Source organism: Nerophis ophidion, linkage group LG24, assembly GCF_033978795.1.
Source record: "Nerophis ophidion isolate RoL-2023_Sa linkage group LG24, RoL_Noph_v1.0, whole genome shotgun sequence".
In the NCBI taxonomy this organism is placed as follows: Eukaryota; Metazoa; Chordata; class Actinopteri; order Syngnathiformes; family Syngnathidae; genus Nerophis; species Nerophis ophidion.
In genome coordinates, this window is record NC_084634.1 from 40398615 (window position 1) to 40470703 (window position 72089).

Below are 72089 nucleotides of genomic sequence, written 5' to 3' on the forward strand. Positions count from 1 at the left end.
TTCATACACAAATGCAATTGAGGACTCCTGGGTCAGTAAAGTGTGATAAAGAAGAACAAAACACCATCAACCATAGTGGGGTTTAAACAAAGTAACTCTGATTCCAAATCAGCAGTTTTACCCACTGAGCTATCTTTGGTCTTGTGAAGATCTGATTTTTTTCCATACAAAAATGTTATATATGACCCCTGACTCACAAAAGTGTGATAAGGTAGAATCAAGCACTGCCAAACAGAGTATGGTTCAAATGCAGGAACTTTCGTTGTAAGTCAACAGTCTTAACCACTAGGCTATCCTCAGTCTTAGCGACAGTCTGATTTTGTACCATACACGAATGTAATCGAGGACTCCCGGCTCAGTAAAGTATGATGAATTTGAACAAAACACTGTCAACCAGAGCAGAGTTTGAACCCAGTTTCTTTTATCCCAAGTCAACAGTCATAACCACTGAGCTATCCTCCCTCCAGTTTGTGCGGATTTCTTTCCATACACAAATGTAATCGACAACCCCTGAGGTGGAAAAAAATACAACCAGATGGAGTGGGGTTTGAACCCAGTACTTTTAACTCCAAGGTAACAGTCTTAACCACTGGACTATCCTCTGTATGGCAGGGTTTAGATTTATTTCCATACACAAATGTTATCTCTGACCCCTGCTTTACTAAAGTATGATGTGGTTGAAAAAAGTACTGCCAACTGGAGTGTGGCTTGAACCCAGTGCCTTTTGTTCTAATTCTTAACCACTGGGTTATCCTCAGTCTTGGGACACTTTACCCAAAAAAATGTCACCATTTTAAAAGAACAACAAAAAAAATGGCAGTATAGTGATAAAATGTTATATGACAAATGTCACCATTTTGCAAATATAAAAAAAGCTTGTTGTAAAAAATGAATTAGAATTCCACTAGAAAAAGGTCACAATTTCACTAGAGAAACATGGAATTTTGGCAGTTTTATTATAGAAGTCGTCATTTTGCTAAACGAAAGTCAAAATTTTACAAGAAAAACTGAACATTTGTGCAATATTATGATAAAAGTTGGAATTTTAATCAATAACAGTTGCAAGTTTACAAGACAAGAGTCGTAATTTTACTCGACAAAAGTCCAAATTTTATCAAAAATAAAAAAACTTAAACATTTTGGCAATAATTTAATAATAATAATCAGAATTTTACTCTGCAAAATTATGACAAAAGTCATAACTTTACACAAAAATATGTCATGATTTTAAAAGAACAAAAACAATTGGCAATATTGTGATAAAAGTCAGAATTTTATATGACAAATGTCACCATTCTGCATTAGAAAAGTCATCATTTTTTCAGAAAATGTTGCAATATTACAGAGACAGAAAGAATATGAGAAATTGTTCCCAATTTCATTAGAAAAAAGTCAACACATTGTGAGAAAAAGACTGCGTTTTTGTTTGAAATTGGATCAACACTGTGGGCTCCCAATACAGGGGTACTGGGTTTGAGTCCCAATTGGTTTGTTTTTTAACTTAGACTTAACATTTAGTTCCACCTTAATGATAGTTTACTGCGACATATTTCACGATTACATTAGTGAATGAGCCAGACTACACTTAGAACAAGACTGAGGATACTTCAATGGTTAAGACTGCTACATCTTGCTCAGTAAAGTATGATAGAAGTAGACCAAAATACTGTCAAAATATTATCTCATCAAGACCCTGGTTAGCTCAGTGGTTAATTCTGCTGATTCTCATGCAGTACTACTGGTTTCAAATCCATACCTTGGAAGAGTATGTTTTTAGTGTCGGCCTGATCATAGTTCACTGATTACATTTGTATATGAGCGAAAATCGAGCCTTGGAGGTACTCAGGGTAGCTCAATGGTCAACACTGTGGGCTCCCAATGCAGGGCTACTGGGTTTGTATCCCAATTGGTTTGGTATTTAACTTAGGTTCAACATTTTGTTCAACTTCAATCATAGTATACATCCACATATGTCACGATTACATTAGTGAATGAGCCAGACTAGAGCTATAGCATAACTGGGGATAGCTTACTGGTTAAGACTACTGCCTCCCAGTCATTAAAAATGGGTTCAAGTCCATAACTAGCTTTTTGTTTCACCTATCAATGTTTAATGATTGCAATTGTATATGAGCGGAAATATTGACTGGATTGGACCCGGAGTAGTTCTACAAGAATCAGGATGGCTCAATGGTTAAGGAAATCACCTCACATGCTGTCCTACTGGGTTCAAATCCGAAACCAGTAAGATTTTGTTTTTAGTTTCTCCCTGATCCTAGTTGACTGATTACATTTGTGTATGAGCGAAAACCAAATCTTAGCAGATCTCAGGATAGCTCAATGGTTAAGAGTGCTGTCTGTCACACAGTACTACTGGGTACAAATCCACAACTTGAAGGATTTTGTTTTTGATTTCGCCCTGATCATAGTTGACTGATAACATTTGTATATGAGCGAAAACCATATTTCAACGGGACCCAGGATAGCTAAATGGTCAACACTGTGGGCTCCTAATACAGAGGTACTGAGTTCAAATCCCATACAGGGACTCAGTAATTTGGCTGTATGGCGTCAAAACGACATACATTGTGGGGTGTTTCTTCTCCCCCACACAGAGTAATGTTATGTGCTACTTGTTTGACTAACATATAGTTGAACAATTAAATAAAAAATAAAAAAATAAATAGTCAAATAGTCAATGATGACACCTCAGGGGTTACCTGTGTGTGAGTGAGTGAGTGAGTGTGTGTGTGTGTGTGTGTGTGTGTGAGAATGAGTGTGTGCGAGTGAGTTTAATTCCTGAGGTGGGTGGGAATAGGAGTAAAAAGTAAATAATCGAGAGCGTTGACCAATGAGCTCTCCTGGGTACAATTAAAAGAAAATAGGTTAATTGGATAAGAAAAAAAAAAGTTAATTAAATACTTATTTTAACATTACAAGTCACAATATATGTCACCTCAAAGATACCTGCCAATTTTGTAAATTACATGTCAACCAAACCGGGATTCGAACCCAGCACCATTCAATCTAATTCAACAGTCTTAACCACTGGACTATCCTGGGTCTTGTAGAGAGTAGATTTTTTTTCATACACAAATGTAATCGAGGACTCCTGCCTCAGTAAAGTAAGATGAGAGATAACAAAATACCACCAACCAGAGTGGGGTTTGAACCCAGTAACTTTCATTCCGAGTCAACAGTCGTAACCACTGGCCTATCCTGGATCCTGAGAAGAGCAGATTGTAATCCATACACAAATGTAATCGAGGACTCCTGCCTCAGTAAAGTATGATGAGAGAGAACAATATACCATCAACCCAAAGGGGGTTTGAACCCAGTAACTTTCATTCCGAGTTAATAGTCGTAACCGCTGGCCTATCCTGGATCTTGAGAAGGCAAGATTGTAATCCATAAACAAATGTAATCGAGGACTCCTGGCTCAGTTACGTATGATTAGGTGGAACAAAATGCTGTCAACTAGAGTGGGATTCGATCCCAGTATTTCTCATTCCAAGTCAACAGTCTTAACCACTGGACAATCTTGGCACTTGACAGTTAAATTTTTTTTCATACACAAATACAATTGAGGACGCCTGGGTCAGTAAAGTGTGATAAAGAAGAACAGAAGACCATCAACCATAGTGGGGTTTGAACAAAGTACCTCTTATTCCAAATCAGCAGTCTTACCCACTGAGCTATCTTTATTCTTGTGAAGGTCTGATATATTTCCATACAAAAAAATGTTATCTATGACCCCTGACTCACAAAAGTGTGATGAGGTAGAATCAAGCACTGCCAAACAGGAACTTTCGTCATAAGTCAACAGTCTTAACCACTGGGCTATCCTCAGTCTTAGTGACAGTCTGATTTTGTACCATACACGAATGTATTCGAGGACTCCCGGCTCAGTAAAGTATGATGAATTTGAACAAAACACTGTCAACCAGAGCTGAGTTTGAACCCAGTATCTTTTATCCCAAGTCAACAGTCATAACCACTGATTTCTTTCCATACACAAATGTAATCGACGACCCCTGACATGGAAAAAAAAATACAATCAGATGGAGTGGGGCTCGCACCCAGTACCTTTAACTCCAAGGCAACAGTCTTAACCACTGGACTATCCTCTGTCTGGTAAAGTTTGGATTTATTTCCATACACAAATGTTATCTCTGACCCCTGCTTTACTAAAGTATGATGTGGTTGAAAAAAGTACTGCCAACCGGAGTGTGGCTTGAACCCAGTGCCTTTTGTTCTAATTCTTAACCACTGGGTTATCCTCAGTCTTGGGACACTTTACCCAAAAGAATGTCACCATTTTAAAAGAACAACAAAAAAATGGCAGTATAGTGATAAAATGTTATATGACAAATGTCACCATTTTGCAAATATAAAAAAAGCTTGTTGTGAAAAATGAATTAGAATTCCAGTAGAAAAAGGTCACAATTTCACAAGAGAAACATGGAATTTTGGCAGTTTTATTATAGAAGTCGTCATTTTGCTCAACGAAAGTCAAAATTTTACAAGAAAAACTGAACATTTTTGCAAAATTATGATAAAAGTTGGAATTTTAATCAATAACAGTTGCAAGTTTACAAGACAAGAGTCGTAATTTTACTCGACAAAAGTCACATTTTTATCAAAAATAAAAAAACTTAAACATTTTGGCAATAATTTAATAATAATAATACTAATCAGAATTTTACTCAAGAAAATTATGACAAAAGTCGTAACTTTACACAAAAAATGTCATGATTCTAAAAGAACAAAAACAATTGGCAATATTGTGATAAAAGTCAGAATTTTATATGACAAATGTCACCATTCTGCATTAGAAAAGTAATCATTTTTTCAGAAAATGTTGCAATATTACAGAGACAGAAAGAATATGAGAAATTGTTCCCAATTTCATTAGAAAAAAGTCAACACATTGTCAGAAAAAGACTGCGTTTTTGTTTGAAATTGTTTTTTAATCTTCATTATTGACTTCAAGTTATTACAGTATGTCTCTATACACATATTTATTTATTTTAATTCATTTAGGCCAAAGGGGGTGCATTTCAATTTATTACACACACTTGTTATTTCATATGTTGACCAGAGGGGGAGCACTTTTAAGAGCGACACACCGTCAATTTGAAGAATCCCTCCTTTTTGGGACCACCCTCATGTCGATGATGTCACCAGCAGGGTGCAAATGATATCTCTAGTTTTTGTTTTTTGTAACCTGCTTAAGACCGAAGACAAAGGAGTCAGGGACCACAGATGTCACCTGTGTCGCACTTTGTACAACCCAGCTGTACAAGCAACTGTTAATGCACTATAGTCTTATCTAGCATGTCTGATACATGATGTCTGATACATGATGTCTGATACATGATGTCTGATACATGATGTGTGATACATGAGGTCTGATACATGATGCGTGATACATGATGTGTGATACATGATGTGTGATATGTGATGTGTGATACATGATGTGTGATACATGATGTGTGATGTATGATATGTGATACATGATGTGTGATACATGATTTGTGATACATATATATATATATATATATCAAGTTTTTTGTTTCACCTATCATGGTTTAATGATCGCATTTGTATATGAGCAAAAATCATGTCCTGAAGGGACCCAGGGTAGCTCAATGGTCAACACTGTGGCCTCCCAACGCAGGGGTACTGGGTTTGAATCCCAATTGGTTTGATATGTAACTTACATTCAAAATGATGTCCAACCTCTTGCATAGTTTACAACATGTGTCATGATTACATTAGTGAATGAGCCAGACTACAAACACAAAAAGATTGAGGATAGCTTAATGTTTAAGACTGCTTCCTTTCAGTCGGTAAAACTCTTTTCAAATCCATAACTTGGACTAGCTAGTTTTTTGTTTCACCTATCATCGTTAGATGATTGCATTTGTATATTAATAAGAATCCTAACATAACAAAACCCAGGATAGCTCAATGGTTATGAATTCTGCCTGACACTCAGTACTACTAGGTTCAAATCAATGACTTGGAGTATATTTTTTTCTGTTTCAACTCTATCATATTTTAATGATTACATTTGTTTATGAGATAAAATCAAGACCTAATGGCTGTCATAATAGCTCAATTGTTAAGACTGCTCCCTTTCACTCAAATCCATAACTTGGTCTACCTAGTTCTTGTTTCACCTATCATAGTTTGATGATTGCATTTGTATATTATTGAAAATCATTTTTCAATAACAAACAGGATGGCTCAATGGTTAAGACCGCTGCTTCTCACGCAGTACAACTAGGTTCAAATCCTGGTTTTTGAGAGCTCTTGCTTTTTGTTTCTCCTAGATCCATCCATCCATCCATCATCTTCCGCTTATCCGAGGTCGGGTCGCGGGGGCAACAGCCTAAGCAGGGAAACCCAGACTTCCCTCTCCCCAGCCACTTCGTCTAGCTCTTCCCGGGGGATCCCGAGGCGTTCCCAGGCCAGCCGGGAGACATAGTCTTCCCAACGTGTCCTGGGTCTTCCCCGTGGCCTCCTACCGGTTGGACGTGCCCTAAACACCTCCCTAGGGAGGCGTTCGGGTGGCATCCTGACCAGATGCCCGAACCACCTCATCTGGCTCCTCTCGATGTGAAGGAGCAGCGGCTTTACTTTGAGTCCCTCCCGGATGGCAGAGCTTCTCACCCTATCTCTAAGGGAGAGCCCCGCCACACGGCGGAGGAAACTCATTTCGGCCGCTTGTACCCGTGATCTTATCCTTTCGGTCATGACCCAAAGCTCATGACCATAGGTGAGGATGGGAACGTAGATCGACCGGTAAATTGAGAGCTTTGCCTTCCGGCTCAGCTCCTTCTTCACCACAACGGATCGGTACAACGTCTGCATTACTGAAGATCCTAGATCATAGTTTACTGATTATATTTGTACATGAGAAAAATCATGTCTTTAAGGGATCCAGGGTAGCTCAATGGTCAACACTGTGGGCTCCCAATACAGGGGTACTCGGTTTGAATCCCAATTGGTCTGATATGTAACTCAGGTTCAACATTTTTTTCAACCTCAATCATAGTTTACGGCGACATATGTCAAGATTACATTAGTGAATGAGCCAGACTACAGATATAGCAAGACTATAGCTTAATGGTAAAGACTGCTACCTCCCAGTCAGTGAAAGTGGGTTCAAGTCCATAACCAGCTTTTTGTTTCACCTATCAAAGATTAATGATTACAATTGTACATGAGCGAAAATAATTACTCCATTGGACCCGGGTATCTCTACAAGAATCAGAATGGCTCAATGGTTAAGAGTGCTGTCTGTCATACAGTACTACTGGGTTCGAATCTACAACTCGGAAGATTTAGTTTTTAGTTCCGCCCTGATCCTAGTTGACTGATAACATTTGTATATGAACGGAAACCAATCCTTAATAGGACTCAGGATAGCTCAATGGTTGAGGGTGCTGTCTGTCACACAGTACTACTTGGTTCAAATCCACAACTTGAGGGATTTTGTTTTTAATTTCGCCCTGATCATAGTTGACTGATTAAATTTGTATATGAGCGAAAACCACATCTTAGCAGGTCTCAGGATAGCTCAATGGTTAAGAGTGCAGCCTGTCACACACTACTACTGGGTTCAAATCCACAACTTGAGGTATTTAGTTTTTAGTTTCGCCCTGATCATAGTTGACTGATTACATTTGTATATGAGCGAAAACCAAATCTTAATGGGACCAAGGATAGCTCAATGGTCAACACTGTGGGCTCCGGATATAGAGGTACTGAGTTCAAATCCCATACAGGGACTCAGTAATTTGGCTGTATGGCGTCAAAACGACATACATTGTGGGGTGTTTCTTCTCCCCCACACAGAGTAATGTTATGTGCTACTTGTTTGACTAACATATAGTTGAACAATTAAGTCAGCACTAAATAATAAAAAATAAAAAAATAAAATAGTCAATGATGACACCTCAGGGGTTACCTGTGTGTGTGTGTGCGAGTGTGTGTGAGAATAAGTGTGTGCGAGTGAGTGTAATTCCTGAGGTGGGGGGGAATAGGAGTAAAGAGTTAATAATAAAGAGCGTTGACCAATGAGCTTTCCTGGGTACAATTAAAAGAAAATAGGTTAATTGGATAAGAAAAAAAAAGTTAATTAAATAATAACATCACATGAGAGAGGTGACAGTCACAATATATGTCACCTTGAAACCTCCAACCAGTTTTGTAAATTACATGTCAACCCAACCAGGATTCGAACCCAGCACCCCTCAACCTGAGTCAACAGCCTTAACCACTGGACTATTTGGGTCTTGTGGAATTCCGTTTTTTTTTCATACACAAATGTAATCGAGGACTTCTGGCTCAGTAAAGTATCACGAGGTAGAACAAAATACCATCAACCAGAGTGGGTTCGAACCCAGTACCTCTCATTCCAAGTGAGCGGTCTTAACCACTGAGCTATCCTTGGTCTTGTGAAGGATGTTTTTTTCCCATACACAAATGTTATCTACGACCCATGGCTCAGTAAAGTATGATGAGGTTGAACAAAATACAATCAACCAGAGTGGGTTCGAACCCAGTACCTCTCAATCCAAGTCAGCAGTCGTACCCACTGAGCTAACCTTGGTCTTGTGAAAAGAAGTTCTTTTTCCATACACTAATGTTATCTACGACCCCTGGCTCAGTTAAGTATGATGAGGTTGAACAAAATCCAATCAATCACAGTGGGGTTTGAACACAGTACCTCTCATTCCGAGTCAGCAGTCTTAACCACTGAGCTATCCTTGGTCTTGTGAAGAGCAGTTTTTTTTTCCATACATAAATGTTATCTATGACCCCTGGCTCAGTTAAGTATGATAAGGTTGAACAAAATCCCTTCAACCAGAGTGGGGTTTGAAACCAGTACCTCTCATTCCAAGTCACCAGTCTTAACCACTTGGCTGTCCTTGGTCTTGTCAAGATTGTTTTTTTTTTTCATACACAAATGTTATCTATGACCCATGGCTCCGTAAAGTATGATGAGGTTGAACAAAATATCATCGACTAGAGTGAGTTCGAACACAATACCTCTCATTCCAAGTCAGCAGTCTTAACCACTGAGCTATCCTTGGTCTTGTGAAAACCATTTTTTTTTCCATACACAAATGTTATCTACGACCCTTGGCTCACTAAAGTATGATGAGGTTGAACAAAATACTGCAAACTGGAGCGCGGTTCGAAATCAGTAGCATCGGCTCTTATTCAACAGTCTTAACCACTGGGCTATCGTTGGTCTTGTGAAGAGTGGATTTTTTTTTCATACACAAATGTTATCTACGACCCCTGGCTCATTAAATTATGATGAGGTCCAACTAAATGCCTTCAACCAGAGTAGGGTTTAGAACCCAGGACCTTTCATTCCAAGTCAACAGTCTTAACCACTGGGCCATTGATTATGTTCGTTGTAGCTTTAGTTCCATGCACAAATGTAATCTAGACACTTACATCAAATGTCATCTGCATTATAACACCTATAAAAGTCTTTAAATTTTTTGTGGCTCCAGACCGATCACTAAAAGCCACAGGAAGCAAATTGATGATTTAAAAAAAAAAAAAATTTAAACACAAATAAAATACTAGACTTGGTGTCATTTTTCTTTGTTTGTTTTATTGGATAACAACAACACAGCATTGAAATCGGTGAGAGTCAAAAAAACAGAAACACGCATTTCACCGACATTTTTTTACATATTTGATCATACAGGATCAGGTGTACAGTGTTCTTAAATAATGGGGTTTAAAAAAAAAAAGTGTGATTCCCAATACAAACTGTATTTTTGTTATTAAAAACATTTGCATGTAAATAAAATAAGGAATGAGGGGGAAAATGCGGGTTAGTTTGAAACATTAAAGATGCTAAAATGCAAAATGTCAATTATATATATTATTATCTCTTTTATATTGAGCTCATTTTATTTGTTCAATATAGAATAAAAACAGATAAAAAAAACAAACAAGCTAAATCGCGAGTTAACATATTTATACATATATAATAATTAAACTACATCACAAAAAGACACATGGACATTTTTTTTTTGACACACAGGTCTCACAAGTCATTTAAAGTGTGTTAAAAAAATACAACAACTAAGTTGTAGAAACTATTCAGTCGTGTACATGAAGAAGTCCATGTTCTGGAAAGGCAAATAACTTGTCTTTTGCGTGCTTGTTGTGATGCACCACAATAGTTGAGGCGAGGAAAAGAAAGACTGAATCGAGAGGAAACAATTCACCAAAAAGACAAGAGAGAAGGTAGAAGAGGTCAATATCGAGATTGTGCGGCGACGACAAACACATTTGGCACAAATGTGACAAAAAGTCAGGGACTCCACACAGGGCCGCCCCTTCTTATGCAAATGAATTAATTTTTTTCATTCCTAGTCCCTTCCTGCTCTGTTACCGCTAAGAATAGGACGCGAAATGTCCTCGCGTGTTTGCATTGTTCACAGTGACTCGCTGGGCTGGTGTTAGGAACATATGATAAATATTTGAATTACCTTAAAAAACATTTAAAAACCTTTTATTTAAAATTGTTATTTAAATATTTTAAAAATATTTGGAAAAAAAAAAGATATAATTTTTTCCCCCCTCACAAATTTGTTTTAGTACAAAACATCAAATTGTAGTCAAGTTTTGTTAAAAAGGTATAAAAAACATTTTATATTTAAAGAAAAAATAAAAAGTGTGAAAATATTATTTTGCCACCAAACAGACCTCAAATTTAAATTAAAGTGGCCCTAATTTACGCAAGGGCGGCCATGACTAGGGAAGATACACAATATCCGTTGAGTGTTTCCTTGCCCTGATGTGGGATTTGAGCCCAGGATGTGGTTGTGGCTTGTGCAGCCCATTGAGACACTCGTGATTTAGGACTATATTAGTAAACATTGATTGATTGACAACATACTTAGTATTAGACATGAGACATTGGCATTACATTGATACACAGAATTGTTCAGAGATAGAGGGGAGGTGACACAGAGACTTGATCACTTACTAAAGATCTCATACTTGTGTTGTGTGTGCAGATATCTGCTGACAGTGCAGTCCATGTGAATGTAGACACATGTAAATATAGATCCATGTAAATGTAGACACATGTAAATATAGATCCATGTGAAAGTAGACACATGTGAATGTAGATCAATGTGAAACTAGATAAAGCACACTCAGAATCACAGCAAGAGGATATTTTTCCAGAATTAATTACTAAAAAATGTTAAGTTTCCCACTAAAACATATTCAAAACAAACGTTGGCCTTGACAATCATTGTAAGGTACATTTTATGTTGTTTTAAGCATCTGTAAAAAAAAAAAAAAATGTATATATATATATATATATATATACATATATACACATATATATATATATATATATATATATATATATATATATATATATATATATATATATATATATATATATATATAAAGGGAAACCTGTGAAAAAGGTTTGTAGGGATGATATACCTGCTGTGTTTTTTTCCTGACCCAACGTATGTATATATATATACATATACATATATATATATATATATATATATATATATATATATGCGTGTGTGTGTGTGTGTGTATATATATATTTATATCTGTATATACATATATATACCTATATATGTATATACATATGTATGTATGTATGTGTATATATGTATGTATATATATGAATATGTAAATATAAATATATATGGATGTATATATATGTGTGTGTGTGTGTGTGTGTATTTACTGTATCTATACATATATGAATGCGCACATATTTCTATATAAAATGTGTGTATATATGTGTATATGTATACACACATATATACATATATGTATATATGTGTATATATACACACATATAAATATATGTGTGTATATATACATATATGTTTATATATACACATAAATATACACACAAACATATATACACACATATACACATGTATACGTATTTACATATATATATGTGTATATATGTATATGTTTGTGTATATATACACACATACATGTTTATATATATATATACATATATACAAACTTTTATATATGTGCATATGTACACACACACACACATATATATATATATATTCATATATATAAATATTTTAATATGTAAATATGTGTGTATATATGTGTGTTTGTACACACACACACATATATATATATATATTCACATATAAATATTTACATAGAGTTTTGAAATATTTTTAAAAACAAGAAATCTGAACATGAGTTTGAATTGAATTTGCTAAGTGAATATTATTATTATCAAAGTTAATAATCCAGCCTGCATGTAACATTTTGACAAATTCTCACAAATTATTGTACTTCTTAATTATTCCACCCTGGAAAAAAAAAATATTACAGAAGGGAAGGGATTGGTATGGCCACATTCTCGAGAGAAAGGTGCATTTTGGAATGCAGTCTGCTGAAAATGATGGAAAGCGCCACTCTGTGGTCAAACTTGGAATTGCCACAAAATGCATTTTCAGATATTCAACACTCTACTGCCGTCTGTTGGACGAAGTGGATTTTTTTGGACACGTTTCCTGTGTCAGGTAAACCGCGACAAATGGGGCCATACGAATGACATTCCTACTGCATGTGTACCAGTAGTCAGTTATGAGTATAACAGCAAGTATTGTACGGTAGTTGGTAATGCTGACCCATGTGTTTGAGCAGCTGTTGGATTGTAAAAGTAAGTAGAAAATCCTGATCATCTTTTGGGAAGGAGTCCCCGAGGATCATTTGACATGCTCCCCGTCTTTAATGACCAGATCTCTGTTCAAGTAGGTGGCCCAGTAGACCAGGTTGAAGCTCCCAAACAGCACCGGGAACATGATGCGGGAGATTCGGTCGATCTTGCTGACGCTATTGAAGGTTTTCTTGTTGTGCTCGGGTCTCTTCTCCGACGAGGAAGCCTTGTTGGGATCGCCGGCGGCACACTTGGAGATTGTCGGCAGCGTGGAGTCCTTGGTGATGTTGGGGGCATAGTTGGCCACGGCCACGGCGTAGGCGTTGTTCTTCTTCACCACAGAGGATTCTTTTTTCTACGAGGTCAAACAATACTTCCGTAAATATTGGTACCTAGTGTGTGAATGTTGTCTGTCTATCTGTGTTGACCCTGGGATGAGGTGGCGACTTGTCCAGGGTGTATACCGCCCACCGCCCGTGTGCAGCTGGCATAGGCACCAGCACCCCCCGCGAACTCATAAGGGACAAGCGATAGAAAAAGGATGGATGGATGGACTTTGTGGTTGTAATGCATGTCTCTGGAGTAGCAAGCACATCAGACTCCAGAAGCTTCCCAACTGGCCTTCATTAAACTCCATTATCCTCTGATGCCTTCTAAAAAAAGAAGAGTGTGTCAGTCGTACCTTGTCATTGACCACGCTCTTCCCATCCCAGGCCCAGCCCCGCTTGGTGAAGTAGTTGACCGTGGCAAATTCAATGAGGGCCGAGAAGACAAATGCGTAGCACACAGCAATGAACCAGTCCATGGCTGTTGCATAGGCCACCTTGGGCAGGGAGTTGCGGGCACTGATACTAAGAGTTGTCATTGTCAGCACCGTTGTTACGCCTGCAATGAAGAGAGAAACATATATCACTATCAACCATGGCTGTAACTTTGGGCTGAAATGGTTTGGGAGTGTTTGAGTTATTAAGGTTACACCCGATCACTTCTCATACTCACAACATCACAACTCAAGGAAGAAGCAGCTACAATCACAGATAACGGTGTTCACTTTCTATGTTGAATGTACACAACTTGTATGAGCTAAGAATGTCAGACCCCCGGACAAGACAGAATCAGAATCAGAAACACTTTCATAATCCCCGAGGGGAAATTAAGATTTTCAGCGCAATCCCATTCAAGATCGGACAAACATTACAGGGAGACAGAACAGGATTGCTGACGGGTCTCCCAACTTGCGGTGCCCCTTACAAAAAAGGGGAGAAACTGGTAAACGCTATAGAGTTTTTTTCCCCTTGGCCTCAGTGTGGACCCCCTCTCTATGGGCCCACGCTTAGACTGATTTTTTTTTCCTGCCTCCCCACACCAACATTTACCTGTTCCTCCCCTTTTTTGTAAGGGGTGCCAGAAGTTGGCAGACCCGTTAGCGATCCTGTTCTGTCTCCCTGTAATGTTTGATCCTGTTCTGTCTCCCTGTAATGTTTGATCCTGTTCTGTCTCCCTGTAATGCTTGATCCTGTTCTGTCTCTCTGTAATGTTTGATCCTGTTCTGTCTCCCTGTAATGTTTGATCCTGTTCTGTCTCCCTGTAATGTTTGATCCTGTTCTGTCTCCCTTTGATGTTTGATCCTGTTCTGTCTCCTTGTAATGTTTGATCCTGTTCTGTCTCCCTGTAATGTTTAATCCTGTTCTGTCTCCCTGTGATGTTTGATCCTGTTCTGTCTCCCTGTAATGCTTGATCCTGTTCTGTCTCTCTGTAATGTTCGATCCTGTTCTGTCTCCCTGTAATGCTTGATCCTGTTCTGTCTCACTGTAATGTTTGATCCTGTTCTGTCTCCCTGTAATTTTTGATCCTGTTCTGTCTCCCTGTCATGTTTGATCCTGTTCTGTTTCCCTCTGTTTAATCCTGTTCTGTCTCCCTGTGATGTTTGATCCTGTTCTGTCTCCCTGTAATGCTTGATCCTCTTCTGTGTCCCTGTAATTTTTGATCCTGTTCTGTCTCCCTGTGATGTTTGATCCTGTTCTGTCTCCCTGTGATGTTTGATCCTCTTCTGTGTCCCTGTAATTTTTGATCCTGTTCTGTCTCCCTGTGATGTTTGATCCTGTTCTGTCTCCCTGTGATGTTTGATCCTCTTCTGTGTCCCTGTAATTTTTGATCCTGTTCTGTCTCCCTGTGATGTTTGATCCTGTTCTGTCTCCCTGTGATGTTTGATCCTGTTCTGTCTCCCTGTGATGTTTGATCCTCTTCTGTGTCCCTGTAAGTTTTGATCCTGTTCTGTCTCCCTGTGATGTTTGATCCTGTTCTGTCTCCCTGTGATGTTTGATCCTGTTCTGTCTCCTTGTAATGTTTGATCGGGTTCTGTCTCCCTGTAATGTTTAATCCTGTTCTGTCTCCCTGTAATGTTTAATCCTGTTCTTTCTCCCTGTGATGTTTAATTCTGTTCTGTCTCCCTGTAATGCTTGATCCTGTTCTATCTCTCTGTAATGTTTGTCTGATCTTGAATGGGATTGTGCTGAAAATCTTAATTTCCCCATGGGGATTAATAGATTCCATCCATCCATCCATCATCTTCCGCTTATCCGGGGTCGGGTCGCGGGGGCAGCAGCCTAAGCAGGGAAGCCTAGACTTCCCTCTCCCCAGCCACTTCGTCCAGCTCTTCCCGGGGGATCCGCGTTCCCAGGCCAGCCGGGAGACATAATCTTCCCAACGTGTCCTGGGTCTTCCCCGTGGCCTCCTACCGGTTGGACGTGCCCTAAACACCTCCCTAGGGAGGCGTTCGGGTGGCATCCTGACCAGATGCCCGAACCACCTCATCTGGCTCCTCTCCATGTGGAGGAGCAGCGGCTTTACTTTGAGTTCCTCCTGGATGGCAGAGCTTCTCACCCTATCTCTAAGGGAGAGACCCACCACACGGCGGAGGAAACTCATTTGGGCCGCTTGTACCCGTGATCTTGTCCTTTCGGTCATGACCCAAAGCTCATGACCATAGGTGAGGATGGGAACGTAGATCGACCGGTAAATTGAGAGCTTTGCCTTCCGGCTCAGCTCCTTCTTCACCACAACGGATCGATACAACGTCCGCATTACTGAAGACGCCACACCGATCCGCCTGTCGATCTCACCATCCACTCTTCTCTCACTCGTGAACAAGACTCCTAGGTACTTGAACTCCTCCACTTGGGGCAGGGTCTCCTCCCCAACCCAGAGATGGCATTCCACCCTTTTCCGGGCGAGAACCATGGACTCGGACTTGGAGGTGCTGATTCTCATTCCGGTCGCTTCACACTCGGCTGCGAACCGATCCAGTGAGAGCTGAAGATCCGGGATTAATCCGGAACTCTGGATTAATATATTATTTAACAAAATATATCTGATTCTGACTTCATTAAAACAAAAATAGTCTAGTTGTAATGGTGAAAAATGACAATGATTGCTAGAATTATCATTATTATTAGAAGAAGTACATAGTTGCATGTTTGGTATTCAAGTAATCCAGGTACAATACGGTCATATTGTAATATTTGCGGTAAATTACATTTTTTTTTAACAAATAAATAGAACCTTTTGATGAAAAAAAAGCATGTTTTATTGTCATTTTACGAGCTGATTTAGAACGATATTTAGAGAGAATCAACTTCTGCAGTTTAACTTTGAGTCGGCTCGTCTACTTTTAAAAACAGCAGAACTTTGGAACTGCTTGTGACTTTGTGGCTATGATAATGGTTTTACCATGGATTGTTAACGTGGACCCCGACTTAAACAAGTTGAACAACTTATTCAAGTCTTACTATTTAGTGGTCAATTGTAGGGAATATGTACTGTACTGTGCAATCTACTAATACAACTTTCAATCAACCAATCAAAAGGCTCATTATCAATAAACATGTGAAAACGCAACCCGACTGATTTCCGATAAAACACAGCAGAATTCAAACCGGAAACACTTGAATGGGACACGTGTCAAAAACAAGTGGACAGTCTGACATGGGCACTAAAGACCAACACAACAACCTTGGTCTACCTCAAAAGCTGACCATTCCAACTGTGAAAGTCTCACTCCTCTACCACAAATACTCACGGAACTAGCAGCATGTACACAAAACTAGAAGTATAGAGTATACAGGAAATCTAATCCTTCCCTGGGCTTTGATACCAAGTCCACTACTGCCACACCTTTTGGTACCAAGGGTGAAAGAAGAGATCGCAAGCAAACGTTTTCATGTTGACGCAGTTTGGTTTTTCCGATAACGACCAATGTTGTATGTTGAAGGGTTTCGGTTTGGTGGCTGCAGGATTAGGTCTCTGCTTTTTGCAGACGATGTGGTCCTCATGGCTTCATCTGGCCAGGATCTTCAGCTCTCGCTGGATCTGTTCGTAGCCGAGTGTGAAGTGACCGGGATGAGAATCAGCGCCTCCATGTCCCGAGTCCATGGTTCTCGCCCGGAAAAGGATGGAGCGCCATCTCCGGGTTGGGGAGGAGATCCTGCACCAAGTGGAGAAGTTCAAGTACCTCGGAGTCTTGTCCACGAGTGAGGCCAGAGTGGATTGTGAGGGATCGGTGCGGCGTCTTCAGTAATGCGGACGCTGTATCGATCCGTTGTGGTGAAGAAGGAGCTGAGCCGGAAGGCAAAGCTCTCAATTTACCGGTCGATCTACGTTCCCATCCTCACCTATGGTCATGAGCTTTGGGTTATGACCGAAAGGACAAGATGATAGGTTTTCTCCGCCGGGTGGTGGGTCTCTCCTTTAGAGATAGGGTGAGAAGCTCTGTCATTCGGGAGGAACTCAAAGTAAAGCCGCTGCTCCTCCACATGGAGAGGAGCCAGATGAGGTGGTTCGGGCATCTGGTCAGGATGCCACCTGAACGCCTCCCTAGGGAGGTGTTTAGGGAACATCAATCAATCAATGTTTACTTATATAGCCCTAAATCACTAGTGTCTCAAAGGGCTGCACAAACCACTACGACATCCTCGGTAGGCCCACATTAGGGCAAGGAAAACTCACACCCAGTGGGACATCGGTGACAATGAGGACTATGAGAACCTTGGAGAGGAGGAAAGCAATGGATGTCGAGCGGGTCTAACATGATACTGTGAAAGTTCAATCCATAATGGATCCAACACAGTCGCGAGAGTCCAGTCCAAAGCGGATCCAACACAGCAGCGAGAGTCCCGTTCACAGCGTAGCCAGCAGGAAACCATCCCAAGCGGAGGCGGATCAGCAGCGCAGAGATGTCCCCAGCCGATACACAGGCAAGCAGTACATGGCCACCGTATCGGACCGGACCCCCTCCACAAGGGAGAGTGGGACATAGAAGAAAAAGAAAAGAAACGGCAGATCAACTGGTCTAAAAAGGGAGTCTATTTAAAGGCTAGAGTATACAAATGAGTTTTAAGGTGAGACTTAAATGCTTCTACTGAGGTGGCATCTCCAACTGTTACCGGGAGGGCATTCCAGAGTACTGGAGCCCGAACGGAAAACGCTCTATAGCCCGCAGACTTGTTTTGGGCTTTGGGAATCATTAATAAGCCGGAGTCCTTTGAACGCAGATTTCTTGCCGGGACATATGGTACAATACAATCGGCAAGATAGGCTGGAGCTAGACCGTGTAGTATTTTATACGTAAGTAGTAAAACCTTAAAGTCACATCTTAAGTGCACAGGAAGCCATCCGACCGGTAGGAGGCCACGGGGAAGACCCAGGACACGTTGGGGAGACTAGGTCTCCCGGCTGGCCTGGGAACGCCTCGGGATCCCCCGGGAAGAGCTGGACAAAGTGGTTGGGGAGAGGGAAGTCAGGGCTTCCCTGCTTAGGCTGCTGCCCCCGCGACCCGACCTCGGATAAGCGGAAGAAGATGAAAAGAATATGGATGTTGTATGTCATCCGTAGGCATAACCGACAGCTTTTATGTGAAAAAAATTAGTGAAGTTAATGGACTCACCAAATACAGTTCTGGCAGGAACAGACTCTCGGTTCAGCCAAAAAGAGACTTGGGAAAGGATGACCGTCATGATACATGGCAAGTATGTCTGGATCACAAAGTAGCCGATTTTCCTCTTCAAGTGGAAGTGGGCAGTCATGACCGTGTATTCACCTGGGGGGAGATTCACAACCTTCATCAACGGTAACATTTACTTGCTACTAGGGTGGTGCCCATACCAATGTTTTGGTACCGGTACCAAAATATGTTTTTATATTTTTCTAAATAAAGGGGAGCACAAAAAATGTCATTGTTGTCTTTATTTGAACAAAAAAAAATCAGTCAAGCACAGGTACACATTAGAGATTAAAAATTGGATTAAAGCCATTAAAAAAACATTCACACTAAATATGACTATAGTTAATTGATTGTAATTAACGAGATCATTTGAACCCCTGATTATGATTACCAATATTTTAGTACCGGTACCAGTACCAAAATGTATTTAGATACTTTGACAGTTTTCTTAATAAAGAGGACCACAATAAATGTCATTATTGTCTTAGGGTACATTAAACTTTTATTATTGCAATTTAGTCCTTCAATAAAATGTTGAACATTTTATTGTCTTTTAGTAGTAAGTAAACAAACAAAGACTCCGAATTAGTTTGCAGCAACATATTGTGTCATTTATACACCTATTATTTTATACACATTATGAGGGACAAACTGTAAAAAAACTATAAGGTTATATATGTGAAGAATTGTTGTACATACTTGGGTATCATAGCAGAGTTTGTTTTGTTCATCATTTTATAATGTAGTAATTATACGCACAACGCTGAAAAGCCAGCATCTGTGATAGTATTGGACTGTAAAAGATATCACCACAGGAGCTCAAGAACACTTCAGAAAACCCCTGTCAGTAACTACAATTGGTCGCTACGTCTTTGAGTGCAAGTTAAAACTCTAAAATGCAAAGCCAAAGCCATTTATCAACAACACCCAGAAACGCCGCCAGCTTCACTGGGCCCCGAGCTCACCTAAGAAAGACTGATTCAAAGTGGAAAAGTCTTCTGTGGTCTGATCAGTCCACATTTTAAACTTTTTTTGGTAACTGTGTACGTTGTGTACTCTGGGCCAAAAGGGAAAAGAACCCTCCGGATTGTTCTAGGCGCAAAGTGTAGAAGCCAGAAACTGTGATGGTATGGGTGTGTAAAGGATATCACCACATGGGCTCAAGAACCCTTCAGACAACCCCTGTCAGGAACTACAGTTGGTCACTACATCTGTGAGTGGAAGTTAAAACTCTAAAATGCAAAGCCAAAGCCATTTATCAACAACACCCAGAAACGCCGCCAGCTTCGCTGGGCCCTGAGCTCATCTTAGATAGACTGGTGGAAGGAGGAAAAGTGTTATGTGGTCTGACCAGTCCACATTTCTAACTGTTTTTGGTAACTGTGGACATTGTGTACTCCGGGCCAAAGAGGAAAAGAACCATCCAGATGGTTCTAGGCACAAAGCGTAAAAGCCAGCATCTGTGATGGTATGGGGGTGTAAAGGATATCACCACATGGGCTCAAGAACACTTCAGAAAACCCCTGTCAGTAACTACAGTTGGTCGCTACATCTGTGAGTGCAAGTTAAAACTCTACAATGCAAAGTCAAAGCCGTTTATCAACAACACCCAGAAATTCCGCCAGCTTCGCTGGGCCCCGAGCTCATCTAAGATAGACTGATGGAAAGTGGAAAAGTCTTCTGTGGTCTGACCAGTCCACATTTCAACTTGTTTTTGGAAACTGTGGACGCCGTGTCCACTGGACCAAAGAGGAAAAGAACAATCCGGATTGTTCTAAATGCGAAGTGTACAAGACAGCATGTGTGATGGTATGGGGGTGTATTAGTGCCCAAGGCATGGGTAACTTACACATCTGTGAAGGCACCACTAATGCTGAAAGGTACATACAACTTTTGGAGCAACATATGTTGTCATCCAAGCAACGTTATCATGGACGCCCCTGCTTATTTCAGCAAGACAATGCCAAGCCAAGTGTTACAACAGCGTGGCTTCATAGTAAAAGAGTGCGGGTACTAGACTGGCCTGCCTGTAGTCCAGACATTGAAAACAACTTCACTGCTTTTGGGGTTTTGTACAAATAAATCAGCGTTCTCTATATCCAACATTATGTATTCTTCTAATAAAACTGTTTTGCAACGCTGTTAGTGAAAGAAGCATACTTTTAGAGTCATTTTCTAGACAACAACTCAGACATGCATCTGGGGACCATGCAACCGAGACACTGCTGGCATTTTTTTTTTTAAATATCCTTCGTTTTTGTCATTTTAGATGTATTATTAAAATAGGAGCGATATATTAAAATATACCTTTTATGGTACTTGATAATTGATGGACTGTGGAGGCGCTCTGCATGTGATGCAAGAGTAATAAGTGAGGTGTGAGTGACCATCTTGTGCTGACAATAGTGCAAGTGGAAGGTGGAGGTGAAGAAAAAAAAATGCAGTTTGAGATATCCAAGCTCAGGGAGCCAAAGGTAAAGACGTCTTTTGTAACTGAACAGTGGAAAAGATTCGAGCTACCATCCAATCTTGCTGATTGTGTTGTAACGTACCATATGTCCCGGCAACACATCTGCCTTCAAAGGACTCCGGCTTATGAGTGATTCCCAGAGCCCAAAACAAGTCTGCGGGCTATAGAGCGTTTTCTATTGGGCTCCAGTACTCTGGAATGTTCTACCGGGAACAGTTCGAGATGCTACCTCAGTAGAAGCATTTAAGTCCCATCTTAAAACTCATTTGTATACTCTAGCCTTTAAATAGACTCCCTTTTTAGACCAGTTGATTCACCGTTTCTTCCTCTCCTTTGTGGAGGTGGGGGGGGGGGGCAGATTTGGTACTGGACCCAATGTGGACCACTCATCTGTGCATCAGTTGGGGACGTCTCTGTGCTCCTGACCTGTCTCCACTCGGGATGGACTCCTGCTGGCCCCACTATGGACTGGACTCTCACTATTATGTTAGATCCACTATGGACTGGACTCCCACTATTATGTTAGATCCACTATGGACTGGACTTTCACACAATTATGTTAAATCCACTATGGACTGTCCATCCATCCATTTTCTACCGCTTATTCCCTGTTTTTGGGGTCGCGGGGGGCGCTGGACTCTCACTATTATGTTAGATCCACTATGGACTGGACTCTCACTATTATGTTAGATCCACTATGGACTGGACTCTCACAATATTATGTTAGATCCACTATGGACTAGACTCTCCCACTATTATGTTAGATCCACTATGGACTGGACTCTCACTATTATGTTGGATCCACTATGGACTGGACTCTCACTATTATGTTAGATCCACTATGGACTGGACTCTCACTATTATGTTAGATCCACTATGGACTGAACTCTCACTATTATGCTAGATCCACTATGGACTGGACTCTCACTATTATGTTAGATCCACTATGGACTGGACTCTCACTATTATGTTAGATCCACTATGGACTGGACTCCCACTATTATGTTGGATCCACTATGGACTGGACTCTCACTATTATGTTAGATCCACTATGGACTGGACTCTCACTATTATGTTAGCTCCACTATGGACTGGACTCTCACACTATTATGTTAGATCCACTATGGACTGGACTCTCACTATTATGTTAGATCCACTATGGACTGGACTCTCACTATTATGTTAGATCCACTATGGACTGGACTCTCACTATTATGTTAGATCCACTATGGACTGGACTCTCACTATTATGTTAGATCCACTATGGACTGGACTCTCACTATTATGTTAGCTCCACTATGGACTGGACTCTCACACTATTATGTTAGATCCACTATGGGCTGGACTCTCACACTATTATGTTAGATCCACTATGGACTGGACTCTCACACTATTATGCTAGATCCACTATGGACTGGACTCTCACTATTATGTTAGATCCACTATGGACTGGACTCTCACTATTATGTTAGATCCACTATGGACTGGACTCTCACTATTATGTTAGATCCACTATGGACTGGACTCACACAATTATGTTGGATCCACTATGGACTGGACTCTCACTATTATGTTAGATCCAATATGGACTGGACTCTCACTATTATGTTAGATCCACTATGGACTGGACTCTCACTATTATGTTAGATCCACTATGGACTGGACTCACACAATTATGTTGGATCCACTATGGACTGGACTCTCACTATTATGTTAGATCCAATATGGACTGGACTCTCACTATTATGTTAGATCCACTATGGACTGGACTCTCACTATTATGTTAGATCCAATATGGACTGGACTCTCACTATTATGTTGGATCCACTATGGACTGGACTCTCACTATTATGTTGGATCCACTATGGACTGGACTCTCACTATTATGTTAGATCCACTATGGACTGGACTCTCACTATTATGTTAGATCCACTATGGACTGGACTCTCACTATTATGTTAGATCCACTATGGACTGGACTCTCACTATTATGTTAGATCCAATATGGACTGGACTCTCACTATTATGTTGGATCCACTATGGACTGGACTCTCACTATTATGTTGGATCCACTATGGACTGGACTCTCACTATTATGTTAGATCCACTATGGACTGGACTCCCACTATTGTGTCGGATCCACTATGGACTGGACTCTCACTATTATGTTTGATCCACTATGGACTGGACTTTCACTATCATGTTAGATCCACTATGGACTGGACTCTCACTATTATGTTAGATCCACTATGGACTGGACTCTCACTATTATGTTAGATCCACTATGGACTGGACTCTCACTATTATGTTAGATCCACTATGGACTGGACTCTCACTATTATGTTAGATCCACTATGGACTGAACTCTCACACAATTATGTTAGATCCACTATGGACTGGACTCTCACTATTATGTTAGATCCACTATGGACTGGACTCTCACTATTATGTTACATCCACTATGGACTGGACTCTCACTATTATGTTAGATCCACTATGGACTGGACTCTCACTATTATGTTAGATCCACTATGGACTGAACTCTCACACAATTATGTTAGATCCACTATGGACTGGACTCTCACTATTATGTTAGATCCACTATGGACTGGACTCTCACTATTATGTTACATCCACTATGGACTGGACTCTCACACTATTATGTTAGATCCACTATGGACTGGACTCTCACACTATTATGTTAGATCCACTATGGACTGGACTCTCACACTATTATGCTAGATCTACTCAATGTCCATTGCACCGTTCACCCAGGCCCTGGTTTCCTCCAAAGTTTCTCATTATCATCCCATTGGGTTGAGTTTTTCCTTGCCCTGATGTGGGATCTGAGCCAAGGATGTTGTTGTGACTTGTGCAGCAGCCTTTTGAGACATTTGTGATTTAGGGCTAGATGTATTTACACTTTGTTTACACATCTTCAACCGCTTATCCAGAATCGGGTCGCAGGGACAACAGCTCCAGCAGAGACCCCCAGACTTCCCTCTCCAGAGCAACATTAGCAACTTCCTCCTGGAGGATCCTGAAGCGTTCCCAGGCCAGAGAGGAGATGTAATCCCCCAACTGGTCCTTGGCCTGCCGTGGGGTCTCCTCCCAGAGGTGCAAGGAGGACCTCCCTAGGGAGACGCTGGTGAGGCATCCGCATGAGATGCCTGAACCACCTAAGCTGGCTCCTTTCCAAACGAAGGAGCGGCGGCTCTACTTGGGATCTCTCTCGGGTGACTGAACTTCTCACCCTATCTCTAAGGGAGATGCCAGCCACCCTTCTGAGGAAACTCATTTTGACTGCTTGTATCCACCATCTTACTCTTTCGGTCATGACCCACACTTCAAGACCATGGGTGAGAGTAGAACTGTACGGTAAAGGGATTGATTGATTCTAATGCTCACAAATCCTGCTCTTCAAATACATTTCCAATGATTTTTTTTCATTGCTGAGCCATTCTAAGAACTGCTTACCAGTGCTGGATTTAATGGTCTCCTTCCCCACTGTTTGGCCCTCCAAGTCGTACTGGTTGAGTCGGGATCCATCAGCTGCCACCACCACAGACTGGGAGGCGTTCCGTGTCCAGATGTAGGTAACTTCAGTCTTTGTGTAGGCATCTGGAGGACAGAAACACAACCATCAACTAAGCAACTACTGTGTACAAAACCCTTTTATGGTTTTAGCCAATTGACATATTGCTTGTTCTCTAAATGAGGATTACGGTATGTTTGTCATGGAAAGAAATTCAGTCGAGGCATAACAAAAACCGATTCCCAGAACAGTCATATAAATGTCCCTAAGGCAGTCCTGTTTGCAACGGTCAGTGCAAAACCCAAAAGCAATGAAGTTGTCAAAACCGAATACAACGATTTGCAAATCCTTTTCAACTTATATTCAATTGACTCGACTAGGGGTACAAAAGCAGCTTCCGTGTAATACTCAGTCGTCCACAAACAAGGACGGGGCGAGGGTCACCACTTTGTCAACAAATACCTGAGCAAATCGGGAACGGTGGTTCTCTGGAGAAAATCGAGCATAAATTATGTATTGCAGGATTTCTGTTAGTTTTAAGGCTCCATTAGTTCCTGTTTCTGTGCACCCTTGTTTGTTTTAGTTTCCATGGCGACTTTTTAGTTTCACCCGCCTCTGGTGTTCGGGACACGCACCTGCTCTAATCAAGAGAACATTATTCAAGCCGGTCTCTGCCACTCAGTCGTCCTGGCGTCGCTGCTTGTTTTCGTGCGATGCCACACTTCACGTTGCTCGATTCATGCTGTGTCTGTCAGGCTTGGACTTGGTCTTGGTTTGTTTTCCCGAGGTGCAAAGCGAATGGAGTGGAAACGGCGTGAAGGAAAAGACATCTTTATTTTAACACTAAAACTAAAAACAGGAACCAACAAAAAGCGCACACAATGGCGGTACAAAAAAACTGGGCTATGAAACAAAAGACTAACACAAAGGCTGTAAACTACAAACATGAAACAAAAACACTTGCACAGTGGCATGAATAACAAAAACTAACGTGGACAAAATGGACAGCATTGCAAGGCATGAGGCTTCACGGTGGCAGAGGGGTTAGTGCGTCTGCCTCACAATACGAAGGTCCTGCAGTCCTGGGTTCAAATCCAGGCTCGGGATCTTTCTGTGTGGAGTTTGCATGTTCTCCCCGTGAATGCGTGGCTTCCCTCCGGGTACTCCGGCTTCCTCCCACCTCCAAAGACATGCACCTGGGGATAGGCCCCTCCCACCTTCAAAGACATGCACCTGGGGATAGGCCCCTCCCACCTCCAAAGACATGCACCTGGGGATAGGCCCCTCCCACCTCCAAAGACATGCACCTGGGGATAGGCCCCTCCCACCTTCAAAGACATGCACCTGGGGATAGGCCCCTCCCACCTCCAAAGACATGCACCTGGGGATAGGTTGATTGGCAACACTAAATTGGCCCTAGTGTGTGAATGTGAGTATGAATGTTGTCCGTCTATCTGTGTTGGCCCTGCGATGAGGTAGCGACTTGTCCAGGGTGTACCCTGCCTTCCGCCTGATTGTAGCTGAGATAGGCGCCAGCGCCCCCCGCAACCCTGCAAGGGAATAAGCGGTAGAAAATGGATGGATGGATGGATGCAAGGCATGAAGCAGATAATCGAGGGCGTGAGTGAGGTGATGTTGCCAGACGGACTACCTGGTAACTGTGGCTTAAATAATGAACATGATAAGTGAAAACAGGTGTGAGACAAGACAGGTGAACTGATTGGTCGTCATGGTAACAAAACAGGGAGTGGAAAAAAAAGGAACTTAGATTTATTGAGAAAATAAATATGTTCCTACCTGCCAGTCTTGTCCGGAATAGTCCGATTGCATCCCGGAAGAACAAACCTCGCAGTAAGCTACGATGTGTTAGAAATGGCAACGGCAGAGAATGCGTGTGCACGTACGAGCCAGTCTGTCCCGCAACGACAGAATGGAGAAAAGAAGGCGCTTCTTGACTACAATAGGAACTTGCGCAAAGTTCTTCGGGTCGCACTTGGGGGGGAAAAAAAACTTCAAAATTCCAAACAACTCGTTTCCAGGAAAAATGAAGGAAAGCAAGATTGTTTTATGAATATCTGATATTGATTTCAAATTCCCCGATCCCAAATACCCAGAATAAGGGACCGATAGGTAAGGAAAGTTGTTTTTTTGCAGTGTAGCTACCCTAGTTATTGTCAGAGACTGGTAGAATAAATAGGAGCATTTTATTTCAGCTAACATGAACTATTGATGTTGTGCTTGTTAGAATATTTCTATTCAAATTATCACAAAAACTTTGTGATACTTTGTGAAGACCGAAAGCTGTCTTTAAAACCTACCAGTAGTAAGACTCGTAAAACTCCACTGGGCGGGGGGAGGCAACATGAAGGTGTTCCTGTTTCTTTCATGGATTATAATCAACAGAAATATATTGTTTTAACCCAGGGACTATAAAAGCGAAGATGAAGCGGGACCAGAATCCCCTCCAGGCGACCTCTTTTTGAACTATTTTAAGGACGTCTTTGAACTGTTTCACGAACCCTTTTTTTGAACTCGTTTACGACCTTTTCTGTGAAGTGTTTACAACCTTTTCTTTCGAACTGTTCCGTAACCCAAGGCAACGCTGTTTACGACCCACTTCCCTCTAAAAGCAGCCGTGGACATGTGGTCGGAGAAAATCCAAATAAAGGGAGGAGGGATACAATCTTTAGGCAGAGCGTGGGTGAGACTGTAAGAGGTTACAGGTCCACACATTTTCTCCTCAATTGACCCAAATTGAATTCTGTCTCTGTTTAATTCTTTGCCTCTGGTCTTGTTTAATAGCTGTCATCAGTGTTTGAACCTGACAGTGCTATTTGTTGATAAAAAATGTTGAATATTTAACAGGCTGTCCTAATTGCATATGTGCATATAATGATGTGATTGGCAACTGCAATGTTTCAAACTTACAGCTGCCAAACTTGAGAGGACAAGAGTGCGAGTCCATGGGGAAGTCTTCCAGGTGCATGGGACATTCCGCCTGGACGGTCAGTCTGCGGGGGGAACAACAAGTAAATTCAATTCTGGGTTGCAGAAATTATTGACAGAAGACATGTAACGAGGGTTGTTCAATATACCGGAACTAGTACAGTACTGGGGTACTAATGATTAATATTCGGTACTATATTGCCACTAAAAAGTACCGGTCCCCGCCCACATTTTTATTTTAACGGGCATGACGACGTGTCCTCACGTTTTCAGCCCAGAATATTTCCGGCTATTTCCGCAGATCCGAGGTCGGATGACGTCGGCGTCGTAACGCCTCTGCACTCTGACCATGTTATTAGAGCAGTCATACTGGAAATATGCAACAATTAGAAAGAAAATGTGCTGTTTTTTAAATGCTTGGCTTTTGTTATGCATTTTAAATCATAAATAAATAGCTCACTGGATCGGTTCTCCGCTGAGTGTGAAGCGACTGGGATGGGAATCAGCACCTCCAAGTCCGAGTCAGTGGTTCTCGTCCTGAAAAGGGTGGAGTGCCATCTCCACGTTGGGGAGGAGATCTTGCCCCAAGTGGAGGAGTTCAAGTACCTTGGAGTCTTCTTCACGAGTGAGGGAAGAGTGGATCGTGAGATCGACAGGCGGATCAGTAATGCGGACGTTGTATCGATGAGCCGGAAGGCAATGCTCTCAATTTACCGGTCGATCTATGTTCCCATCCTCACCTATGGTCATGCGCTCTGGGTCATGACCGAAAGGACAAGATCACGGGTACAAGCGCCCCAAATGAGTTTCCTCCCCCAGGTGGCGGGTCTCTCCCTTAGAGATAGGGTGAGAAGCTCTGCCATCCGGGAGGAACTCAAAGTAAAGCTGCTGCTCCTCCACATGGAGAGGAGCCAGATGAGGTGGTTCGGGCTTCTGGTCAGGATGCCACCCGAACGCCTCCCGAGGGAGGTGTTTAGGGCACGTCCAACCGGTAGGAGGCCACGGGGAAGACCCAGGACACGTTGGGAAGACTATGTCTCTCGGCTGGCCTGGGAACGCCATGGGATCCTCCGGGAAAAGCTGGATAAAGTGCCTGGAGAGAGGGAAGTCTAGGCTTCTCTGCTTAGGCTGCTATCGACCCGATCTCAGATAAATGGAAGACGATGGATGGATGGTTTGTTTGTATGTTTAGCACCTAGCAATGCTGCTAATGCTATACTATCGCAATAAAGCTACATCTGTTTTTCTCACTCGGCTTCTAAAACTTATTGCTCATCCTCTTTGTGTTCGGCCTCAAAAATGTAAAGTTCTGGATCAAAATGTTCCCGAAGTAACCATTGTTGACTGCTCGATTAACATTGCTGTTGATGGGGAAGGGATCTGCGGTTCCTCACCAGTCACGTGACTGGCTTCTTCATTATTTCTCAAAATTGCTCGGGAATCTCCGAGAGATTGATACTATTTTGATCATTTCTGTTTACTCGCAAACTTTGGAAGTATTTTTTCGGTTCATAAATCAGATAAATATGATAATAGCTTTAATATCGAGGCAACTTCTTTTTCACTCCCACGCTACTTTAAAAGACATTTTTACTCCCAAACCAAGTGGGCTTCATCAGTCCACGGTCATTGACTTAGATCTGGTCAGCTATAGTCTCTGAGGCCAAGTCCTACACTTCTGGCCTCCATTTCAATGTAACTACATGAAGGTTGGCGGGTGACCTCATAGTGTAGAGCAGCGTTCCGTCCTCCATGATCCTCAGCAGTTTGTTGGGCATTGTCATATTGTGGGCCACCGACTTCTTCCCATTGTGAAAGAAGGTGTCGGGGGTCCAGATCTTACTGGCCATCAAGTTGTTGAGAGGCAGAATGTTCATAGGGCCATGGAACTTCAATCTTTCATCCTTCCAACTCTGGCGGAAAAAAACATCCACGGTGTATTCCTGAAAGTGAAAGAAACGGGATTAGGGTAAAATATATATTTGTTTCAAGTAGGTTTTTGAATAAATGTTAGCTAATTGAAAAAATGCAATTATAGTTTTAGTACGTCTTTCATTAGTGTGCGCCGTTATTAAAATTGCTGTGTTTTTCCTTCAATACATTTGGGCGCCATTTTTAGAACCTTGCGTGCAAGAAAAGTCGGCGTATTTTGCAGGCGCGTCAATTATGGCCAAAAAAAGTTTATATTTTTGGGGTCCTGAAAATGAAATGAAAAAAAATTGTCTCTCTAGCGCCACCTTTAAAAACGAGAAAAAATTAGCCCCTCCTAACAGTTTCTCGAATGGACACGAAAATGACAGGAGACCTCGATCTTGACGGCACACGGATAAAAGTCTCAGGAACCCATGCCTGAAAACAAAAAAGGAAGTCGGCCATCTTGGTTTTTGTTTACCATTTTTATGCGGAAAAAAAGGGGTCTCTCGTATATTTAGTATTGTGTATTATTATATATATATTGTACATATATATATATACAATAAAACCTAGAGCAACATCACCCTCTTGTGGAACTGTGCCGTCACAACTCCCCCTGCAAACAGCACAGTTGTTTACCATTTTTATGCGGGGAAAAAAGGGGTCTCTCGTATATTTAGTATTGTGTATTATTATATATATTGTACATATGTATAATAAAACCTAGAGCAACATCACCCTCTTGTGGAACTGTGCCGTCACTACTCCCCCTGCAAACAGCACAGTTGTTTACCCTTTTTAATGCGGGAAAAAAGGGGTCTCTCGTATATTTAGTATTGTGTATTATTATATATATTGTACATATGTATAATAAAACCTAGAGCAACATCACCCTCTTGTGGAACTGTGCCGTCACTACTCCCCCTGCAAACATCACAGTTGTTTACCATTTTTATGCGGGGAAAAAAGGGGTCTCTCGTATATTTAGTATTGTGTATTATATATATTGTACATATGTATAATAAAACCTAGAACAACATCACCCTCTTGTGGAACTGTGCCGTCACTACTCCCCCCTGCAAACATCACAGGCAAGTGGACTTTCTCACTTCAAGATCACAGAAGACCCGTGGACCCACACTGTCTGATGCTGGCTTATGCTCCACAGGATCACCCCAGGGGAGGGTCCTGTATCCCCCCTCCATTAAGTTTGCAGACGACTCGGTCATAGTCAAAGAGTCAGACCACGGTCCTGTTCTGGAGAACTTCATCACATGTGCGATGATTCATGCCTGGAGCTTTTTTTTTTTACTTTTAATCTCAATGCATTCATGATGGTAAGTGTTGCCAATCAACCTATCCCCAGGTGCATGTCTTTGAAGGTGGGAGTGGCCTATCCCCAGGTGCATGTCTTTGGAGGTGGGAGGGGCCTATTTCCAAGTGCATGTTTATGGCGGGGAGAGGAAGCCGGAGTACCCGGAGGGAACCCACGCAGTCACGGGGAGAACATGCAAACTCCACACAGAAAGATCCCGAGCCCGGGATTGAACTCAGGACTACTCAGGACCTTCGTATTGTGAGGCACATGCACTAACCCCTCCTCCTCCGTGTGGTGAAATATGAAGGCTAACAACTTAAGCTGTACATCAAGCAAGAATGGGAAATAATTCCACTTCAAAAATGTGTCTCCTCAGTTCCCAAACCTTGACTGAGTGTTGTTAAAAGGAAAGGCCATGTAACACACTGGTAAAAATGCCCCTCTCACAACTTTTTTCCTATGTGTTGCTGCCATTAGATTCTAAGTTTGTGATTATTTGCACAAAAAACTATGTATTTACCATTTACACAACGTGCCAACTTCGTTGGTTTTGGCTTTTGTACCATGCAGACCCCCAATGTCTTATCAGAGAATAACATTCTATTCTTTCTGGAGAACATCTTCTACAGTGGTGTAAAAAACATCGGCAGGCCATTATGATCCAGAAATAGGAAAACCTTAAAAGCATGGCAAAAATAACCGAATCAATCCAATCCAAGGTGTGTGTGCATGCGTGTCAGAGTCCACCCATCAAGGGGAGAAAAGAAGTATGGAGATAGAGGAGGGGTGCAATTATCTACTGCAAGTTTGATGAGGCATGAATGAAACATTAGTCCATCTCCCTATGTCTTTCTTTCACTTCCATGTCTCTGCTGCCCCAACATCTGTGCCACTTTCAGTCCACTTCTGAGTGGAACCAGGTGGGGAGGTGGGGGTGGGGGCTTGGTGCTTGAAATTGTGACAGAAAACTGAAGAAAGCTTTTAAGGCATGAAGATGTGCGTATAAGATGGAAGTATGCACATCATCTGCAAAAAGCAGAGACGCGATCATCTGGGCTCCGAACTGTCAAGAGTTCTCTTCTGGGTTTTTTATGTTTGGTTCTCGAACGAGCGAGCAAACGGGTCTGTGTTCTTCTTCTGTTGTTGTTCCGGGTCAATCCAAGACGAGGATGCTGAAAAGAGACATTGCGCATGCGTCGTCTACCCATGTGTCCAAAAATGGAACGGGAAATAGAGTAAATGGTTCTCCGCTCCACATTTTTGATTTTCAAACACATTAATGAAATCAGATCATCTCTGTTTCATTAAATAAAAAAATGGAAAAAATAGATTTTTATGTTACACTGTTTTTCTTGTCCAAACATCCTCCAAGTCCACAGACCTTGAAGTGCCCACAATGTACTCGTGCTCAAAAAAAATAAATTTCTTGTTACAGCTGCACATCATCATTTTATAAAACTAATGGAGGATAACTAAAGATGACGCAATGTGGGTTCACTTGTGAGACTTACCATGTCTGTGTCCGACACTGGGCCAAAACTCGTCACATAGATATCAGTCTTGACTTCTGTCTCGCGATCTGTGTGGAAACATAACAGGATTCATTTCGAGAAATAAAACAGTTTTGAGTAATAAGAGCTCATCGAATGAGAAGGAATTTGCCAGAAAAAGAACTTTCTTTCAGGAACTAGCATGCCTGCGGTAGTTGTGACCCCAAGATGCAAGAGACAGGAGAACGACGTGCAGGAGTCTTTATTCATACTCAACACAAGAGAGGAGCACTCATGCATACAGCAAAAAGTCTGTGACATCATCAATCCTCGAGCACTGACGGACAGGCAAGAAGCTGAAAAAGCTGGAGCGGAAGAGCGGGCAGCAGACGGAAAGGCTGAAAAGCAACCCGGCAAGAGACACATTCTTTGAAATAAAGAAGTCTAAACCTACTCGCCATGATGTCCTTCCTTGATGGTGCTTGGAACCCGCACGACGACAGCTTGAGTCTGTCACACCCCCATTATCCACCCTTTTATGACGAGCATATAACACTGTGCACCCATGCTACTGTGGGCTTGAGAACATAAATGGCGTTAATGATCGTGCACCGTGCTGGGCTTTTGCAGCACTCAAAGAATTAAGAATGCTTTTAGCGTTACACTTTAATTCCCCTCTTCACACCGTGATTTACAAGTTAAAAGCATAATGATATACTCGTAACGTGGAGGAAACGATTTGCAATCGAGGGCCCTGTATGGTTTTTGTACATCCCAGTTGCTTTTCTCTTGGTTAATATGCAGTGAAACATCGTGCCTCACAAATGAGTCCATTTGCCCGCGTATCATCGTGTGGACTTGAGTGCCCAAACAAAGCATCTTCCATTTTAGTACATCTGAAAATTAAACCAACCACGGAGGAAAATAAAGTTGTACCATAGTGTACTAGTCCTGTCAAAGTCAATAAGAGATGTTACGAGGCCATGGTTCCAGATTACTGTACTTGAATGCACCACACAGATATGCTACTCTAGCCAAATATCCATCCGTCTTCAACCGCTTATCCGGAATCGGGTCGCGGGGACAACAGCTCCAGCAGAGACCCCCAGACTTCCCTCTCCAGACTTCCTCCTGGGGCTCCCGAAGCTTTCCCAGGCCAGAGAGGGGATGTAATCCCCCTGTGGAGAGGCATAGCCGGCAGTCCGACAGCGAGGCAGGGCACGCCGGAGCCCACCCCAAGATGGCGGCAAGGAGGCGTGGACTGCGAGCAAGCAGCGAGGCTGGGGCGCCACGGAATCAACCCCGCAAATATTATCAGGTGCGTGGTCGCCCAGCTGGGCACAATTTAATACTCCTCTCGCACTGCATAAAAGGGCAGCGGCCGTAAACGTCAGGGGGAGAGACAGAGAGAGAAGGAGCCAGAAGGAAGCGGATGCTGAACGACAGCAAGAAAGAGCCACAGGATGACGAAGACGCACGCGACTGAAAAAGTGGAGCTGTAGAAGAAGCAGGACACGGCAAGGCTGAAAAGCAACTCCTAGAGACTTTTTATTGTTGAAAAATAAAAGAAAGACTAACCTGTGCCACAATGTCCTTCCTTGGTGGTCCGGAGAACCCACACGACAGCAAGAGACTGTCACACCCCCTATCTGGTCCTTGGCCTGCCACGGGGTCTCCTCCCGGTGGGACGTGCAACAAAGACCTACCTCGGGAGACGCTGGTGAGGCATCCGCACGAAATGCCCGAACCACCTAAGCTGGCTCCTCTCTCGGGTGACTGAACTTCTCACCCTATCTCTAAGGGAGATGACAGTCACCCTTCTGAGGAAGGGTTAGCTTGAATCCACCATCTTATTCTTTCGGTCATAACCCACACTTCATGACCATAGGTGCGAGTAGAAATGTAGATAGCTCAGTAGACCGAGAGCAAAGGGGACACATCGTAAATTCACGTTTTTTCTGCCCTTGGTCTTACTGTGGGATCTGTGTGTGGTGATGGAGGCCCTTTCACGTCATCTATTCAAGCTAATTGGTGCTGTGGAAATGAAAAGTGTTTCTTTGAAGACGGTGTTGCCCTTAGTTTTGACTACAGCAAATCATGTGAGTGATTTCTCAATTAGCCCAGCTTGTTCAGAATTTGCTTCAGGGCTGACGAGTGTTTGCTTGCAGCCCAAACATGTTTTTATACCAAAGATGGCGGACTCATCTAATAAGTGTTCCTTTGCGGAGTTGAGGGCCCTTCACCCGCCTCCATTTGCAACAATTTAGGAGTGGTTGTGCCCCATGAGTTGATGTTACAAGAACAGCAGAGTTCAGAAGAGTGGATCATTGATTTGTGTCATGGGCTTGCTCCTTTCTAGACTGGAATATGGAGTCAATATTCTTGTAAGGGGTTGCAACCCTCTCCAGGTTTGAGGGCGCACCCCACAAGGGGTGTGGCCACATCTTTGGCCCTGTTCAGGACATCTTTGCGGCAGTGAGCTGGGCTACACTTTACACGTTTGTCAAGTTTTATCCTCTAGATGCGCCTGGGCCATCCGTGGAGGTGTGAGCTTCGCAGCATTAGACTGTGTGCAGCTCAGCTTGCTGGCTGCAATCCAGAAACTGGCCATACCTCCCATAGTGAAACACCGAACAATACTAGAAGAGGAACTTTGGGTTACTCAGAGTAACCTTTGTTCTCTGATAACAGAGTAGGGTCTTTCACTTTTGATGTTCTCCTTGCAGGCACGGTAAGAAACTGTTTTGACTGATTTGGAGGGTCACAACTTGACATTTCTGGCATCCTATCAACCGACGGTGCCTCAGATACATCTTGAGGATCTCATGGAGAGACCACATCACCAATGAAGAGGTAGCGCCATTGTCTGACATAGTCTCTGACAGGAGAAGGAGAATGGCTGGACTCGTACTCCGACTGCCAAGAGAGAGACCGGCAAGTGTGGCAATGGACTGGGTGCCAGAAGAGGGAAAGAGAAAGAGGGGACGGCCAAAGAAGAAGAGGTGGAGACAAACAGCCAAGGAAGAACGTAGAGAGATGGGAGTCAGCTGGCATGGAGCAAGAAAAGTTGCCAGTGACCAGAACAAATGGAGGGGACTCGTCGCCAAATGTTCCAAATAGAACGGGAGGAACTAAGTCTAAGTCAGTCTGGTAAGTTTGTCGTTGGAGTTTCTGTTGCGATACAAAATCTCTTAGAGATACACCTCATTTTGACATGCTCTTTGGAACTGGTTAGTAACAAAAAACTAAGTACCAACATTGGATTGGTACGGTACAAAGTTGACTCAGCATCCTTCAGAGTTTGTAATAAAACAACTTTTGGAATGCCGGTTAAGTGATATGGACTGTTTTATTTGACATACTTTGTATTTGAACTTTTTTTCAGCCATTTAGTTTTATGAAGAACTTTGTAAGTTTTGAAACAGGCAATCTTAAACTTACCTCCCAAGCCCGGTCTCAACCTGTTATCATAGCCGTCCAGGAGACTGTCCAGGATCTTAGTGAACGTTGTGATGTCTTTGCGTGTGGCATTGGAATCGGCTTTGGACCTAAATTGAAACAACAGCATCAGTACTGATAATATGCACGTGGAACATAAAACCCTAAGAACAGTTTCTGCCTGAGGCGATCACTCTGATAGTCTAAACAGTCGCAGTGTGTCGCCCCCAAATAGGATTCTGTCGCAAAGATTTGGTGAGCTCCACAGTCCACAGTTTTCATCCGATCAAAACCATTCGAGTATCAAAACGTTTGAATCATGAGCACCCAAAAATATTTTTAAAACTATCCCGGATTACCCAGAATTCACGGTTTTCTGGGACATTTTGAATGAATGGGCCAATTTTGAAACATGCACAACTCCCACATTTCTCACCCAATTCAAACCCAATTCAAAGCCCTATTTTCACCTCTTCCTGGAAAATTTTCACATTGCACATTTTTCAACCGTTTTTGACCATCCCACCTTCAAAACATTCTTCTTAGTTGGGACACGAATGCTCCTGTATTGTATTTTAAAAATTCACGTTTTTCCCAAAATCCAGGAAATCTGAAAAACCCAATCTCAATTCAAACCGTTAAAACCTCAACATGTTTCAACCGATTGAAAAACCAACCCATTCATAACATCTAGGACAATTGTGCTGGTTTCAATATTTTCAAAGATTTCCGGTTTCCCGAAATTCCCAAATTCCCAGGAAATTCCCATTCATAGTTCAGCAGTGGCCTAAATACTAAAAAAAAAAAATTGCGCACACTGCTCTTCCAATACTGTATATCAAACGTAAAACATGTTTTCCCTTTCCCAAAACTCCCAGTTTTCCTAAAGTTTCCCAGAATTTTCTCCCCGTTAACAATGACTCAGCATTATACTATTTACTGCATATCCCACATTTCTCATCTGATTTGAACCATTCCACCATCCACAGACTCCACTCACCCTGGACAATCAAGTAAAAAACATAATTCCCAGTATTCCTGGTTTTTCAAAGCCCTATTTTCACCTCTTCCTGGAAAATTTTCCCATTGCACATTTTTCAACCATTTTTGACCATCCCACCTTCAAAATATTCTTCTCAGTTGGGACACAAATGCTCCTGTTATTGTCTTGTACAAATTCCCGTTTTTCCCATAATTCCAGGAATTCCGAAAAACCCATTCTCAATTCAAACTGTTACTGCCTCAACATTTTTCAACCGATTCAAAAACCAACCCATTCAAAACATCTAGGACAATTGTGCTGGTATCAACATTTTCAAAGATTTACGATTTTCCTGAAATTCCCAGGAAATTCCCATTCATAGTTCAACAGTGGTCTAAATTCTAAAAAAGATTTGCGCACACTGCTCTTCCAATACTGTATATCGAACATAAAATATGTTTTGCCTTTCCCAAAACTCCCAGTTTTCCCGAAATTTCCCAGAAATTTCTCCCCCTTAACAATGAATAAGTCTCACCTTAAAACTCATTTGTATACTCTAGCCTTTAAATAGACTCCCTTTTTAGACCAGTTGATCTGCCGTTTCTCTTCTTTTTCTTCTATGTCCCACTCTCCTTTGTGGAGGGAGTCCGGTCCGATCCGGTGGGCATGTACTGCTCGCCTGTGTATCGGCTGGCGATAACTCTGCGCTGCTGATCAGCCTCCGCTTGGGATGGTTTCCTACTGGCTCCGCTGTGAACGGGACTCTCGCTGCTGTGTTGGATCCGCTTTGGATTGGACTCTCGCGACTGTGTTGGATCCATTATGGATTGATCTTTCACAGTATCATGTTCTCATATGTTCTCATAGTCATCAGTATCATCAGTATCACAGTATCATGTTCTCATAGTCATTATTGTCACCGATGTCCCACTGGGTGTGAGTTTTCCTTGCCCTTATGTGGGCCTACCGAGGATGTCGTGGTGGTTTGTGCAGCCCTTTGAGACACTAGTGATTTAGGGCTATATAAGTAAACATTGATTGATTGATTGATTATACTATCCACTGCATATCCCACATTTCTCATCCGATTTGAACCATTCCACCATCCACACACTCCACTCACCTTGGACAATCAAGTCAAATCCATCATTCCCAGTATCTCCTGGTTTTTCAAAGCCCTATTTTCACCTCTTCCTGGAAAATTTTCACATTGCACATTTTTCAATCATTTTTGACCATCCCACCTTCAAAATATTCTTCTCAGTTGGGACACGAATGCTCCTGTTATTGTCTTGTACAAATTCCTGTTTTTCCCCAAATTCCAGGAATTCCGAAAAACCCATTCTCAATTCAAACTGTTACTGCCTCAACATTTTTCAACCGATTCAAAAACCAGCCCATTCATAACATCTAGGACAATTGTGCTGGTATCAACATTTTCAAAGATTTCCGGTTTTCCCGAAATTCCCATTCATAATCCGACAGTGGTCTAAATTCTGAAAATTTTGTGCCCGTGTTACACCGAACTTTCAACCGTCCACCTGCATTAATCTTCCAATATATCGAACGCAAAACATGTTTTCCCTTTACCAAAACTCCCAGTTTTCGCAAAGTTTCCCAGAATTTTCTCCCCTTTAACAATGAATCTGCATTATACAATCTACTGCATATCCCACATTTCTCATCCGATTTGAACCATTCCACCATCCACACACTCCACTCACCTTGGACAATCAAGTCAAATCCATCATTCCCAGTATCTCCTGGTTTTTCAAAGCCCTATTTTCACCTCTTCCTGGAAAATTTTCACATTGCACATTTTTCAACTGTTTTTGACCATCCCACCTTCAAAACATTCTTCTTAGTTGGGACACAAATGCTCCTGTTATTGTCTTGTACAAATTCCCATTTGTCTCAAAATTCCAGGAATTCCGGAAAACCCATTCTCAATTCAAACTGTTACTGCCTCAACATTTTTCAACCAATTAAAAAACAAACCAATTCATAACATCTAGGACAACTGTGATGGTATGAATATTTTCAAAGATTTCCGGTTTTCCCGAAATTCCCGCTTTTCCAGGAAATTCCCATTCATAATCCGACAGTGGTCTAAATTCTGAAACTTTTGTGCCCGTGTTACATCGAACTTTCAACCGTCCACCTGCATTAATCTTCCAATATCGAACGCAAAACAAGTTTTCCCTTTCCCAAAACTCCCAGTTTTCCCGGAATTTCCCAGAATTTTCTCCCCTTTAACAATGACTCAGCATTATACTATTTACTGCATATCCCACATTTCTCATCTGATTTGAACCATTCCACCATCCACACATTCCACTCACCTTGGACAATCAAGTCAAATCCAGCATTTCCAGTAGTCCTGGTTTTCCAAAGCTCTATTTTCACCTCTTCCTGGAAAATTTTCACATTGCACATTTTGCAACCATTTTTGACCATCCCACCTTCAAAATATTCTTCTCAGTTGGGACACAAATGCTCCTGTTATTGTCTTGTACAAATTCCCGTTTTTCCCAAAATTCCAGGAATTCCGAAAAACCCATTCTCAATTCAAACTGTTACTGCCTCAACATTTTTCAACCAATTCAAAAACCAACCCATTCATAACATCTAGGACAATTGTGATGGAATCAACATTTTCAAACATTTCCGGTTTTCCCGAAATTCCCGCATTCCCAGGAAATTCCCATTCATAATCCGACAGTGGTCTAAATTCTGAAAATTTTGTGCCCGTGTTACACCGAACTTTCAACCGTCCACCTGCATTAATCTTCCAATATATCGAACGCAAAACATGTTTTCCCTTTCCCAAAACTCCCAGTTTTCCCGGAATTTCCCAGAATTTTCTCCCCATCAACAATGAATCGGCATTATACTATCCACTGCATACCCAACATTTCTCATCCGATTTGAACCATTCCACCATCCACACACTCCACTCACCCAGGACAATCAAGTAAAAAAATCCAGGAATTCCCACAATTCCTGGTTTTCCAAAGCCCTATTTCCCCCTCTTCCTGGAAAACTTTCCCATTGGACATTTTTCAACCGTTTTTGACCATTCCACCCTCAAAGAATTATTCTCAGTTGGGACACAAATGCTCCTGTTATTGTATTGTACAAATTCCCGTTTCCCTCCAAAATTCCAGTAATTCCAAAATATCCATTCTCACTTCAACCAACTCAAAAACCAACCCATCCCTAATATCTAGGACAAATGTGCTGGTATCAATACTTTTAAAGATTTGCGGTTTTCCCAAAATTCCCAGGAAATTCCTATTCATGGTTCGACAGTGGCCCAAAATCTGAAATTGTGCGCCCGTTTTAAACCGACCTTTCAACCATCCGACCCACACCACTCTTCCAATACATCGAGCGCAAAACATGTTTTCCCTTTCCCAATATTTCCAGTTTTCCTGAAATTTCCCGGGATTTTCTCCCCATTGACAATGAATCAGCATTATACAAATCCACTGCACATCCCACATTTGTCAGTTGATTCGAACCATTCCAACCATCCACAGACTCCACTCACCCGGGACATTCAAGCCAGGATGTTTCCAGGTTCCAACATTTCCTTGATTACCAGGAATTTCCACCCATTGAAAATGAACGGGCAATATACAACCCTCTCTATATTCCACATTTTTCAACCGATTCGAAGCATTCCACCATCCACAGACTCCACTCACCCTGGACATTCAAGCCAGACTGTTTCCAGGTTCCGAAATTTCCCTGATTACCAGGAATTTCCACCCATTGAAAATGAACGGGCAATATACAAACCTCTCTATATTCCATATTTCTAGACCGATTCGAACCATTCCACCATTCACAGACTCCACTTACCATGGACATTCAAGCCAGGATATTTCCAGGTTGCGAAATTTCCCTGAGTACCAGGAATTTCCACCCATTGAAAATGAATTGCCAATATACAAACCTCTCTATATTCCACATTTCTCAACCGATTCGAACCATTCCACCATCCACAGACTCCACTCACCCTGGACATTTAAGCCAGATTGTTTCCAGGTTCCGAAATTTCCCTGATTACCAGGAATTTCCACCCATTGAAAATGAACGGGCAATATACAACCCTCTCTATATTCCACATTTCTCAACCGATTCGAACCATTCCACCATCCACAGACTCCAATCACCCTGGATATTCAAGCATTTCAGTTCCACTCACCTGTATCGGCGGACATAGAGCATTTAACGTGATTCCGACCGGAATTGAATTCTAGTAGTCTAGATTGTACAAAGAGAGCACAGTATACCAATTGAAATGATGTATGTGTTGAACATAACTGCTCGATAAAGCCTATTCTGACAATTGCCTCACTGACCCCAAAACACAATGTAACATGGACTTATTCCTTAAAAAATCTCAAAAAGAGGGGTGGTATTATTTTAGGGGTGCACATGAAAACAGCAGGTTTAAGTTGGAGGATAAAACCAACACCCATTCAGGAGACCGCCACTGGAAACGGGATCAATCTATTGATCGATGGCTGCACATGTGCCGGTCTCCCTGGACGCCGAGAGGCTGATGGTACCTCTCATAACAACCCAGGGTTTATTTCTGGCTTCTTGAAAGGAGCCGGATCCTAAGGAGCCATTCCTTGCCAACGGAAAACAAATCACTTGTAGCTGTTTCAGCATAAGATACCATTTGGATTCCAATAATTCAAATGTACACATTCTATATTCATACTCCATTCCTCGTCCACGAGTGCGCCTCGACTTCCCCTTCGGACCTTGGACTGCCACCCTCGATCCTCAACCCCCGCCTGCCCCACGGACTGCCTTCATGCCTTGTTCATCCTCTCGAGTCAACACTGGGTAACACACGCTACAGCTAATCACACACATCGCCTCATACACACACACACACACACACTTGGATTTTTGTCACACACCATTCTATTGTTTAATAAATTATATTGTTCATTATGTATTAAATTATATATTTTATATATACATATAATAAATACATAGATTAAATATTGCCCCCTTGTGGTTCTGTGCCGTCACAACTCCCTCCTGTATGCATAACACTCGTCATCGATTATTTTAACGATTGATCGAGAAATCAAATTACGAAGCAAGGGATTTACTTGGAAATTCAGATTACGGTCATTTTAGGCTTGTGTTTATAACAAAAGTAAGAGAGTATTTAAGTGTGTTTTCCACAAACAACTAAAGGACTATTGAACTTGTGTCCATTAAAAGCCATGAGAGTGCTGACAAAAACAAAGTGTATTGTTCTTAGTGGAAATAAAGGATTGTACAAATAGCAGCAAAGAAAACAAACTAACACCAAAGTTATCTCACTTCTTCAAAAGAAAAAGGAATTGAAGTTTATTATTGATTATTCATTAAGTCCTGGCATTTTTAGCAATCTAACCAACTTGATTATTTCTGAACGCTTAAGCTGTCTAGTAGATTGTCAATTTATTGTGTGACTGCTCCAAAACATTCACACATTTGCTTCTCTACACCAAAAATAATTCAATTTATTATTCAACTTATTCTTCTTTTCCAGATTTTGGCGCACTCTACCTTCCACATTTTTCACCTGACTCAAAGCGTTCCGACTTCAAACTTATTTGGGAATCACAGGATTTCCCTCGACAAGTTGCAAAAATTCCCAGATTTCCTGGAACATGTTTCCCCATTCTAAATTGGTTATGGCCATTTTTCAACCTATTCAAACCATTCCACCTGCAACACATTTCACCATCTTGGAAATTCCAACTACCATTTTTCCAAGTTAAAAAAATGTCCAGGATTTTCCAGAATTCCTGCTATTACAAAGCCCTATTTCCACCTTTTTTTCTGGTGACTACTCCTTCCACATTTTTCTACCGTTCCACCGTCAAATCATTCCTCTTAATCAGGACAAAAAAACGAGGCATATTTGTTAAAACCGGAAAAATTCCCGGTTTTCCCGAAATTCCAGGAATTCCGTAATACCATTTTTCAATTCAACATGTTCTACTTCAACATTTCTCGACCGATTTGAACAATTTCAACACCAACCATTTCAACTCATTAAGACTATTCAAGTTTTTTACCATTTTTAAAATATTCCCAATTTTCCTAATACCATTTAAAACTGCAACATTTCTTGCCCGATTTCAACAATTCCAACACCAACCAATTCAGCTCATTCAGCACATTCATGCTGCTAATCATTTTCCCAAAAATTCACCCTTTTCCCAAAAGTCCTAAATTTCCATGAAATTTCAATCGAGATAAATAGGACATTTTTCAAAGTTGCACAACTCTCACATGTTGTATCCAATTCAAACTGTTCCAACTTCAAAATATTCACCCTGAGCAAGAATTGTGTGCACTCCTTCAATAATTAGAAAAAAAAATTCCAGGATTTCCAAGAAATGCCAGTTTTTAGGGACATTTTCCCCATTCAATGATTGATCCATTTTCCAAATTTCCACAATTCCACATTTTACAATCGATTCAAACCATTCCACCTTCAACACAAACAACAATTTTCAACGTTCAACAAATTTCCAGGAATTCCTGGGTTCCTTCTAACCTTATTTCTCATTTTTCATCCCATTTCAACCATTCCACTGTCAAAACATTCTTCTTAGTCAGGACAAAAAAAACAAGTTGGTTTACGAACTTAAAAAATTCACCGGTTTTCCCGAAATTCCGTAATACCATTTTCCAATTAAAAAACTGTTACTACTTCAACATTTCTTGACCGATTTAAACAATTTCAACACCAACCAATTCAGCTCATTCAGGACATTCATGCTCCTAATTATTTCCGAAAAACTCAGATTTTCCCCAAATTACCAGGAAGTTTCCATTGAAATGAATGGAACATTTTTCCAAGTTGCACAATCCCCACATTTTCCAACCTGTTCAAACCATTCCAACATCAACACATTCCACTCATCCTGGACATTCAAACTAACATGTTTAAATGTTTAAACATTTTTCAGGAATTCCTGTGTTTTTTTAACCCTATTTCCAACCTTCTTTGTTTGACTAACCCTTTTCTTGTTGTCATCCCATTTCAACCGTTCCACTGTCTAAAACAATTTCCTAGTCAAGACAAAAAAAAATAAGTTGGTTTAGGAACTAGAAACATTCCCGGTTTTCCCGAAATTACATTCTACAATTTCTCAATTAAAAAAACTGTTACTACTTCAACATTTCTTGAGCGATTTAAACAATTCCAACACCAACTAATTCAGCTCATTCAATACATTCATGCTGCTAATCATTTTACCCCCCAAAAATCTCTATTTTCCCCAAATTTCCTTGAAGTTCCCATTGAAATGAATGGGATATTTTTCAAACTTCCACAATTTGACATTTTTCAACCTGTTCAAACCATTCTACCTTCAACACATTCCACTCATCCTGGACATTCAAACTAACATTTTTACACCTTCAACACATTTCCAGGAATTCCTGTTTTTGTTTTTTTTTAACCCTATTTCCAACCTTCTTTGTTTGACTACCCCTTTTCTTGTTGTCATCCCATTTCAACTGTTCCACTGTCTAAAATGTTTCTTAGTCAGGACAAAAAACAAACAAGTTGGTTTAGGAACTACAAACATTACCAGTTTTCCCGAAATCCCATTATACAATTTCTCAATTAAAAAAACTGTTACTACTTCAACATTTCTTGAGCGATTTAAACAATTCCAACACCAACCAATTCAGCTCATTCAGCTCATTCATGCTGCTAATCATTTTACCCCCAAAAATCTCTATTTTCCCCAAATTTCCAGGAAGTTCCCATTGAAATGAATGGGATATTTTTCAACCTTCCACAATTTTGACATTTTTCCACCTGTTCAAACCATTCCAACATCAACACATTCCACTCATCCTGGACATTCAAACTAACATTTTTACACCTTCAACACATTTTCAGGAATTCTTGTTTTTGGGTTTTTTTAACCCTATTTCCAACCTTCTTTGTTTGACTTCCCCTCTTCTTCTTGTCATCCCATTTCAACCATTCCATTGTCTAAAAATGTGTCTTAGTCAGGACAAAAAAAAAAAACAAGTTGGTTTAGGAACTAGAAACATTCCCGGTTTTCCCGAAATTCCATTCTACAATTTCTCAATTAAAAAAACTGTTACTACTTCAACATTTCTTGAGCGATTTAAACAATTCCAACACCAACTAATTCAGCTCATTCAGGACATTCATGCTGCTAATCATTTTACCCCCAAAAATCCATATTTTCCTCAAATTTCCCGGAAATTCCCATTGAAATATTATATTTTTCAAACTTCCACAATTCTCACATTTTTCAACCTGTTCAAACCATTCCAACATCAACACATTCCACTCATCCTGGACATTCAAACTAACATTTTTACACCTTCAACACATTTCCAGGAATTCTTGTTTTTGTTGTTTTTTTTAACCTTATTTCCAACCTTCTTTGTTTGACTACCCTTTCGTTTTGTCATCCCATTTCAACCGTTCCACTGTCTAAAACAATTTCCTAGTCAAGACAAAAAAACAAGTTGGTTTAGGAACTAGAAACATTCCCAGTTTTCCCGAAATTCCGTAATACCATTTCTCAATTAACCAATTCAGCTCATTAATGCTGCTAATCATTTTCCCAAAAAAAATCAGGATTTTCCCCAAATTTCCAGTAAGTTCCCATTTTAATGAATGGGACATTTTTCCAAGTTGCACATGTCCCAGATTTTCCAACCTGTTCAAACCATTCTGACATCAACACATTCCACTCATCCTGGACATTCAAACTAACATTTTTCCACCTTCCACAAATTTCCCGGAATTTTTGTTTTGTTTTGTTTTTATAACCCTATTTCCAACCTTCTTTGTTTGACTACCCCTTTTCTCTTTTTTCATCCCATTTCAACCATTCCACTGTTTTAAACAATTTCCGAGTCAAGACAAAAAAACAAGTTGGTTTAGGAACTAGAAACATTCCCAGTTTTCCCGAAATTCCGTAATACCATTTCTCAATTAACCAATTCAGCTCATTAATGCTGCTAATCATTTCCCCAAAAAAATCAGGATTTTCCCCAAATTTCCATAAAGTTCCCATTTTAATGAATGGGACATTTTTCCAAGTTGCACATGTCCCACATTTTTCAACCTGTTCAAACCATTCCAACATCAACACATTCCACTCATCCTGGACATTCAAACTAACATGTTTACACCTTCAAATTTTCAGGAATTCCTGTTTTTGTTTTTTTTAACCCTATTTCCAACCTTCTTTGTTTGACTACCCCTTTTCTTGTTGTCATCCCATTTCAACCATTCCACTGTGTATTTTTTTTTTCTTGGTTAAGACAAAAAAAAGAAAAAAAAGTTGGTTTAGGAACTACAAACATTCCCAGTTTTCCCGAAATCCCATTATACAATTTCCCAATTAAAAAAACTGTTACTACTTCAACATTTCTTGAGCGGTTTAAACAATTCCAACACCAACCAATTCAGCTCATTCAGGACATTCATGCTCCTTAACAATTAAAAAAAAAAAAATCCCGATTTTCCCCAAATTCCCAGGAAGTTCCCATTGAAATGAATGAAAATTTTTCCAGGTTGCACAATTCCCACATTTTTCAACCTGTTCAAACCATTCCAAAATTCAAAGTATTCTTACATTCATCCTCTTCTAGTTAAATCTATTTTTCCACAACTTCATCTCACACCTGGTAGTTGGTTGTCTTATTGAATTTAGATCACATCCATCCATCTTCTTCCGCTTATCCGAGGTCGGGTCGCGGGGGCAGCAGCCTAAGCAGGGAAACCCAGACTTCCCTCTCCCCAGCCACTTGGTCTAGCTCTTCCCGGGGGATCCCGAGGCGTTCCCAGGCCAGCCGGGAGACATAGTCTTCCCAACGTGTCCTGGGTCTTCCCGGTAGCCTCCTACCGGTTGGACGTGCCCTAAACACCTCCCTAATTTAGATCACATTTTGTAGTTATTTAATGATTTGACAGGGACATTGTACTTTATTAGAAATGACTGGAAATGTAGTACGTTACATCTGTAGTCCCTGGAGCCGTGTTAGAAATGGTCAACTTAAAAGCCGTAATGATTAGACAACAAAAGTACAGCAACAGTAGCTAAATGACATTTATATACAATATCCTATCGATGCATTTTAGTCTACGTCAGAAATTAGTGAAAGTAATAAAATTATTCAGTTAATACACGTGACTTGATGTCCACTTTCAAGGTGAGATGCATGATTCCTGATCTAGTTTGAAGATCAAGGAAAGGAGGACGCAGCTCGTCAGTCCATCACGACAACATCGGCAGTCCTACAGCTTCGTCTGAGCAGAAAGTCGACATTTTGTGACAACAGCAGCAGCACAATGTTATTTTGCGGGCTCATAAAATCCAAACCATGGTAGTAATTAAAACTCTTTAACTTTTAATCAGAAGGGTTCAATCTCTCGTCTGTGCTTATTTGAAGCCGAAACGACAAACGGCCTCAGATGTTTGAAAAAAAGCGAAATTTTTGAGCCAACTTTTGTATTGAAGTGGGAATAGCAAACTTCCTGCTGATTTTAGCCAGGGGGTGTCAGTGGATGAAATATAGGTCTAACTGAGACCTACTTAGTGGTTTTTGTTTCATTTTTCTACGTCATTCCTACTGGATATTTCAGACAGTTTTGTCTGTGTTTTTTCTTCCTAAGGGGTACTAGAGCGCAATTTTGAGTTTTTGGTTTTGCAATTTTCGCCAGTCCTGATGTGTGTTTGCAGTTTGGTGAGTTTTGAAGTATGTTAAGGGGGTCGAATTATAGCTCAAAGAAGCGGCGGAATAATAATTAAGTGAAGTGAAGTGTGAAGTGTATTATATTTATATAGCGCTTTTCTCTAGTGACTCAAAGTGCTTTACATAGTGAAACCCAATATCTAAGTTACATATAAACCAGTGTGGGTGGCACTGGGAGCAGGTGGGTAAAGTGTCTTGCCCAAGGACACAACGGCAGTGACTAGGATGGCAGAAGTGGGAATCGAAACCGCAACCCTGAAGTTGCTGGCACAGCCACTCTACCAACCGAGCTATTATTAAGAATAATAATAATAATAAAACCTTAGAAATTCAATAGGGTCCTCTATCCCAAAGGGACATGGGTCCCTAGATAGAGGTGACGTGATTAACAACAGGTGTGCGAGTCCAAATGAATCAGGTGAGTGACATGAGGACAGGTGAAAACTAATGGGTTGTCATGGAAACAAAGCAGGGAGTGAAAACCCCGGAACAAACCAAACAGAACATAGCCAAACTAAACATGATCACCAAGACATGACCCTTCGATATTTTATTGAAGGACTAAATGACAATAACAAACATATGTTTCATGTAGCCGAAGATTTTTTTGTTCATTTTACATTTTTTGTGGTCCCTTTTGTTTTGAAAAGTATCGAAAAACATTTCGTTGTCAGTACTGGTACCAAAATATTGGTATCGAGACAACACCAGAATGAAGTAATAAAGTCTGAAAAGCACTATATATTTTTTGAAATAATTATTGTTGATTAAATGTAAATGTGTTGTTTTTTGTTTTTTTTTACAAATGTATATTACACATACCACAAAGACAAAACTATGGACATAAAACAAAACTTGCAAACTATGGCATGAATAAAGAAAACTAACTTGGAACGAGAAAAGAGCATGAAAAAGGGCAGCATGGATCATCAGCATGAATAACAAGGCTGACTGCCTGGCAACTACAGGCTTAAATAGAGGTGATGTTAGGGCTGTGGATCTTTGGGTGTCCCACGATTCGATTCAACATCGATTCTTGGGGTCACCATTCGATAATATATCGATTTTTTCAATTCTCGATTCAAAAACGATATTTTTCCGATTCAAAAGGATTGTGTATTCATTCAATACATAGATTTCAGCAGGATCTACCCCAGTCTGCTGACATGCTAGCAGAGTAGTAGATTAAAAAAAAAAGCTTTTATAATTGTAAAGGACAATGTTTTATCAACTGATTGCAATAATGTAAATTTGTTTTAACTATTAAATGAACCAAAAATATGTCTTATTTTATCTTTGTGAAAACATTGGACACAGTGTGTTGTCCAGCTTATGAGATGCCATGCAAGTGTAAGCCACTGTGACACTATTGTTCTTTTTTATTATTTTTTATAAATGTCTAATGATAATGTCAACGAAAGATTTTTTATCACTGCTATGCTGAAATGATAACTAATATTGATACTGTTGTTGATAATATTCATTTTTGTTTCACTACTTTTGGTTTGTTCTGTGTGGTGTTTGTGTCTCCTCTCAATTGCTCTGTTTATTGCAGTTCTGAGTGTTGCTGGCTCAGGTTTGCTTTTGGAATTGGATTGCATTGTTATGGTATTGCTGTGAAGTGGTTTGTTGGATTGATATGTATATACAAAAAAAAAGATTAAAAAAAAAAGTGAGAATCGATTCTGAATCGCACAAGGTATTCGAATCAATTTTTCCCACCCTCTAGGTGACGTGATTAACAACAGGTGCGCGAGTCCAAATGAATGCGGTGCGTGACGTGAGGACAGGTGAAAACTAATGGGTTGTCATGGAAACAAAGCAGGGAGTGAAAAACCAGGAACAAACCAAACAAAACATAGTCAAACTAAACATGATCACCAAGACATGACACTTCAACATTTTATTGAAGGACTAAATGACAATAATAAACATAAGTTTTATTTACCCTAAGATTCTTTTGTTCATTTTACATTTTTTGTGGTCCCTTTTGTTTAGAAAAGTATTAAAAAGTACCGAAAAGTATCGAAATACATTTCGTTGTCAGTATCGGTACTAAAATATTGGTATCGAGACAACACTAGAATGAAATATTAAAGTCTGAAAAGCACTATTTTTGAAAATATTTAATATTACTCTTTTTTTTAATAATATCATTGTTCATTAAATGTAAATGTGTTGTCGTTCAAAAAAAATGTATATTACACATGCAGACTCATGAAAACAGGTCTCCTTTTCACCGATCGCGGCGTCAAAACCGGGATCGATCTTATTCCGAATGAATGGACGGAAGTCCTTACCTGGCGTGCATGGCGATCACGTAAAGCAGCAGGGAGGCGAGACGCGAGCTGCGTGGTCGTGACATGATCCGGGTCCTCCGAGACGTCTTCAAGAACATCAAAGGAGCCCGCTGACGTCGAACCCGCGGGTTGCGGCGGCGTTCGCGCGTAAATTTGGCGGGTTTTCCCTGCCGTGAAGGCGACAGGTGTCCGCGCCGATCTGCCGCGAGAGAAAGACCTCAAACAAGCCGCGTGACGAACGTCCGCGTGGAAAGTGAGCAGAGGGGAGGACGCGCCTAAATCGGTCACGTGACGCGTCGACACTTCACCCACCTCAGTACACTGGACACGATAATGGTGTTTTTTTCGAAGATGGCAGACTAACAAATGACATTTACTAATGTCTGATATCAGCTTCTGCTTATTGGAGGCGTGGTCGCGGGGGCAGCAGCCCAAGCAGAGTTGAATGCGCAAAATCCGTGAAGACAACCCTCGTTTTGTTGGCGGTTCTGATGAAAACATTTCAAATATGCGACATGTTAGGTCTCAAAGCATTTAGTGACACGCCACACCAAGTCAAAGTCGGGCTGGTATCGACGATACCTATCCGATACCGATACTTTGAGCAATACCTAAGGTGTCGATAATAAAACAAAAACAACAGTAAAAATGCAAAAAAGGCAAAACATTGGAGTTTGTTGAGAAAAAGCTAACATGGTGTATACTTAGTCCCCTATAACACAAGTTTTGTTTTTTGATATAAACAATATATGTTTTTAGCTTCTTTTTTTTTCTATTAAAAAGAATATCAAAATGGCCTCTTGATTTTTCAGTAAGCAGCCCTAAAGTTTGGACAATAAGATCTCCAAATAAAAGTAAAATATAAATAAAATATAAACAAAGTTAGTAAGTAAATTAAAACCAATGAAAAAATAACTAACTCAATTCATTTAAAAAATGACAAGAAGCATGATGAACATTGCTAAATGTGTCACTGAACATAAATATTTTCAAACAGGCAGAATTGTGGACACACTAAGGTATGCAGTTACACAATTTTATTATCATTTGTATTCTATTCTTAAATTGGGGGGAAAAACAGTAAAAATGTTAGAAGGAAAAGCAAAGAAATCAGAATGTAATGAGAAAAAACTGAAATCAATCAATCAATGTTTACTTATATAGCCCTAAATCACTAGTGTCTCAAAGGGCTGCACAAACCACCACGACATCCTCGGTAGGCCCACATAAGGGCAAGGAAAACTCACACCCAGTGGGACGTCGGTGACAATGATGACTATGAGAACCTTGGAGAGGAGGAAAGCAATGGATGTCGAGCGGGTCTAACATGATACTGTGAAAGTTCAATCCACAATGGATCCAACACAGTCGCGAGAGTCCAGTCCAAAGCGGATCCAACACAGCAGCGAGAGTCCCGTTCACAGCGGAGCCAGCAGGAAACCATCCCAAGCGGAGGCGGATCAGCAGCGCGGAGATGTCCCCAGCCGATACACAGGCGAGCAGTACATGGCCACCGGATCGGACCGGATGTAGCTATCCATCCATCCATTTTCTACCGCTTATTCCCTTTCAGGGTCGCGGGGGGCGCTGGCGCCTATCTCAGCTACAATCGGGCGGAAGGCGGGGTACACCCTGGACAAATCGCCACCTCATCGCAGGGCCAACACAGACAGACAGACAACATTCACACACTAGGGCCAATTTTAGTGTTGCCAATCAACCTATCCCCAGGTGTATGTCTTTGGAAGTGGGAGGAAGCCGGAGTACCCGGAGGGAACCCACGCATTCACGGGGAGAACATGCAAACTCCACACAGAAAGATCCCGAGCCTGGATTTGAACCCAGGACTGCAGGACCTTCGTATTGTGAGGCAGACGCACTAACCCCTCTGCCACCGTGGATGTAGCTAATAATGATTAATTATATTCTTAGTCATCTGGAATACAAAGCTGACACAATATCTGTTTTTATCTTTTATTTTTAAATAACAAAATATCAAACTATGTCAAGACGCATGTTTCAACGTATTTGTGTTGTAGAACATTGGTTGAAAATGTACCAAATTTCAAAGTTAAATCAACATCAGAAGCCGACATTGATGAAACGTTGTCAAGAAGCATGTTGTTTCAACCTTGTATTTGTGTTGTAGAATATTGTCACGGCGGGGTCTCCAACCCACAATTCTCTTGCAGGAAGATCCAAGACTCTCTCTGGCAGCATGTTAGGACACGCCCCCGCAGTTGCTTCGCCGCAGCTGCAGACTGTCAGCAATCAGCGCACTTGGGAGGAATCAGGAAGACATCATGAAAACCAGTCACTCCTTGGACTCTATGCCATAACGTCGTTAACTCTCAGTAGTAAACAATATGTCACTGGACTGGACTGCCACCCTATTAACTAGATCCACTATGGACTGGACTCTCACTATTATGTTAGATCCACTATGGACTGGACTCACATTATGTTAGATCCACTATGAAATGGACTCTCACACTATTATGTTAGATCCACTATGGACTGGACTCACATTATGTTAGATCCACTATGGACTGGACTCTCACTAATATGTTGGATCCACTATGGACTGGACTCTCACTATTATGTTAGATCCACTATGGACTGGACTCTCACCATTAAGTTAGATCCACTATGGACTGGACTCTCACACTATTAACTAGATCCACTACGGACTGGACTGTCACCCTATTAACTAGATCCACTATGGACTGGACTCTCACACTATTATGTTAGATCCACTATGGACTGGACTCTCACACTATTATGTTAGATCCACTATGGACTGGACTCTCACTATTATGTTAGATCCACTATGGACTGGACTCTCACACTATGAACTAGATCCACTACGGACTGAACTGTCACCCTATTAGCTAGATCCACTACGGACTGGACTGTCACCCTATCAACTAGATCCACTACGGACTGGACTGTCACCCTATTAACTAGATCCACTACAGACTGGACTGTCACCCTATTAACTAGATCCACTACAGACTGGACTCTCACACTATTAACTAGATCCACTACGGACTGGACTGTCACACTATTAACTAGATCCACTACGGACTGGACTCTCACACTATTATGTTAGATCCACTATGGACTGGATTCTCACACTATTATGTTAGATCCACTATGGACTGGACTCTCACACTATTATGTTAGATCCACTATGGACTGGACTCTCACACTATTATGTTAGCTCCACTATGGACTGGACTCACACTATTATGTTAGATCCACTATCGACTGGACTCTCACTATTATGTTAGATCCACTACGGACTGAACTGTCACTCTATTAGCTAGATCCACTACAGACTGGACTGTCACCCTATCAACTAGATCCACTACGGACTGGACTGTCACACTATTAACAAGATCCACTACGGACTGGACTGTCACACTATTAACTAGATCCACTACGGACTGGACTCTTACACTATTATGTTAGATCCACTACAGACTGGACTCTCACACTATTATGTTAGATCCACTATGGACTGGACTCTCACTATTATGTTAGATCCACTATGGACTGGACTCTCACTATTATGTTAGATCCACTATGGACTGGACTCTCACACTATTATGTTAGATCCACTATGGACTGGACTCCCACTATTGTGTCGGATCCACTATGGACGGGACTCTCACTATTATGTTAGATCCACTATGGACTGGACTTTCACACTATTATGTTAGATCCACTAAGGACTGGACTCTCACACTATTATGTTAGATCCACAATGAACTGGACTCTCACTATTATGTTAGATCCACTATGGACTGGACTCTCACACTATTATGTTAGATCCACTATGGACTGGACCCTCACACTATTAACTAGATCCACTACGGACTGGACTCTCACCCTATTAACTAGATCCACTCCAAGTCCATTGCAACGGTCGCCTGAGGGGGCGATGCTCCCCACATCTGCTGTCCTCTCCAAGGTTTTTTCATTGTATCCCATTGGGTTGAGTTTTTCCTTGCCCTGATGTGGGATGTGAGCCGAGGATGTGGTTGTGGCTTGTGCAGCCCTTTGAGACACTTGATTAAGGGCTATATCGGTACACTCTGATTGATTGACTTCAAAATGTTACTGTGTCCGACTTATCAAGCCGTCTTGCGGGTTCCAAGGACCGTCAAGGAAGGACATAGCGGTGGGGTGTTTAGACTTCTTCATTTTTCAATAAAGACTGCTTTTCAGCTGCTCCGTCTCTCCCCTTCTTCCCCTTACGTTCACGGCTGTCGCCCTTTTATACAGTGCGAGACCATTACTCAATTGCCCCCAGGTACATAAATCACGCACCTGATCTTGATTGCGGCGTCGCTCCCGGCGTGCCCCGCCTCGCCGCTCGCTGTCCATGCCTCCTCAATGCCATCTTGGGCCGAACTCCGGCGTGCCCCGCCTCGCTGTTGGACTGCCGGCCACGCCTCCTAGCCACCATCTTGGGCCGGGCTCCGGCGTGCCCCGCCTCGCCGCTTGCTCGCCGTCCACGCCCCCTCGCCGCCATATCCTGTGTGCATGCGTGATAGAAAGGGTCACCTTGGACAGCACACACCCACCTGAGGTATCAGATCTGGTTTCCAACGGCATCATCTCGGTGTGAGTCTGCTTTCTCAAGAGCCAAACGTGATCCGATCAGGTTGTTCCCACGGACTAACTGTTTGAGAAATTGGACGAATTCAGTGCATGGAAACATGGTCACGGTTTGAAGTCTGGAAAAGTTACATAGCAACACCCGTGGTGAGGGTGAAGTGCTGGTCTATGAACCTGGTCTATGAACCTGGTCTATGAACCTGGCCTATGAACCTAGCCTATGAACCTAGCCTATGAACCTGGCCTATGAACCTAGCCTATGAACCTGGCCTATGAACCTGGCCTATGAACCTGGCCTATGAACCTGGTCTATGAACCTGGTCTATGAACCTAGCCTATGAACCTGGTCTATGAACATGGTCTATGAACCTGGTCTATGAACCTAGCCTATGAACCTAGCCTATGAACCTGGCCTATGAACCTAGCCTATGAACCTGGCCTATGAACCTGGTCTATGAACATGGTCTATGAACCTGGCCTATGAACCTAGCCTATGAACCTAGCCTATGAACCTGGCCTATGAACCTAGCCTATGAACCTGGCCTATGAACATGGTCTATGAACCTGGCCTATGAATCTAGCCTATGAACCTGGCCTATGAACCTAGCCTATGAACCTGGCCTATGAACCTAGCCTATGAACCTGGCCTATGAACCTGGTCTATGAACATGGTCTATGAACCTGGCCTATGAACCTAGCCTATGAACATGGTCTATGAACCTGGTCTATGAACCTGGTCTATGAACCTAGCCTATGAACCTGGCCTATGAACCTGGCCTATGAACATGGTCTATGAACCTGGTCTATGAACCTAGCCTATGAACATGGTCTATGAACCTGGTCTATGAACCTAGCCTATGAACCTGGCCTATGAACCTGGTCTATGAACCTGGTCTATGAACCTGGTCTATGAACCTGGTCTATGAACCTGGTCTATGAACCTGGTGTGTCCGTTGTTGCGTGCAGGATTTACAGCAGATTGTCAGACCGAGTCTCTGGAACCAAGTGAGTGTGATACTAAGGAATGTTGGCAGCTGTGTGTGTGTGTGTGTGTGTGTGTGTGTGTGTGTGTGTGTGTGTGTGTGTGTGTGTGTGTGTGTGTGTGTGTGTGTGTGTGTGTGTGTGTGGCAAGTAAAAATTGTGCTGATAGAAGCGAAGGTGGATGGTGAGTGACAGCTCATCTCTGGGATTCCAGCGTTCATGACTGAAGTTGACATGAACATCAAACTTATATTAAATCAATCAATGTTTATTTATATAGCCCTAAATCACAAGTGTCTCAAAGGGCTGCACAAACCACAACCACATCCGCGGTACAGAGCCCACATAAGGACAAGGAAAAACTCACAACCCAGTGGTATGTCAATGTGAATGACTATGAGAAACCTTGGAGAGGACCACAGATGTGGGCAACCCCCCCTTCTAGGGGAGACCGGAAACAATGGACGTCCAGTGGGTCTAACATGATATTGTGAAAGTCCAGTCTATAGTGGATCTAACATAATATTGTGAGAGTCCAGTCCATAGTGGATCTAACATAATAGTGTGAGAGTCCAGTCCATAGTGGATCTAACATAATAGTGTGAGAGTCCAGTCCATAGTGGATCTAACATAATAGTGAGAGTCCAGTCCATAGTGGATCTAACATAATAGTGTGAAAGTCCAGTCTATAGTGGATCAAACATAATAGTGTGAGAGTCCAGTCTATAGTGGATCTAACATAATAGTGTGAGAGTCCAGTCCATAGTGGATCTAACATAATAGTGAGAGTCCAGTCCATAGTGGATCTAACATAATAGTGAGAGTCCAGTCCATAGTGGATCTAACATAATAGTGAGAGTCTAGTCCATAGTGGATCTAACATAATAGTGAGAGTCCAGTCTATAGTGGATCTAACATAATAGTGTGAAAGTCCAGTCCATAGTGGATCTAACATAATAGTGAGAGTCCAGTCCATAGTGGATCTAACATAATAGTGAGAGTCCAGTCCATAGTGGATCTAACATAATAGTGAGAGTCCAGTCCATAGTGGATCTAACATAATAGTGAGAGTCCAGTCTATAGTGGATCTAACATAATAGTGTGAAAGTCCAGTCCATAGTGGATCTAACATAATAGTGAGTGTCCAGTCCATAGTGGATCCAACATAATAGTGAGAGTCCAGTCCATAGTGGATCTAACATAATAGTGTGAAAGTCCAGTCCATAGTGGATCTAACATAATAGTGAGTGTCCAGTCCATAGTGGATCCAACATAATAGTGAGAGTCCAGTCCATAGTGGATCTAACATAATAGTGGGAGTCCAGTCCATAGTGGATCTAACATAATAGTGAGAGTCCAGTCCATAGTGGATCTAACATAATAGTGAGAGTCCAGTCCATAGTGGATCTAACATAATAGTGAGAGTCCAGTCCATAGTGGATCTAACATAATAGTGGGAGTCCAGTCCATAGTGGATCTAACATAATAGTGAGAGTCCAGTCCATAGTGGATCTAACATAATAGTGAGAGTCCAGTCCATAGTGGATCTAACGTAATAGTGAGAGTCCAGTCCATAGTGGATCTAACATAATAGTGAGAGTCCAGTCCATAGTGGATCTAACATAATAGTGAGAGTCCAGTCCATAGTGGATCTAACATAACAGTGAGAGTCCAGTCTATAGTGGACCTAACATAATAGTGAGAGTCCAGTCCATAGTGGATCCAACATAATAGTGTGAAAGTCCAGTCCATAGTGGATCTAACATAATAGTGAGAGTCCAGTCCATAGTGGATCTAACATAATAGTGAGAGTCCAGTCCATAGTGGATCTAACATAATAGTGTGAAAGTCCAGTCCATAATGGATCTAACATAATAGTGTGAAAGTCCAGTCCATAATGGATCTAACATAATAGTGAGAGTCCAGTCCATAGTGGATCTAACATAATAGTGAGAGTCCAGTCTATAGTGGATCTAACATAATAGTGTGAAAGTCCAGTCCATAGTGGATCTAACATAATAGTGAGAGTCCAGTCCATAGTGGATCTAACATAATAGTGAGAGTCCAGTCCATAGTGGATCTAACATAATAGTGGGAGTCCAGTCCATAGTGGATCTAACATAATAGTGAGAGTCCAGTCCATAGTGGATCTAACATAATAGTGAGAGTCCAGTCCATAGTGGATCTAACATAATAGTGGGAGTCCAGTCCATAGTGGATCTAACATAATAGTGAGAGTCCAGTCCATAGTGGATCTAACATAATAGTGAGAGTCCAGTCCATAGTGGATCTAACGTAATAGTGAGAGTCCAGTCCATAGTGGATCTAACGTAATAGTGAGAGTCCAGTCCATAGTGGATCTAACATAATAGTGAGAGTCCAGTCCATAGTGGATCTAACATAATAGTGAGAGTCCAGTCCATAGTGGATCTAACATAACAGTGAGAGTCCAGTCTATAGTGGACCTAACATAATAGTGAGAGTCCAGTCCATAGTGGATCCAACATAATAGTGTGAAAGTCCAGTCCATAGTGGATCTAACATAATAGTGAGAGTCCAGTCCATAGTGGATCCAACATAATAGTGTGAAAGTCCAGTCCATAGTGGATCTAACATAATAGTGAGAGTCCAGTCCATAGTGGATCTAACATAATAGTGAGAGTCCAGTCCATAGTGGATCTAACATAATAGTGTGAGAGTCCAGTCCATAGTGGATCTAACATAATAGTGTGAGAGTCCAGTCCATAGTGGATCTAACATAATAGTGTGAAAGTCCAGTCCATAATGGATCTAACATAATAGTGAGAGTCCAGTCCATAGTGGATCTAACATAATAGTGAGAGTCCAGTCTATAGTGGATCTAACATAATAGTGTGAAAGTCCAGTCCATAGTGGATCTAACATAATAGTGAGAGTCCAGTCCATAGTGGATCTAACATAATAGTGAGAGTCCAGTCCATAGTGGATCTAACATAATAGTGAGAGTCCAGTCCATAGTGGATCTAACATAATAGTGAGAGTCCAGTCCATAGTGGATCTAACATAATAGTGTGAGAGTCCAGTCCATAGTGGATCTAACATAATAGTGAGAGTCAAGTCCTTAGTGGATCTAACATAATAGTGAGAGTCCAGTCCATAGTGGATCTAACATAATAGTGAGAGTCCAGTCCATAGCGGATCTAACATAATATTGTGAGAGTCCAGTCCATAATGGATCTAACATAATAGTGAGAGTCCAGTCCATAGTGGATTTAACATAATAGTGAGAGTCCAGTCCATAGTGGATCTAACGTAATAGTGAGAGTTCAGTCCATAGTGGATCTAACATAATAGTGTGAGAGTCCAGTCCATAGTGGATCTAACATAATAGTGTGAGAGTCCAGTCCATAGTGGATCTAACATAATAGTGAGAGTCCAGTCCATAGTGGATCTAACATAATAGTGAGAGTCCAGTCCATAGCGGATCTAACATAATATTGTGAGAGTCCAGTCCATAATGGATCTAACATAATAGTGAGAGTCCAGTCCATAGTGGATTTAACATAATAGTGAGAGTCCAGTCCATAGTGGATCTAACATAATAGTGAGTGTCCAGTCCATAGTGGATCTAACGTAATAGTGTGAGAGTCCAGTCCATAGTGGATCTAACGTAATAGTGAGAGTTCAGTCCATAGTGGATCTAACATAATAGTGTGAGAGTCCAGTCCATAGTGGATCTAACATAATAGTGTGAGAGTCCAGTCCATAGTGGATCTAACATAATAGTGAGACTCTAGTCCCTAGTGGATCTAACATAATAGTGTGAAAGTCCAGTCCATAATGGATCTAACATAATAGTGAGAGAGTCCAGTCCATAGTGGATCTAACATAATAGTGTGAGAGTCCAGTCCATAGTGGATCTAACATAATAGTGTGAGAGTCCAGTCCATAGTGGATCTAACATAATAGTGGGAGTCCAGTCCATAGTGGATCTAACATAATAGTGAGAGTCCAGTCCATAGCGGATCTAACATAATATTGTGAGAGTCCAGTCCATAATGGATCTAACATAATAGTGAGAGTCCAGTCCATAGTTGATTTAACATAATAGTGAGAGTCCAGTCCATAGTGGATCTAACGTAATAGTGAGAGTTCAGTCCATAGTGGATCCAACATAATAGTGTGAGAGTCCAGTCCATAGTGGATCTAACATAATAGTGTGAGAGTCCAGTCCATAGTGGATCTAACATAATAGTGTGAGAGTCCAGTCCATAGTGGATCTAACATAATAGTGAGACTCTAGTCCATAGTGGATCTAACATAATAGTGTGAGAGTCCAGTCCATAGTGGATCCAACATAATAGTGAGAGAGTCCAGTCCATAGTGGATCTAACATAATAGTGTGAGTCCAGTCCATAGTGGATATAACATAATAGTGTGAGAGTCCAGTCCATAGTGGATTTAACATAATAGTGAGAGTCCAGTCCATAGTGGATCTAACATAATAGTGTGAGTCCAGTCCATAGTGGATATAACATAATAGTGAGAGTCCAGTCCATAGTGGATCTAACATAATAGTGAGAGTCCAGTCCAGAGTGGATCTAACATAATAGTGAGAGTCCAGTTCATAGTGGATCTAACATAATAGTGAGAGTCCAGTCCATAGTGGATCTAACATAATAGTGAGAGTCCAGTCCATAGCGGATCTAACATAATATTGTGAGAGTCCAGTCCATAATGGATCTAACATAATAGTGAGAGTCCAGTCCATAGTGGATTTAACATAATAGTGAGAGTCCAGTCCATAGTGGATCTAACATAATAGTGAGTGTCCAGTCCATAGTGGATCTAACGTAATAGTGTGAGAGTCCAGTCCATAGTGGATCTAACGTAATAGTGAGAGTTCAGTCCATAGTGGATCTAACATAATAGTGTGAGAGTCCAGTCCATAGTGGATCTAACATAATAGTGTGAGAGTCCAGTCCATAGTGGATCTAACATAATAGTGAGACTCTAGTCCCTAGTGGATCTAACATAATAGTGTGAAAGTCCAGTCCATAATGGATCTAACATAATAGTGAGAGAGTCCAGTCCATAGTGGATCTAACATAATAGTGTGAGAGTCCAGTCCATAGTGGATCTAACATAATAGTGTGAGAGTCCAGTCCATAGTGGATCTAACATAATAGTGGGAGTCCAGTCCATAGTGGATCTAACATAATAGTGAGAGTCCAGTCCATAGCGGATCTAACATAATATTGTGAGAGTCCAGTCCATAATGGATCTAACATAATAGTGAGAGTCCAGTCCATAGTGGATCTAACATAATAGTGAGAGTCCAGTCCATAGTTGATTTAACATAATAGTGAGAGTCCAGTCCATAGTGGATCTAACGTAATAGTGAGAGTTCAGTCCATAGTGGATCCAACATAATAGTGTGAGAGTCCAGTCCATAGTGGATCTAACATAATAGTGTGAGAGTCCAGTCCATAGTGGATCTAACATAATAGTGTGAGAGTCCAGTCCATAGTGGATCTAACATAATAGTGAGACTCTAGTCCATAGTGGATCTAACATAATAGTGTGAGAGTCCAGTCCATAGTGGATCCAACATAATAGTGAGAGAGTCCAGTCCATAGTGGATCTAACATAATAGTGTGAGTCCAGTCCATAGTAGATCTAACATAATAGTGTGAGAGTCCAGTCCATAGACTCTTCTGGGTCTCCAGGCCAGGGTCTTCTAAAGATCCCAAAACAACATTTCAAAACCTGTGGAGACCCGGCATTCCAGACAAAGCTCCCAGACCCTGGAAAAACGTGCACCAGTCCCTCCGTGATCTTGACACTTTTAACTCAGTGGCCCAGTGGTTAGAGTGTCCGCCCTGAGATGAGTAGGTTGTGAGTTCAAACCCTGGCCGAGTCATACCAAAGACTATAAACCTCCCTGCTTTGCACTCAGCATCAAGGCTTGGAATTGGGGTTAAATCACCATAAATGATTCCCGGGCGTGGCCACTGCTGCTGCTCACTGCTCCCCTCACCTCCCAGGGGGTGAACAAGGGGATGGGTCGAATGCAGAGGACACATTTTGCCACACCTAGTGTGTGTGTGACAATCATTGCTACTTTAACTTTTATCTTTTAAGAAACATTTGAAACCTTCTCTTTTTAGTAAAGATTTTAGTTAATGCACTTTTTAACTATATTTGTTAAGTAGGGACCAAATGTCCCTTTGGGACAGAGGACCCTATTCTATTGCTAAGGTTTTATTATTATTATACCGTCGCCTCTTTGAGCTGTAATTTGACCCCTTTAACATGCTTCAAAACTCACCAAATTTAACACACACATCAGGACTGGCGAAAATTACCATCTAATCAAAAATCCAAAACCCAAAACTCAAAATGGCGCTCTAGCGCCCCCTAGGAAAAAACACGGACAAAACTGCTTGTAACTTCCGTTAGGAATGTCGTAGAGACATGAAACAAAAACCTCTATGTAGGTCTGACTTAGACATAGATTTCATACACTGACCTCCTTCAGCAAAAATCAACAGGAAGTTGGCAGAAACCCCTTCAAAACAAATGTTTCCTAAAAAATGTCATTTTTGCCTCTTTGAGCTGTAATTTGACCCCCTTAAAATGCTTCAAAACTCACCAAACCGGACACACACATCAGGACTGGTGAAAATTGTGATGTAATTAAAAAAAGAAAAAAACCCCACAAAACTCAAAATGGCGCTCTAGCGCCCTCTAGGAATAAAACACTGACAAAACTGCTCTTGGGAAGAAAACACAGACAAAACTGCTTGTAACTTCTGGTATGAATGTCATAGAGACTTGAAACAAATAACTCTATGTAGGTCTCACTTAGACCTACATTTCATTCATTGACATCCTTCAGCAAAAATCAACAGGAAGTTGGCAATTACCCCTTCAAAATAAAAGTTTTGTAAAAACCTGTCACCTTTTTTCAAACATTATCTCCTCTGAGCGCGTTTGTTGTGTCGGCTTCAAACTCACACAGGAAAAAGATTGAACCCTTTTGATTAAAATTTGCGCAGAGTTTTTCTAACTGCTCCATTTTTGATTTTACAAGCCTTCAAAGAACTGCTGCGCTGATGCTGCTGCGCTGCTGCCGTCTGAAGATGGCGGCTTAAAAGCAGGAAGCACCAGCGTGACCACACAATGCAGAGAAGGTAGGTACTGTGCAGGTAAAGATATGTTGACTGGGTGAAAGAAGGAGGCACCAGTTTGACTCCAGGAAACAGAGAAGGTAGGTACTGTGCAGGTAAAAGATATGTTGTCTGGGTTATGGCAGGAAGCACCAGCGTGTATGGGTGAAATAAAGAAGAACCAGTGTGACCCCAGGATGCAGGGAAGGTAGGTAATGTGCAGGTAAAGATATGTTGAATGGGTAAAGGCAGGAAACACCAACAAAAGTCGGTCCCGTCCATCACTGCTTGCAGCTTTAATCATCTTTGTATCCTTTTTATGATGTTGCCTTTGTTGTTTTCCATGAACTGTTGATTTACTTCACCTATGTTTTGTACAGATCTTTGGGATTTTACCTGTGAAAAGTGCTTTATAAATAACATTTACCTACTCACTTATTATTTTGTATTCCATTATTGAATAAACAACCCAAAATAAATGCTCAAAGCCAGGGGTGTCCTAACTTTTTCCACAGAGGGCCACACACGGAAAAATGTAAGCATGCGGGGCCCATTTTGATATTTTTCATTTTCAAACCATAACAACATATATGAACTTTGTTTTTAATTCTTAGGGCTCCTGGGGAGCATAGAGGGTCTCAGTCACTAAAATGTTAAAAATAAGTCACATTATCATTATTATTTATTTAATGCTTACAGTAAATCTCTATATCAACTTGAGGTTGATATCAAGTAAAACAAATAAGGTTTTATGCCTTTTCTGTCAAAGACAACTTTGTTTTTTTTATAGTAAAACTGAAATATGCAGTATTTAGATAGATAGATAGATAGATAGATAGATAGATAGATAGATAGATAGATAGATAGATAGATAGATAGATAGATAGATAGATAGATAGATAGATAGATAGATAGATAGATAGATAGATAGTACTTTATTGATTCCTTCAGGAGAGTTCCTTTATTTAGCAATTAAAGCCCTCAAAGATCAATAATGCAGGACACCCTTGGTTTTATTTATTTAATATTTTTGAGTAATCACAGTGAAAAGTTCAATAAAATCCTACTAAATATATTTAAGATCCGAAAGGTTCCCCTCTCATAAAGTGATGCATTTTTATTGGTTTTTTTTTTTACTTTTAACACTTAAATTTCAAGACCAACTTCCGATATATCTGTCGATTTTAAGTTTGAACTATTATTTTGTTTGTTTTATGCTCTTTTGTCAAAACTTTGATGTTTTTATACGGCAACCACACAACACGTGGAATATTTTTTCCACATAAAACATTTTAAAGTGATAATTTTAAGTAATAATTCATTACAACAGATTTTTTTGTCCTTTTTGTAATTAAATTTTTGAGCAATGGAAAAAAAAAGGAAAATAAAGACAAAAGGGAAAAAAAACGGCCTGCATGGCAGTTTTGTGTCAACATTGCCACGTTTTCTCATTAGATTTCACCTCATTACACTTGAAAAAAAAAAAGTTTTTAGTTTTGCAATACTATCGAAATTTGCAATTTTTGCAGAATGTGTGGCGGGCCGTTAAATGATTAGCTGGGGGCCGCAAAAGACCTTCGGGCCGCACTTTAGACCCCCTGTTCAAAGTAAACGCCTTTAATGACCATTATTATTATTATCATCATCATAATTATTATTATTATTATTGTAACGAGAGTGAACAACCCTAACAATGAAATAGTGTTTAAACACTGGCCGTCGACCAATGGACCAAAGGAGGAAAACAATGCTGCCATCTGGTGGTCAAATATGGTGATGCACACAACCTGAAGCAGGCTTATAAAGTAGTTGATGTTAAAGCAGGCGCATCTAAATTAATTTGAATATCTTCAAGCTAATTTATGTATTAATAAAGCCAAACTAAACCAGGATGTGCTCCACTTTACCAGTTTATCCGAATCCAAGCGGTAGAGAATGGATGGATGGACGTTGAAACTGAAGCTCTGTATTTTAAAAAAAAGTCCATAAGTTCCACCTTGAAAGGATGATTTAATAATATAAGGGCATGCATGTACATCAACATTATGATGTGCTTGAGTGGCTGGACGGGACATACAAATAAATACAATTACTTTTTAATGTTTTAATTAATAAATGACTGTGTACATTTCTTAAGGATTTAATTGGTTCGTTTTAATTGAACTCATAATATCAAATACATTTAGTACAATATTTTAATTTATTGAATGGTCTACATTTTATTAGTAGTCCTGACTAACTTTATATTGGTTTAAAATCACAATAATCACACTTGTGAATTTGATTAATCACAGCTTGTTACTCACTTGCATGATTTGAATGAACTCCATCAAGAGTCTAATATTAGGACACAAATGCAATTTTGTTGGCAAAATGTGGTTAAATTGTTTCGGGTGTATGTACATCATTAATTACGTGTATGTACATCATTAATTACGTGTATGTACGTCATTAATTATGTGTATGTACGTCAGTTAATTATGTGTACGTACATCATTAATTATGTGTATGTACATCATTAATTATGTGTATGTACGTCATTAATTATGTGTATGTACGTCATTAATTATGTGTATGTACGTCATTAATTATGTGTATGTACGTCATTAATTATGTGTATGTACGTCATTAATTTTTTGTATGTACTAAATTAATTATGTGTATGTACGGCATTAATTATGTGTATGTACGTCATTAATTATGTGTATGGACGTCATTAATTATGTGTATGTACGTGATTAATTATGTGTATGTACGTCATTAATTATGTGTATGTGCGTCATTAATTATGTGTATGTACGTCATTATGTGTATGTACATCATTAATTATGTGTATGTACATCATTAATTATGTGTATGTACGTCATTAATTGTGTGTATGTACATCATTAATTATGTGTATGTACGTCATTAATTGTGTATGTACGTCATTAATTATGTGTATGTACATCATTAATTATGCGTATGTACGTCATTAATTATGTGTATGTACGTCATTAATTATATGTATGTACGTCATTAATTATATGTACATCATTATGTGTATGTACATCCTTAATTATGTGTATGTACCTCATTAATCGTGTGTATGTACATCATTAATTATGTGTATGTACGTCATTAATCATGTGTATGTACCTCATTAATTATGTGTATGTACGTCATTAATTATGTGTATGTACATCATTAATTATGTGTATGGACGTCATTAATTATGTGTATGTACGTCATTAATTATGTGTATGTACATCATTAATTATGTGTATGGACGTCATTAATTATGTGTATGTACGTCATTAATTATGTGTATGTACATCATTAGTTATGTATATGTACGTCATTAATTATGTGTATGTACGTCATTAATTATGTGTATGTACATCATTAATTATGCGTATGTACGTCATTAATTATGTGTATGTACCTCATTATGTGTATGTATGTACGTCATTAATTGTGTATGTACATCATTATGTGTATGTACATCATTATGTGTATGTACCTCATTAATCATGTGTATGTACATCATTAATTATGTGTATGTACCTCATTAATTATGTGTATGTACCTCATTAATTATGTGTATGTACATCATTAATTATGTGTATGTACATCATTCATTATGTGTATGTACATAATTAATTATGTGTATGTATGTCATTAATTATGTGTATGTACATCATTAATTATGCGTATGTACGTCATTAATTATGTGTATGGACGTCATTAATTATATGTATGTACGTCACTAATTGTGTATGTACATCATTATGTGTATGTACATCATTAATTATGTGTATGTACATAATTAATTATGCGTATGTACATCATTAATTATGTGTATGTACGTCATTAATTAGCTTCCAACTTGGTAAGGGTTCAATCAATCAATGTTTACTTATAAAGCCCTAAATCACCAGTGTCTCAAAGGGCTGCACAAGCCACAACCACATCCTGGGCTCAGATCCCAGGGCAAGGAAAAACTCAACCCAACGGGATAGCAATGAGAAACCTTGGACGACCGGTGCAATGGACGTCGGGTGGATCTAACGTAATAGTGTGAGAGTCCAGTCCATAGTGGATCTAACATAATAGTGTGAGAGTCCAGTCCATAGTGGATCTAACATAATAGTGGGAGAGTCCAGTCCATAGTGGATCTAACATAATAGTGTGAGAGTCCAGTCCATAGTGGATCTAACATAATAGTGAGAGTCCAGTCCATAGTGGATCTAACATAATAGTGTGAGAGTCCAGTCCATAGTGGATCTAACATAATAGTGTGAGAGTCCAGTCCATAGTGGATCTAACATAATAGTGTGAGAGTCCAGTCCATAGTGGATCTAACATAATAGTGTGAGAGTCCAGTCCATAGTGGATTTAACATAATAGTGTGAGAGTCCAGTCCATAGTGGATCTAACATAATAGTGTGAGAGTCCAGTCCATAGTGGATCTAACATAATAGTGAGAGTCCAGTCCATAGTGGATCTAACATAATAGTGAGAGTCCAGTCCATAGTGGATCTAACATAATCGTGAGAGTCCAGTCCATAGTGGATCTAACATAATAGTGAGAGTCCAGTCCATAGTGGATCCAACATAATAGTGTGAGAGTCCAGTCCATATTGGATCCGACATAATAGTGTGAGTCCAGTCCATAGTGGATCCAACATAATAGTGTGAGAGTCCAGTCCATATTGGATCCGACATAATAGTGTGAGTCCAGTCCATAGTGGATCTAACATAATAGTGTGAGAGTCCAGTCCATAGTGGATCTAACATAATAGTGTGAGAGTCCAGTCCATAGTGGATCTAACATAATAGTGAGAGTCCAGTCCATAGTGGATCTAACATAATAGTGTGAGAGTCCAGTCCATAGTGGATCTAACATAATAGTGTGAGAGTCCAGTCCATAGTGGATCCAACATAATAGTGTGAGAGTCCAGTCCATATTGGATCCGACATAATAGTGTGAGTCCAGTCCATAGTGGATCTAACATAATAGTGAGAGTCCAGTCCATAGTGGATCTAACATAATCGTGAGAGTCCAGTCCATAGTGGATCTAACATAATAGTGAGAGTCCAGTCCATAGTGGATCCAACATAATAGTGTGAGAGTCCAGTCCATATTGGATCCGACATAATAGTGTGAGTCCAGTCCATAGTGGATCCAACATAATAGTGTGAGAGTCCAGTCCATATTGGATCCGACATAATAGTGTGAGTCCAGTCCATAGTGGATCTAACATAATAGTGTGAGAGTCCAGTCCATAGTGGATCTAACATAATAGTGTGAGAGTCCAGTCCATAGTGGATCTAACATAATAGTGAGAGTCCAGTCCATAGTGGATCTAACATAATAGTGTGAGAGTCCAGTCCATAGTGGATCTAACATAATAGTGTGAGAGTCCAGTCCATAGTGGATCCAACATAATAGTGTGAGAGTCCAGTCCATATTGGATCCGACATAATAGTGTGAGTCCAGTCCATAGTGGATCTAACATAATAGTGTGAGAGTCCAGTCGGCAGAGTCATGAGCAGCAGAATCATGGATGCTACTTCTTTCTTTTTTGATAACCTTTTATTGGCCTCTTTGCTGTTTTTGTGTCGTCCTTTCTGTGTTTGGAGCTTCTCTACCAGCCAGAATTTTGTTCAAAACTTCTACGTTGACGCTCACAGACCATTTCTGTCCGGATTTTCTTTTGCAACTTACATTTGTGTTTTTCTATAAGGACTTCAATAAAAAAGACTTTGCTCAAAGCCTTCACCTCAGAAACCGTTCACTCTTCCACTGTCAGAACTTGTTTACCACGTGATCTCGGGGCATTCAGTCGTTCGCAGCTGGACTGCTTGGTTTGTCTTGGAGGACGTGTCACTGCCCATCCAAGTGTTTGGTCGGATCTAACTAATCAGATCACACCAATCTAAGTCTATGATCTGACTAATAAGATCTGACCAATTGAAGTCAATGAACTGAACTAATTAATGAGATCTGACCAATTGAAGTTTTTGATCTGACTAATCAGATCTGACCAATTGAGGTCAATGAACTGAATAACGAGATCTGACCAATCGAAGTCAATGATCTGACTAAGATCTGACCAGTTGAAGTCAATAAACTGAACTAATTAATGAGATCTGACCAATTGAAGTTTTTGATCTGACTAATCAGATCTGACCAAACAGATCCAGTCTATGAGCACGAACTGTTGAAGTCTACTTGGATGATCGTCTCCCAAGACCAACCAAACAGTCCCGTTGCGAACGATTGAACGCCCTGAGATGACAACGACCTGGATGAATGAGAACCTTCATAGGTGTGTTACCGTATGATGTCATAGGAATCCTATGACGTCACGACTTTATGACATAAATGTATGACACCGTAGCTAACTGAGCTTTGTAAACACCACACCAGGACCTTCGCCATCCACTGTGTTTCTTAAGATAACTAAAATGGCGTCTATTTTCTGTCCCACAATGGTATGAGTTTTGGGAGCTACTCAAGGTGCGTAACCAAATTTCAGTTAAATCTTTTGGGCATTTTAAAATCCACGTTTCAGCAAAGCACTTTTACGAATGATCCAATTCAATTAGGGCAGTGCGAGTGATGGACTGTGAGATCCATGCTCTCATTTGAAACTCCTGATGGTGGACTCTGGCTGTGTCCGTAACGACAATCCCGTGGTCGTTAAACGTCAATCTGTACATATTTTGACAGTTTTGTTTGTTGTCAAAATGGGATTACTGTCATCGAAGTTAATCTGAGATAAATGATCATGCACAGACACTACAACGTCTGCTCTCACCCAACGGTAAATGCAGTTATCTGCCAAGACTCTGCGGGTCTGTGTTTCTTTCCCCGAGAGTGAGCGACGACAGCTCTTGTTGACTTGTCGGTTTAGCTTCAGTAGTAGTGAACAATGGCAACTGAAGCAACACCCAAATCGAAGCTGAAACTACAGAAATGGTTGTAGAATATCATTCCACATATTCATATAACTTCTCATTTTTACATATTTTACATTTATTTGCTTAAATCCCCCTCATATTGCGCCAATTGGGTGTTTTGGTATTCAAGTCCACATTGAATAAGTCCAGTTTCAGAAACATATTTGACAGTAAATTTGGTTAGAATTTAGTGTGTGGAATATATAGTATGGGCAGCGAAACCCGGTTCCACATTGGCACCAGTGTCCCCATAGGCGGTAACGTGGTGACTGCTGGTCAGTAAGTAAGGGTACTCCGTAAACACGACTTTACACACGTTCTCCAATAAAAGGATTGAAAGATTGAGGGCATCTGGTTTGGTGGCTGCAGGATTAGGTCTCTGCTTTTTGCGGATAATGTGGTCCTGATGGCTTCATCTGGCCAGGATCTTCAGCTCTAACTGGATCGGTTCGAAGCCGAGTGTGAATCCACTGGGATGAGAATCAGCACCTTCAAGTCGTAGTTCATGGTTCTTGCCTGGAAAAGGGTGGTGTGCTATCTCCGGGGTTGGGGAGGAGACCCTGCCCCATGTGGAGGAGTTCAAGTACCTAGGAGTCTAGTTCACGAGTGAGGGAAGAGTGGATCATGAGATCGACAGGCGGATCAGTGCGACGTATTCAGTAATGCGGACGGCGGATCGAGCAGTTTCAGTGAAGAAGGAACTGAGCCGTAAGGCAAGCTCTCAATTTACTGGTCAGTCTACGTTCCCATCCTCACCTATGGTCATGACCTATGGGTTATGACCGAAAGGACAAGATCACGGGTACAAGCGGCCCAAATGAGTTTGCTCCGTTGGGGTCTCTCCCTTAGAGATAGGGTGAGAAGCTCTGCCATCCGGGAAGAACTCAAAGTAAAGCCGCTGCTCCTCCACATGGAGAGGAGCCAGATGAGGTGGTTCGGGCATCTGGTCAAGATGCCACCCGAACGCCTCCCTAGGGAGGTGTTTAGGGCACGTCTGAATAGCAGGAGACCACGGGGAAGACCCAGGACATGTTGGGAAGACTATGTCTAGCCGGCTGGCCTGGGAACGCCTCGGGAGGAACTGGACGAAGTGGCTGGGGAGAGGGAAGTCTTGGCTTCCCTGCTTAGGCCACTGCCCCCTCCAACCGACCTCGGATAAGCGAAAGAAGGTGGATGGATGGATGGATGGATGATTGATTGATGTAGTGCACTTCCAGAGAGGAGGGGACGGGGAGGGACTATCAGCCAGGAGCGCAGAGTGGAGGGCGGGATTTCTGCCTGCAGACACAAGATTCAAGTACTTCAGCTTTAAGTCCTCTGGCAGCTGTAAAATTATAATATGATGTTGCTGATTAGACAACTTTCCTAATATTGTTATTATTTCTGACATGACGGAGAACTGTCTCTGTAGCGCCTGTGTTTCCGGAACACTGTCAGCCTGTCCTCCTGACACATGCTAAATAAAACGCAGAACAGTGATGAGTGTTGATAAATCACATTGCGTGTGCTAAACAGCTATATTTTCTCCTCCCAGTATTTGATGATAGTTTGCATATTAAAAAAGAAAGCAACGCAACATTCTGCCCACTAAACAATCACATCCACTTAGCACGTTTAGTATATGTCACAGTGGGGGGTAACAACTTGCTGCAGGGTCGTTCTCCCAGGAAAGCAGACTGACTACTTGGGACATGGCGTGCAAGTATAAACATGATTTAATTTGAACTAAAAAAGGTATAAACAAAAGGCGCTCACAGCGGAGGCACAACTTGGCTAAGGAAACAGAACTAACTCGTTAACGTAAATTATGAACATAAAACAAACAACACTTACTGTGGCTTGAAAAGAGCAGCATGGACTTTGGCGTGAAAAAGCTAGCATGGACAGAGCATGAAAAGAACAACAATGACGCCAGGCCGACTGCCTGGCAACTACAAGCTTAAATACTGCCTCTGATTAGTGCTTGGGAAGCCGGTGAGCAGGCGAGCATTAATCAGAGACAGGCGAACACAATAAGTAACCCTGGCGACAAAACAAGGGAGTGAAAAGACAGGGAGTCTGAAACAAAACAGAACATAACTAAACAAAACATGACAGTATATCTGCTTAGCGTGTGCTATCAAGTTAGCATGTGTCTTAGTACGCGCAAACCTCGAGTAAATCAGGCCCTGAGTCCTTTGTGTGGCAAATATCAACAATGATATTTTGTTATATACAACCAAGAAATACTTTTGAGAAAAAACAATCTAAGTATAATCAAAATGTTATTTATATATTTTTTTGTGTGTGTGTAAAACAAAAGCATGAGCCAGGCCACACGACCGATGTGCTGGATGGCTTTTGGATGAGTTACTCAAAGATAGAGGCCAACGATGGAGAGGCAGTGAACAGGTGCTGGCTGGGCATCGACAAACATTCTGCAAGCATCATCTCCTCCAAATCCACCGAAGAGGATGTCTCAAGTTGGAAGGCTGGCGCTAGTGAGG

The 72089-nt window shown here is 41.0% G+C and overlaps 1 protein-coding gene across 2 annotated transcripts; it reads right to left on the bottom strand.

Annotated features, from left to right (window-relative positions):
- Positions 1–12175: 12175 nt before the first annotated feature.
- On the bottom strand, positions 12176–50168 carry gabra2a (gamma-aminobutyric acid type A receptor subunit alpha2a). Of its 2 annotated transcripts, XM_061886039.1 has the most exons (9): positions 49898–50162; positions 35831–35937; positions 32411–32478; positions 29390–29610; positions 27650–27732; positions 24664–24807; positions 18660–18812; positions 13401–13603; positions 12178–13073 (listed from the first exon to the last, which is right to left on the bottom strand). In XM_061886039.1, exons 1-9 carry the CDS (start codon positions 49993–49995, stop codon positions 12768–12770), a joined length of 1383 nt encoding a protein of 460 aa, XP_061742023.1. In that variant the 5' UTR covers positions 49996–50162; the 3' UTR covers positions 12178–12767. The 2 variants fall into 2 exon arrangements, with proteins under 2 accessions (XP_061742024.1, XP_061742023.1); XM_061886040.1 differs by lacking the exon at positions 18660–18812 and having other exon boundaries at positions 12176–13073; positions 49898–50168.
- Between the last annotated feature and the right edge of the window lie 21921 nt (positions 50169–72089).

What these genes read in the sequence shown, in the direction of transcription:
- gabra2a (XM_061886039.1), bottom strand. Translation starts at nt 49,995, where the DNA reads ATGTTCTTGAAGACGTCTCGGAGGACCCGGATCATGTCACGACCACGC. An exon ending in GACCATTAAATCCAGCACTG is followed by an intron (nt 18,813 to 24,663) that starts GTAAGCAGTTCT and finishes ATCTCCCCCCAG; the next exon opens with GTGAATACACGGTCATGACT. An exon ending in AGAGCGTGGTCAATGACAAG is followed by an intron (nt 13,074 to 13,400) that starts GTACGACTGACA and finishes TTGACCTCGTAG; the next exon opens with AAAAAAGAATCCTCTGTGGT.